Genomic DNA, 72,089 nt, shown 5'->3' with positions numbered 1-72,089 from the left:
GGTGACTCCGCACTCTCCCGTTATCGGGGTGTGTCCATGGCCTGGCCGGGAAACGACCCTTCATTAAGGCGGAGGAATTCTAACATTCCCACAGGTCATCGAGTGGTTGACCAGTCTCACGCTATATCATGACAGTCAGTTTTCGGCTTTCTCTACTGAGGTGCTCGTCCGGATGAACCAGGGCACAATCGCAGTAGTTCTCCTGGTGCTACCTTAGCCGGCAAGGCGGAACGTAAGGCACCAAAACACAGGAGCCGGGCAAACCCAACATTTGACCAAAGACAATGATTCGGAGCTGATGCATATAGGGCCAAACTCGCGACGCCGAATACTCCCTAAGGTATTCGGTTCTTTGTGGTATAAACCGGGCCTAAATAGTGGCCTTTGTAAGAAGCACGTGTGTCCAGGTACGTGCATTATTCTGGCGTGGCCACATGCCAAGATGTCAAGCATCCTTCTCAATCGGTGGATAATTATTAATCAAGAAAAAGAGATAGTAAAAAAAGGTTTACGCAGGGTCTTAATCTAAAAAGAATCCTTGGAGCGGGTCCCTGCTGCACGTCTGCGCCTGTGTCTCCGTTGTGCCGTATCCTGGACGGGTGTAGCACGATGATCGTCTGTAAAAGAGAGGAAGTTAAGTGAAAAAGTTGTCGTGCAAAAGGATAGTTTTTAAAGAAACCATGTATAATTCAAGATGATAAGAAATTGCCACTTGTCTGCGCGCGTTGAGCCCCTTGTATTGACAAATAGGGGTGTGACCACTTATTTCTATAATAAATAGCGCGTCGGACTTGATTAGTTGTATCAGAGGTCTTGGACGACCTATTGGATGCTTTCGTTTGTCCGGGTGCCTTTAGTGTGCGGCGGTCAAGGCAGCCTCACTCTCTTCGGCGCGCAGAGATCGCTTGATATTTCCATGCACTGTAATGATGCCACGGACCGGGCATCTTGAGTGTGAGGGAGGCGTAGTGTGGTATTTCATCAGATGAGCGAAAGCTTCGCATCCGAGCAGTGCTTGATAGCCACTTTGATAAAGCGATGTGGAAAGTTAAATGCTCGCACGGAAAGTTATCGGGTAGAGCCGAATGTAACTTGTAGTAGGAGGGAGCCCGTACAACGAGCCCCTGGGCTGGCGTTACTCATTAAAGGTGTATTTCTAAGGCGAATTTGTGTTGGGTCTAGCCCCATCCCGCGATTGTATCCTGATATATTAGGTTTAGGCTACTGCCGCCGTCCATCAAGACCCTTGTGAAGTGATATCCGCCAATTACTGGGTCTAATACCAGGGCAGCCCATCCTGCGTGTCGGATACTTGCTGAGTAATCGCGATGGTCGAAAGTGATCGGTTGAGATGACCAGTGGCAGGACTTCGGTGATAGGCACTTGGGTATACTTTCCTGGGAGTGCCGCATTGTTTTCCTTGATTACGTGTAACACGTTTACTGTTTTGACTTCTGGTGGAAATTGCTTTTGTTCCCCGCGTGTCTTGCTTGGGGGGCTCGTCCTCGTCTTCACTTGGTGTATCCTCCCCCTTGTGTACGGCGTTGAGCTTGCCGGACTGCTTGAAGACCCAACATTCTCTGTGGGTATGATTAGCAGGTTTACCAGGGGTACTATGGATCTGACATACTTGGTCCAGAATTTTGTTGAGGCTGGACAGTTCATCCCTGGTGCCTTTAGGGGGCGGCTTTTGACCTGGCCGAGAGCTTTTGAATCCGGCATTTACTGTCGTGCCCTTCGTGCTGTCTTCTTTATTCCGGCGTTTGTTATTGCTGTTGCGCCGTGATTTCCCGTTTCCATCTCTAACTTCAGATGTACTGGGGTCGCTGGTGCTGCATCTGGCTAGCCAGCTGTCCTCACCCGCGCAAAAGCGGGTCATGAGGTTTGTTAATGCGGCCATCGTTCTCGGCTTATTTTGGCCGAGGTGTCTGGCGAGCCATTCGTCACGGACGCTATGCTTGAAACGCTAAAGGCTTCGGCGTCCGGACAGTCGACAATCTGGTTCTTTTTAGTAAGAAACCTGTTCCAAAGCTTTCGGGCTGACTCTCCGGGCTGTTGAGTTATATGACTCAAATCGTCCGCATCCGGAGGTCGGACATAAGTCCCTTGAAAATTTGCCCGAAAGGCGTCTTCGAGCTCTTCCCAACTTCCAATGGAGCTTTCGGGGAGGCCTTTGAGCCAGTGACGAGCTGGCCCTTTGAGCTTGAGGGGTAAGTACTTGATGGCGTGGAGATCATCTCCTCGAGCCATATGGATATGAAGGATGTAGTCCTCAATCCAGACCCCAGGGTCTGTTGTTCCGTCGTATGCCTCTATGTTTACGGGCTTGAATCCCTCTGGAAATTCATGGTCCAGCACCTCATCGGTGAAACATAGGGGGTGTGCGGCACCCCTGTAGCTGGGTGTACCGCATTGTTCGGATGTTTGTTGTGTTGCATTGTATGCTGGGGCGCGCTTGCGTGGTCCATAGATGGATCTTGTTGCACCGTTCTTTGGGTGCGAGCCCTCGCATTGGTTGCGTGTTGTATGGTGAGCGGCATTGTATGCCGCTCTGTGTTGGTAGAGGGGTCGTCATCCGACCAGGTGGCTGCTTTGATATTTGGTTGTGGGGGGTCTGAGGCCTCCTCATCGAATTCGGGTAGCAGCTTCCGCTTTGGGTAGCTCTTGTAGGGGCGATTGTCGCCGTACCTTGCTGCTGTGTTGAGTATTTTACTCCATCTGATTTGGAGTGTGTCTTGCGCGGCCTTGAGCCTTTGCTTCTGCTTTTTCAGACTCCTCGCGGTGGCAACAAGCCTTTTACGGGCAGTCTGCTGCTCCGGGTGCCTGTCCGGCGTTATGTCGTCCGGACCATGATCCTTGATAGGATTTGTTTGTTCGGTTTGATTATCCGGATTGCCGTTGTCCGGCAGCGGTTCGCCCTGCTCCAGCGCTGGGTCTGTGTGATCGCTATTTCTGTCGGGGCGGGATTTGGGGCGGCGCTTGCGTCGCCGCTTTGACTGCTTTTCGAGGGAACAAGCCTTCGGTGCGTCCTTCCGCTCCTCGTCGTCATCTTTTGGTGCGTCCACCATGTATACGTCATATGACGAGGTGGCGTTCCAGGGCCCAATAGGCGCTGGTTCTTCATTGTCTCCTTCATCGGCGTCCATACCGTCGATGTCTTCGGAGTCGAAGTCGAGCATGTCGGTTAAGTCGTCGACAGTGGCTACAAAGTGGGTGGTGGGTGGGCTTTGAATTTCTTCATCGTCCGTACCCCAACCTTGCTGACCGTAGTCCGGCCAGGGCTCTCCTGATAAAGAGAGAGACCTTCAGTGACTTCAGGATATCGCCGAAAGGCGAGTGCTGAAAGATGTCCGCGACAGTGAACTCCATGATCGGCGCCCAATCGGATTCGATCGGCAGGGGCGCGGAGGGTTCGGAGTCCGGAGAGGAGTCCGGCTCCTTGGAGTCACGAGTCTCGCAGAGTACGGGGCTGGTGTTTCGGCTCAATCGCCGTTGGGGTCGCAGCCCCCGAGGTGGCGTCCAACCGCCCATCCTCGATCGGCGCAGTTGGCTCCGAATTAAGGGTCGGAGCTGACGGGTGCGGCCTCCAGGGCACTGTTCGGCGGCAGAGCTAGATCATGCTCGTCGTGACAGTGCGGCGCGCTCGGCAGTGGCTCGAATCCGTCGAAGATCAAGTCCCCGCGGATGTCAGCCGTGTAGTTTAAACTTCCAAATCTGACCTGACGGCCAGGGGCGTAGCTTTCGATCTGCTCCAGACGGCCAAGCGAATTGGCCCGCAGTGCGAAGCTGCCGAAGACGAAGATCTGTCCGGGGAGGAAGGTCTCACCCTGGACTGCATCGCTATCGATGATCGTAGGAGCCATCGAGCCTGACGGCGATGACACAGAGGAACTCTCAATGAAAGCACCAATTTTCATTGAGAGTCAGGCGACGGGTTGGATTCATTAGACAACATCCCAGGAATCCAAATTTTTGAGTTCAGAAATTCCTCGGCCTCTGAGCCTTACATGGGGTGAGGCTTTGGATTTAATTCCACCCACCCACCCCAACATAAGCGATCTATCCAAAATCAGGCAAGAACCCGATGAAACAGTACATCATTACTGGGCCAGATTCCTGCTGGTTAAGAACAGGCTAAGGGACTGCCGCGAGGAAGACGCTATCTCAATTTTCTGCAATAATTGCACGGACAAGGGAATACTTAACGCCGTAAGTCGCCGTGATATTACACGCTTCGCTGACTTGGCGTCCATTGTACGAAAGTACTGTGTGATGGAAAGCGCCTGGAAAACTGAAATAAAATTTGGGGACAATCCGGCCCTGATTACAAACCCAGTCCGAAATGAAAGGGTGCATCATCACCAGTCACCCAGGTCCAGCACTAAAAAGCAAAAACCCTCTACAGGGCATGGAACCGTACTGGAAGGGTGGCTTAACGGACCCTGTAAAATTCACAGTACAGAGGACGCCACACCAACTCACAGCTTTAGAGCATGTTCGATACTCCGGCAGGTGGCCAAAATTGGCGAAAATCTCCTAATTCTGGATGCCACAGAAAGCCACCGCAGAGACTCCAATACGGTATTAACAGTCTTCGAGACTTTGGCATCAAAAAATATGCGAAAAAGGACACTCCACAGCCTTGCCGAAGTCTACCAAGTAGCAACAATAAACCCATGGAGTGAAACGGCTATTACCTTTAACGCCAGTGATGAACCTAAATTCCGAACAGCCCGAGCACCAGCCGCATTGGTCCTCAGTCCAATAGTGGACGGCTTTCGTCTTACCAAGGTAGTCATGGACGGCGGCAGCGGATTGAACCTCATTTATGAGGAGACTCTTCAAAAAATGGAAATAGACTAGAACCGCATTGAGCGAAGCAGCACAACCTTTAGAGGAATAATCCCCAGTCAGGAAGCGCGCTGTACAGGAAAAATCACACTAGATGTGGTGTTCAGCACGCCGGATAATTAAAGGTCCAAAGAGGTCACATTCCAGGTGGCTCCGTTCAGCAGCGGTTATCATGCTCTGCTAGGGCGGAAAGCGTTTACAATCTTCCAAGCAATAACCCATTACGGGTACATGAAGATCAAGATGCCCGGGCCTAACGGGATCTTCACTCTCGCTAGTGATCCAGACATAGCACTCCGCGCCGAAAAGAAGACAGCCGCACTGGCCCTCGAGGCACTATCCGAAGCCCTAGCGGCTGAGGAGCTGACTGCGCTGCGCTCTACAGTGAATAGATGTGGTACTCGACAAAAGATCCAAGTCCACCTCCTTTAAACCGGCGGACGAAATAGTCAAATTCCAAGTCCATCCAACGGACCCCAATAAAACAGCTTCCATCAGGGCACAGTTAAACCCTGATGTCGACGCTGCATTGCGAGAGTTCCTATGAGAGAACTAGGACATTTTCGCCTGGCACCCTTCAGACATGCCAGGAATCCCACGCAGGCTGGCCGAGCACAGCTTAAATATCCAAACAGGATCCTGTCAAACAGGCTCTTCGGCGTTTTTCCGAACCTAAGAGACAGGCCATGGGAGAGGAGCTAGCAAAGCTATTGGAGGCCGGATTCATCAGAGATATAAAACATCCGGACTGGCTAGCAAACCTGGTGATGGTACCAAAGAAGGACAAATCCTGGCGCCTGTGTGTTGATTTTAAAGACCTTAACAAGGCTTGCCCAAAGGATCCCTTACCCCTCCCCCGCATCGATCAAATTATTGACGCTACCGCAGGACACGATTCGTTGTGTTTCCTCGACGCATATTCTGGCTACCATCAAATCAAGATGGCAGAACCAGACCAAGCCGCAACGGCATTTATCACACCATACGGTCCATTCTGCTTCAACACGATGCCCTTCGGGCTCAAAAACGCCGGCGCAACATACCAGCGCATGATTCAGACATGTCTGGCAAGCCAGATCGGCAAAACAGTGGAGGCATATGTAGATGATGTGGTCGTCAAAACAAGACATGTTGAATCTCTAGTAGACGACTTGAGGCTCACATTTGATAACCTCCGAACATACGACATCAAGCTCAACCCGGAAAAATGCGTTTTCGGCGTTCCAGCCGGAAAGCTCTTGGGCTTCATTGTATCCGGTAGAGGAATTGAAGCAAATCCAGACAAGATCCGAGCTTTGTTGCAACTGGATATCCAAAAGGACCTCAAACAAATACAAAAGTTAAACGGATGCGTGGCGGCTCTAAGCCGCTTTATCTCCCGCTTGGGAGAAAAGGCCCTACCCCTTTACTGCCACCTTCGGCGCACCAAACACTTCAAATGGACGGATGCAGCCACGGCCGGACTCGACGAAATAAAAGCCATACTGGCAACAAACCCAGTCCTGGCCATGCCAAACATTGGCGAACCAATGCTATTATACATTGCAGCAACACATCAGGTTGTAAGCGCAGTGCTTGTCGTCGAACGAGAAGCGGACGGACTCAAATTCCCCCTTCAAAAGCCGGTCTATTATGTGTCCACTATCCTCACTCCCTGCAAATCATGGTACCCGCATTATCAAAAGATTGCGTACGCGGTATTCATGGCATCCCGGAAGCTACGACACTACTTTCAAGAGTGTTCAATAACAGTAGCCTCGGAAGTACCACTTAACGATATTATAAACAACCATGACGCAACAGGCCGGATTGCAAAATGGGCCATTGAGCTCCTCCCATTCAACATAACTTATAAGCCACGGCGAGCTATCAAGTCGCAAGTCTTGGCCGACTTTGTCGCAGAATGGACGGAAGCCGAACTCCCTAAAGAATACGGCACATATTCAAATTGGATCATGCATTTCGACGGCTCCAAGATGTTGGCCGGACTGGGGGCTGGCGTCGTCCTGACGTCCCCCACGGGAGACACAGTTCAATACGTACTCCAGATTATGTACACGGACTCCAACAATGCAGCTGTATATGAGGCCCTTTTACATGGTCTCCGGATGGCAGTATCCATGGGCATCCAATGCCTAGAGGTGCACGGGGACTCGAACCTTGCAATATCCCAAATAAATGGAGACTTCGATGCCAAGGATCCAAAAATGGCAGCTTACCGCAACGCCATCCTAAAAATGTCAGCTCGGTTCGAGGGGCTTGAATTTCACCATATAGCCCGGGAAAATAATCAGGCGCAGATGTCCTAGCACGCATCAGCGCAAAACGCGATGTAGTCCCCCCCAACATCTTTTTGGAAAGGTTGTTCAAGCCATCCGTAGCATGGGAAGGGGAGCCGAACAATAATAGCCCGGACCCAACCGCACTGCCCGACACCGAACATTCTGACACAATCGAAGGCTCTGCCAATGAAATAACACCTTCAGCCCACGTAATAATGGCCGTCATCGCCCCGTGGACAAAACCATTCCTCGCCTACCTTACTAGGTAGGAACTCCCCGAGGACCAAAATGAGGCACGCTGCATAGTGCGGCGATCCAAAGCCTACAGAGTCCACGAGAGAGACCTTTATAAGAAAAGCACTACCGGAGTCCTTCAAAGGTGCATCTCCGGAGAGGAGGGGCGGAATCTCCTGGCTGAAATTCATGCCGGACTCGGCGGTCATCACGCTGCAGCCCAATCCCTTGTAAGCAAGGCCTTCCGTACAGGCTTTTATTGGCCGACGGCCCGGGCAAACGCTCAGGACTTAGTCCAACGATGCACCAGTTGCCAGCTCTTTGCAAACCAAAGCCATATGCCACCCACCGCCCTCCAAACTATCCCCATTACTTGGCCCTTCACGGATTGGGGGCTTGACATGGTTGTACCCCTTAAAGGCGGAACCCACAAGCAAAAATACTTACTGGTCATGGTGGATAAGTTCACAAAATGGATAGAAGCCAAGCCTGTTAAGACGGCCAAATCCGGACCGGTGATAGACTTTATATCCGGGGTTGTACACCGTTACGGCGTCCCCCATAGCATCATCACTGATAACGGCACGAACTTCACGGCCGACGAGGTAAAACTCTGGTGCAAAAACATGGGCATCAAGCTCGATTATGCCTCCGTCTATCACCCACAAACTAACGGCCAGGTCCGACATGCAAATGGTCTTATCATGAGCGGCATCAAACTCAGATTAGTGCGGTCCTTCAAGGAATCTAACACACACTGGGTAGAGGAGCTCGACTCCGTACTCTGGGGGCTGCGGACCACGCCGAATCGCACCACCGGATACACACCATTCTTTATGGTGTACGGCGCAGAGGCAGTTTTGCCTTGCGACATAATTCATGACTCACCTCGAGTGCGCATGTACGAAGAAAGAGAAGCTGAGCTCGATCGACAGGACAGTTTGGACGTATTGGAGGAGGAGCGTGACGTGGCAAAATCCCGTTTCGCATTCTATCAACAGCAGGCTCGAAGATACCAAAGCAGAGAAGTACGAGCCAAAAATTACAAAATTGGCGAATTAGTTCTACAACTACCGGACAAGAAAAAGGACAAACTCAAGACCAAGTGGGAAGGTCCCTTCATAATTGACCAAGTCCTGACTGGTGGAGCGTACCGCCTGCGGGATGCATCGGATAACCGACTCGAGCCGAACCCATGGAATGCAGCCCGTCTCCGAAGATTCTATGCCTAGCGTCGGACTCTGTGTTCGTCTCCTTCCTCTGTCCATTTTTTATATATTTTCTGTCTTACATTTCTCTTCTTATCTCTCTATCTCTCCTATAACCTTTAAAGGCTTATAAAGTGACGCGCTATCCGCGCTCATTAAACTTGGGGCTTCTTTAAACAGAAGCTTATTCATACGGGCTTCACGCCCAATACATGTGTCACACTTCCGCATGAACCTTTTATTTACCATTATATGCATCGATATGACTTAAGTTTTGGCCAAGCTGGGTTGCCTGGCTCCTGTGCTTACCCCTACATTCCCGATTGTTTGGCTAGGTGGTAAAGGGAGCACCTCTGCGATTGTTACTGCCAGGTCAGCCGGACGTGTACCTCAGACTGGGTGAAGCCGAAAGCTAGCGTTCTTAAGGGAATATTTGGTCGGTGAACTAAAGATGATCTTTTTTTAATTTTTATCTATATGCCCCCAGATGTTTTTCCTGTGTTTCTTTTCGCAGCATGGACATGCACCTTAGGGCATGCCTTCCAGGGAAAGGAACCCCTAACGGAACTATTCTCCCTGGAAGATGTTTCTTACTAACCATGTAATATAACATAACTAGTCGGGCACTTGTCTGTTCAAGCACTAATGACCCCTACGTCTGGTCTCCATGAATTCCCCGGTTCCTATATAACCGCATGGGAATTCGGACACACTCCGGACCGTCAGGTCCCGAGGCTGAAGCGAAAAGGTCGGCCACAACAAATGATCTACAATCCGGCTAGAAGGCATTATAAATGTCAATTAAATTACATAGTCATTTTGACTGATTGTATTCCTCTTCAATACCATCTAACAGGCTGTCTAATTTACAGTCCTTCTGGGAATACTTTGCGGCCAACTCTACTTGGCCGTATACTAAGCTTACAGGGATCTCCTTCCCATCGGGCCCTACAGGACCGACCTCAGCCATGTGATTGGGGTCAGCCTTTGCGTACCGTGTCTTCACCATGGCCCAGGCCTCCCCAGCGCCTTGACGGCATGCCGATATCTTCCACAATCGGAAGCGCCGCCGTGCTCCCTTTAGCTTCTCCGCAATCGGAGACGGATGGCCACAGGGCCTGGGCGACGCCTTGCATCGCCTGCCGAACTCGATCGAGCAGTTGCGAGAGCTCGGGAAGAAGGTCACCCGTAGAACCGGGCATCTCCTCTGCAGGACGACCTATTAGCACACCTACAGACATTGCTCTGTTAGTCGACTTCCCCACCGAACTTTCTTTCAAAGGTTCGTTCAAGAACTTACTAAATATGCCACGCCGAAGCCGCTGATTCTCCTTCACGGAGTCTGACAGCTGGGCACGAACATCTTTCAGCTCGACGCCCAGCTTGGTGTTGGCATCTTGGAGATCGTTCTTCTCCCGCCTCACCTTTGTCAGCACCTTCTCACCAGCCTTTAGCTGGCATAGGAGGTGTTGCCTTTCCGGATTCAATCTGGTGCCATCTGCACTTTAATTTGTCAGATTCACACCCATGCCGTGCTTCGTAAAATACTTATCTTTTGAAGTGTATGTTACCAGAGGGGGTCTCCTTGGGCTCCCCTGCCGCGGCTAGTGTGGCCTCCAGTTGGGCTTTGCACTCTTCCAGCTCCTTGGACAGTAGGGAATTCTTTTCTGTAAGAACCTGCAAATCAAATGATCCTTAAATCAGTTATTCTAACTGTTTCAAGTCTCGGGGGCTACTGCTATATATATAATTACCAAAATTTTCTTACCCGTATGTCTTTTACATATTGCTCCGTGGCTCTGGCTAGACCATTTTGAGCGGCACGGAGGTGCGCATCTCCCGAGTTGAAGGCATCTAACGCCCCTTGGGAGAAACAAGCATCGCGAAGAATTATCCGGCGACACCTGTGGTTCATGGCACTCTCCACCTCAGAGTTGGTGGCAGAAAACCCGTCCACATCCTCCGTCGAAGGAGCGTCTGGCGCGCGCCTTGCATTCGCCTCCGCCTCCGGGCTAGGCTTTGGAGCCTGGCTGGTGGAGGCGCGATTGGCAGCCTATCCGGGTATAGTCCGGCGACGTCTCTTTGTCCTGAAGAGAGCACGAGTGTCAATGTGCCTCGAAGGTATAACACCTGGGATAAGGGGGCGCGCCATACCTTTGCGCTGACGCCTCGGTCCGTACTGCACTTCTTTTCGGCCCACGGGGCCCTACGGCCCCTCGTTGGCTTGTCACCGCGGCCTTCCGCCTTAAAAACCTCCCTTGCAATGTTCGGTTGTAATCAGGAAACTGAAAACACGAGTGGGCAGACACCTATTCGGGGTACTGGGACTTCGATCTCAGTTACCTGGGGGGTCAGGATTAGCCCTGGGTAATCGGCCGTAATAGCCACCAAGGCGTTATCCTCGCTCAATTGATGGAACACTCCATCAATCAGCTCCACAGATATGTCCGGATCCTCTTGAGAGGCCGGGTCAAGGGACCGTCCCGGGTCCTCGGGTTGTGGAGGAGGGCTGCTTATTTCCTTAACAGCCCGGCGTAGTTCCTGCGTTGAAGTCGTCAGATTGAATATTTAACAATGGGAATACAAAACGGATGGGCAAGTAAAAGCGATTGCTTACCCAGCTTGGGGGATTGTGCATGGAGAATCCACCCTGAGGGTTGACGCGGAGAAATTCCTCCTCTTCTCCCTCATACAAAGTGGAAAAGATCTTTAGTAGAGCAGCAGCTGAATCCGGACCCTTACGACTGTAGCGGGTGGCGTCGTCCTCCCCGTTGAAGTCCCACATGGGGTGGCTTCTATACTGAAGTGGTTGCACCCCCCGCATAATGCATTCGGCCATAACCCCGATCATGGTTAGTCCGGAATGGGCTAACAATCTTATTCGGCCCATCAGGTAAATGATGCCCCTGTCACTTTCCCTCTGAGGGCTCTGTGGGCGCTAGCTTAGGCGCTTCTTTAAGGGAGCATTGTTGAATTCAGGGAGGCCGATCCGGACAGGATCCGGCAGTGGGACATCTTCTATATAGAACCATCCCAAGGGCCAGTCTTCGGACGCCTTCTTTGGGGTTCCGGACAGATATCCGGTCCCGGCGATGCGCCACACTTCGGCTCCGCCCACTTGATACATTGACCCCTTCTTGGAACGGGGCATGAGGCAGAATAGCTCCTTCCACAGTCCGAAATGAGCTTCAACACCCAAGAACAGCTCGCAGAGAGCTACAAAGCCCGCGATATGCAATACTGAGGCAGGCGTGAGATGATGTAGCTGGAGGCCGTAGAACTCCAGCAACCTACGGAGAAATGGGTGGATTGGAAATCCGAGCCCCCTTATTAAGTAAGGGACGAGGCACACTCGCTCCCCTTTGGAGGGATTAGGGGCATTCTCTGCTTGCTCTCCGCCGTTGTAGACGGCAAGACCAGCTCGAACCGGCACCATATAGGCCGGGGGGAGAAATCCCTTGGTCTGGAGTGTCACTAGCTCGCTATGCCGGGTGGAACATCTCTCGCAATATCCAGGCTTAGGGCTGGAAGGGCGAGGGGAGGAGTTGTGACGGCTGGCCATGGTCGGATGCGCTCTGATGAACACTCGCGGAGGGGAGAAGGTGTGGATTGGATCTAAATCCTCGTCCCCTTAAATAGGGCAGCTCATTTACGCGGCTAGGGGTGTGAATGTAAAAACACTCAGACTTTTCATATTCGTTTGACACGTGGGAAGCGACCATTATTGGGCGCAGAAGTCAAGGAGCGCAAACACCTACAAGAAACCTAACTTTGTTCAACAGGTACACGGAATTTGGAGGAGAACCCGCCTTGCAATGCCGAAGACAATCTGTGCGCCGGACTCATCGTCATTGAAGCCTGGTTCGGGGGCTACTGAGGGAGTCCTGGATTAGGGGGTGTCCGGACAGCCGGACTATATCCTTTGGCCGGACTATTGGATTATGAAGATACAAGATTGAAGGCTCCGTCCCATGTCCGGAAGGGACTTTCCTTGGCGTGGAAGGCAAGCTTGGCGATGCGGATATGAAGATCTCCTACCATTGTAACCGACTTTGTGTAACCCTAACCCTCTCCGGTGTCTATATAAACCGGAGGGTTTTAGTCTGTAGGACAATGTACACATCACCAATCATACCATAGGCTAGCTTCTAGGGTTTAGCCTCCTCGATCTCGTGGTAGATCTACTCTTGTACTACCCATATCATCAATATTAATCAAGCAGGATGTAGGGTTTTACCTCCATCGAGAGGGCCCAAACCTGGGTAAAACTTCGTGTCCCTTGTCTCCTGTTACCATCCGGCCTAGACGCACAGTTCGGGACCCCCTACCCGAGATCCGCCGGTTTTGATACTGACATTACTAAGGGAGTCCTGGATTAGGGGGTGTTCGGATAGTCGGACTATGCCTTTAGCCGGACTCCTGGACTATGAAGATACAAGATTGAAGACTCCGTCCCGTGTCCGGAAGGGACTTTCCTTGGCGTGGAAGGAAAGCTTGGCGATACAGATATGAAGATCTCCTACCATTGTAACCGACTTTGTGTAACCCTAACCATCTCCGGTGTCTATATAAACCGGGGGGGTTTAGTCCGTAGGACAACGTACACATCAACAATCATACCATAGGCTAGCTTCTAGGGTTTAGCCTCCTCGATCTCGTGGTAGATCTACTCTTGTACTACCCATATCATCAATATTAATCAAGCAGGACGTAGGGTTTTACCTCCATCGAGAGGGCCCGAACCTGGGTAAAACTTCGTGTCCCTTGTCTCCTGTTACCATCCGGCCTAGACGCACAGTTCGGGACCCCCTACCCGAGATCCGCCGGTTTTGACACCGACACCTGGCTTAACTGCAGCTGAGCTGTACTCCTTCTTGAGAACTTTCTTCTTTGATGTGGCCTCATCCTCTACTGCCACATAATCTTCATCCTCGGACTCTTAAGTTTTCTTCTTCCTTGTTCTGGTGGCAGCTTTGGGAAAGTTGCTGGGAGTGCTCCTGCTTCCATCATCTGAGCTGCTAGAGGGACTAGTGCCCTCACTCAGGTGAACCTGCTCCTCTGAGCTGTTCTGGCTGTCACTCTGATTAGACATATTGCAAACACTGACAGCAGACCCTATGAATAGATATAGATGAGATAGAGTGGATGAGCATCACAAACTGCAGAGGTTTTTGCAAAAGAATGAGTCAAAAACTTAGTTTTAGTTTTCCACACAAAGCATTTCGGATCAATTGATTTGTAAACTCGGTGATACCGAAGCAGCTGTTGGAACCTAAACTAGTGAACTCGGTCAGACCGAGTCACAGTTCGGTGGCACCGAGACTGCTAGGATTTCACAAAGTCCTGAACTCGGTCACACCAATTTGCAATTCTCGGTCAGACCGAAAATTACATGTGCAATGGCCTGAGCCGAATCGGTGGTACCGAGTTCCACAACTCGGTTGGTCCGAAATGGTTTCGGCGGAAACCTAACCCTAAATTTTCAATTCAACTCTAATCTACGGAGTGTTTTGACTAGATAAGATTGTTTCAATCGTGGCAAGATTCATGGCAAACACAATGTGCTAGGAATCGGATTGAGGATAGCACAGTGATCAAGTTCATACCCTAGTTCAGCGATGAACTTGCTACGGCGGCAACGGCGGTAATGATTTCCATTGACGGCGGCGGAGACCAGCGGTAGGAGGCGGCTGGCGACGAGGAAGACGATCCGGAGACCCTGGAGGCAGAGCGGGCTAAGCGCGGGTCGAGGAGGTTCAGAAAGTTTTCCAAAATTTGACCCGTGGGTATATATAGCCCGACCCTATCAGTGTGACCGAGTGGAACAACTCGGTGGCACCGAGATTCATAACTGCAAACAGTTACTGAAACTCGGTGTGACCGAAAGGTTCAAATCGGTTGCACCGAGATTGAAAACCTAGATCGACTTAGTGATCTCGGTATGACCGAAATGGATGAATCGGTCAGACCGAAACGCACAAAGAAGTTTTGGAAGTTTAAGTCTATGACGAATCGGGGACTCCGAGTGCTCCTCACACAGAGTGGTTCGAATCTAACTTGATCAAATTTTGTGATGTAGCATGAATAGAGTTTGAGACGAGAAAAGCATAGATAGCTAGAGAGGGTTCTTAGGCATTCTTGTCCATCCACTTGGCAAAAGAAAAGAAAACCAATCAATCAAAACAACAAGTGGATGTCCTCCAATGAGTAAAATATGCAATCAACATGCTCACACAATAAAATGGCAATTGAAATATGTGGCAAAGCATGCACAACCAATTCTAGCATCTATCAAACAATTTGCGATGACTAGGTCATCTATATATGAGTATATTGACTTAGGAGTCAAATGAGAACATTTGATCATAGGTCATACTCATCGTTTAAGCACAAGTGGGGTTACCACTTTTACATAAAGCATTGTTGTGTTCACACCATTAGAGTTGCTTTAGCTCAATTCTTAGAGTAAAGCTCCCCCTAGATGTGAGATCCCCCTTAAGAGGGATGAACTAACCTTGGGTTTTGTCGATGATGACTTCATGTAGATGTTGAAGATGTGGATGCTCAATGTTGATGTAGATCATTTGAAGCTATCCATTGGAGTGAGTTGCACTTTCAATACCTACACGGGTTAGTCCCACAAGGAAGAAACAAGGATATCCATAGACATAAAGTGATGCACACACAAGACGATGTCTATGAAAGCTTTTAGGTTACCTTGTCCCTGTTTTACCAACAAGAGGGTTTGTGACACCTTGAACTAGTGCAAGATGTGGAAGTTGATTGCACTTGTTCTTGCCAAGATGATAAGAGTGAAGTATGTTGGCGGAGTCACCCCCAAGAACTCTCTAGTTCTTCTTCTTCGGGATCCACACCATCTTGATGGGAATCATCGGTGTTGTAGTTGTACTTGATGAAGTGGAACTTGAAGTAGTCTTGGGAACCCACTTGAGCAAGGCCTTAGGAGCTTCTTCAAATGCATCAATTTCCTCTTGAAGCTTGTCCTTGCCTTTTTGCTTGTGGTCTTGTGGTGGAAGATCATCTTGAGCTTGTGTCCCTTTGAAAGAAGTAGGATCATACCTCTCTTGTTGAGGAACAAACTTTGTCTTGGGGTATTGATCTTCTTCCCACTCAAACTCCATTGGCATTGAACTTTCGTTCAAAACCAACACCTTGATTCTTCCGGTGCCTTCCTTGCTTGCGTACAATTTCCTCGAATTGCTTACTTCCAGCAAGGCTCTTGTAAACACATTTCTCTATAATTCCCTTCAATAAGCTATTTTCTTGCTCAAGTGTAACTTGGCTAAGAGAATCATTAGTGGAATCAAGAGAACTACTAGAAGCAACAATATTGGATTTAGCATGATTATTGTTACTACTAGAGGAAGAATCTTTCTTGTTCTTGTTACTAGACTTGACTTGAGGCATGTAAGTGGATAAGAGTAAATGCTTGGCAATGTAAGAAGAACTTTTCTTACGAAGATGATCATTGATTTCTTTTAAGAACTCATTCTCTTGCTCAAGGTTGAGCTTTTCAAAGCGTAATTTCTCATGAGTCCTTAAACGTTCTCGATGATCTCCTAAGATAGTTTCATGAGCTAACTTAAGAGTGTTTAGTTCTTTAGTTAGAGACTCAATCTTCTCCTTATCATTGTCATTTGTTTTATCTTGATTAGCATGATTAATTGACGTTTCATCACAGTATTCATCACTAGAGTTGTCAACAAGTAAATCATCATCACCTAACAAGTCATCTTCATCACTATTGAAATCAACATACTCGGGGTGTGATACCTTTGGGCCTTTAGCCATGAAGCATGTTCCAACTCCTTCATTTGGTGAGTCAAATATGTTGTAGGAGTTGGTTGTCACAAGTGCTAGACCGGCAACACCTTCATCTTGAGTATATTCGGAGTCGGAGTGATAGCTTATCTCGGAGTGGTTGTCGGAGTCGGAGCCGGATACCCATTCACCAACATGAGCTTGATGTCTTCGTTTTGTGTAGCTCCTCGATGACTTCTCCTTTCTTTCTGAATCCTTGCTTCTCCGTGAGGGTCTTCATTCATAACGATCATCTCTACTCCTTCTTTCTCTAGATGGTGATTCTTCTATTCTACTTCTTCTCTTGGGAGAATCTTCTCTTCTCTTGTAGGGGGCCGTACACTCATTGGAATAGTGTCCGGGCCTTCCACAATTGTAGCAGTTTCGCTCTCGACTAGAAGATCTTTTGTCATTGTAGGACCTTGACTTGGAGCTTCTCTCTTTGCTTCTACTCTTGTAGAACTTGTTGAAGTTCTTCACCATTAAGCTCAGTTCTTCATTGAAGGTTTGTTTCTCACTCGATGATGTGGGGGCTTCACATGAGGCTTTGTAAGCACCACTTGATTTGTTGTGAAGTTCCTCTTTATCCTTGAGTGACATCTCATGAGCAATAATTCTTCCAATGACTTCCGTTGGCTTGAGATCTTTGTAATTTGGCATCATTTGGATCAATGTGCACACGGTATCATATTTTCCATCCAAGGCTCTTAGGATCTTCTTGATGATGAATCTATCGGTCATCTCTTCACTCCCTAAGCCGGCAATCTCATTTGTGATAAGAGCAAGCCTAGAGTACATTTCAGCGACACCTTCACCATCCTTCATTTTGAACTTGTCAAGTTTACTTTGAAGCACATCCAATTTGGATTCCTTGACGGAGTCGGTACCTTCGTGCATATCAATCAAAGTATCCCAAATTTCCTTTGCATTCTCAAGGCGGCTGATTTTGTTGAATTCTTCGGGGCACAATCCGTTGAAGAGGATATCACAAGCTTGAGCGTTGTATTGCAGCATTTTCAACTCTTCCGCGGTGGCTTCACGGTTCGGTTCTTTCCCGTCAAAGAATTCACCTTGCAAGCCAATACACACAATAGCCCAAACGGCGGGGTTATGTCCAAGAATATGCATTTTCATCTTATGCTTCCAACTAGCAAAATTAGTGCCATCAAAGTAAGGACCTCTACGGTGATAATTTCCCTCGCTAGACGCCATACTCTCCTAGGTTGTGAAACCAAGGCTATGACCGCCAAAAGCTATGGAAATCAAAGCAAATGGAGACCAAAGCTCTGATACCACTTGTAGGATCGAAAGTATGTCTAGAGGGGGGTGATTAGACTACTTGACCAAATAAAAATCTAGCCTTTTCCCAATTTTAGTTCTTGGCAGATTTTAGCTATCTTAGCACAAGTCAAGCAATCTCCACACAATTCAAGCAAGCATGCAAAAGAGTATATGAGCAGCGGAAAGTAAAGCATGCAACTTGCAAGAATGTAAAGGGAAGGGTTTGGAGGATTCAAACGCAATTGGAGACACGGATGTTTTTGTCGTGGTTCCGATAGGTGGTGCTATCGTACATCCACGTTGATGGAGACTTCAACCCACGGAGGGTAACGGTTGCGCGAGTCCACGGAGGGCTCCACCCACGAAGGGTCCACGAAGAAGCAACCTTGTCTATTCCATCACGGCCGTCGCCCACGAAGGACTTGCCTCACTAGCGGTAGATCTTCATGAAGTAGGCGATCTCCTTGCCCTTACAAACTCCTTGGTTCAACTCCACAATCTTGTCGGAGGCTCCCAAGTGACACCTAGCCAATCTAGGAGACACCACTCTCCAAGAAGTAACAAATGGTGTGTTGATGATGAACTCCTTGCTCTTGTGCTTCAAATGATAGTCTCCCCAACACTCAACTCTCTCTCACAGGATTTGGATTTGGTGGAAAGAAGATTTGAGTGGAAAGCAACTTGGGGAAGGCTAGAGATCAAGATTCATATGGTTGGAATGGAATATCTTGACCTCAACACAAGTGTAGGTGGTTCTCTCTCAGAAAATGTGTATTGAAGTGTAGGTATGTTCTGATGGCTCTCTCCACGAATGAAGAGTGGGTGGAGGGGTATATATAGCCTCCACACAAAATCTAACCGTTACACACAATTTGCCAAACTCGGTGGGACCGAATGGTTAAACTCGGTCGGACCGATTCTAGCAAACCTAGTGACCGTTAGGATTTTCGGTGGGACTGAGATGCAACTCGGTAGGACCGATATGGTTAGGGTTAGGGCATAACGTAATCTCGGTGTACCGATTACACAAACTCGGTGGGACCGATTTTGGTAATAAGCTAACCAGAGAGTTGGTCAGGTAAACTCGGTGGGACCGATTCGCTCATCTCGGTGAGACCGAAATGTTACAAAAGGGAGACAAAGAGTTTACATTGCAATCCCGGTGGGACCGATCGCTCATCTCGGTAAGACCGAAATGTTATGAAGGGAAACAGAGAGCTACAATCCCATCTCGATGAGATCGAGATCCCTATCGGTGAGACCGATTTGCCTAGGGTTTGTGGCAGTGGCTATGACATTTGAAACTCGGTGGCGCCAGATAGAAAGAATCGGTGGGGCCGAGTTTGACTTTTGGTTTAGGTCATATGTGGATGTGGGAAGGTAGTTGAGGATTTTGGAGCATATCACTAAGCATTTTGAGCAAGCAAGCCATTAAGCAACACCTCATCCCTCCTTGATAGTATTGGCTTTTCCTATAGACTAAATGTGATCTTGGATCACTAAAATATAAAATGTAGAGTCTTGAGCTTCAAGCTTGAGCCAAACTTTTTGTCCTTAGAATTTTGAGGGATCCACTTTCCTCATCCATGCCATGCCATTCATTGAGCTTTTCCTGAAATATTAATCTTGAAATAATGTTAGCTCAATGAGCTATATGTTGTTAGGAATTACCAAAACCACCCAGGGATAGTTGCACTTTCAGCGTCTAGCTCGGTCCTCTCCGCCTTCAGCGACCGCTCCAGCGTCTCCAATTTGCCGAGGCGGTCATCATGCTTGGCGTCCCGATCCTTGACGGGAGCCTCCCGAGCCTTCATCTCCTTCTCTTTCTCCTGGCGGCCGTGGACCTCCTTGGCGAGCTCGTCGTGCAGGCCTTGCAACTCGGTCTCCAGCGCCTCTGTAGCGACCTGACCCGAATGGATCAAGTCTCTATGCTTAAGTGTCATCCCTGGATCGGTATGCTGACACACACAGTACTCGAGGATTTATAATAGAGGTAAATCACATGTGTAAAGTAACGTAAATACTATTACCTCAATCCAAAATAGCGGAAGTAACAAGGTTGTGGATTCCCATCAACACCAACGGCAAAGTTGAGTGTAGAAATCGTAACCCTAACGTATCACTTACTCGTCGTAAGATATCCTGCAACATGAAACGTTGCAGCCACAAAGAGCCAGTACATTGAATGTACTAGCAAATTCACATCATGGAGAATAATGAACAATGGCTATCACTACATGCATATATGGCTGGTGGAAAAGCTCTATGGTTATATGTTTTTGCGAAAAGCCAATTTTTCCCTAGTGCACAGGAATAAATTTTATTTCACTACCATGGTGGTTGTTAAACATTGAGAATGGTTGACAGCATTCTCAATCCCAATTAAGCATCATCATTAAACAAACCCAACAAAATTCAATCTTAGAGTAACATGTTGAGATTCACATGATAATCCAAGTACTAGATACTCAAGCTGTCCATAACCGGGGACACGGCTAACCATGATTAGTTTATACACTCTGCAGAGGTTTGCGCACTTTTCCCCACAAGATTCGATCGCCTCCGTTTGGTTTCTCGCACTACATGGTGTTTGAGAAACGGATGACCGAGACATAGTCTTTCAGAAGCGCTAGCACCTTACGATGGATAGATCGTTACACCTACTTTCCCCTACATCTGCTAGTCTACCCTATAAGAGTTCGCACAATGTAATCAACTATGCTAGAGCCCATAATAGCCTGTGGCTGCACACGGAAGTTTCTAGTATGAAAAATCTCATGATCCCTTTGGGCCTGGGTGGCGGTCCATAAAGAAAAACAGGCAATCCTGGAATACCCAGGTACCTCAATCCACCAGATGTGTGTTTAAGTTGCCACCTTAGATAAACCATTAATTTAACAAACTCACATCTGTCATGGATATCACTCACCCAATCCATGTCTACTACCATAGCATGGCATAATAGGCAAACGTAGAAGTAACTCCCAAAGGTTTGATAGTATAACAGGTAATAGGTACTACCTCAACTACTTCCCATCCCACAATTTATTTAGATCCTAATCATGCCATGTTTGAGGATTGATCTAATTCAATAAAACTGGGTAGTAGGAGGTATGATCGAAGTGTTACTTGCCTTGTTGATGATCCGCGAAACCTAGAGATTCGAAGTAACAGGCGGCGCACTCCGGGTATTCTATCACAGATAAACAAACAAGCATACAATAAGTATTCATCTAATGAACGGGTAAAACTCAAATAAGATATCTAACCAGAAGGTTCAACTTAAGAACTCCGGTTTGCAAAAAGAATCAAATCAAACGAAGCCACGAAAGTCAAACGGCAAAAGAAACAAGCTTCGTTTACTATTCTGGATCTAGGGCAATTTTTACAGTGGAAAATACTTGTTTAAGTTTGTTAAAAGGATAGAGGGTTTCGAGACGAAACTCCAAGCGCTTGAATCGCCTGATTCCGATAAACGAGCGAAAAGTTATACTAAAACGAAAATCGGATCAGGAATCGCGATCAGAAAAATCGTGGATTTAATCCGAGAAAAAGAAAAACGACGAACATTCACTAGAACGAACGAACGGACGAACGCTCGCTAAATAAATAAATCGGAAAAACCGATCTATTTAAAAAAACAGAAACTAAAAAAATAAAAACCGCAACTTTTTTTCTCTCTTTAAAAAAAACGGGCGGCGAAAACAAGGTTGACCTCGGGCGGCGGGTCCGGCGGCGGCTGATTAGGGTTTCGGGCGCGGTGGGCTGGCGGCTCGGGTCGGGCGGCTTATAAAGGCTGCCCCCAGGCGGAGTCCCGCTCGGATACGGCCCAAAGTCGGTTCACGTTTTTTTTAATTATTCCGCACAGAAAAACAAATAAAAGAAATACTAAACGGACTCCAAAAATGCCGAAATAAATTTTCCCGGGCTTCTAAAATCAAGACGCACAAGATGAACATTTATTTGGGGCCTAAATGCAATTTTAAAAAACACACATTTTTCCTAAATTAAAATAAAATACCGAAAAACTCCGAAATAAAATCTTATTTGATTTTATTTTTAAATCCTCAATATTTCTTTATTTTGGGAAAGTCATTTTATTCCCTCTCTCATATTTTTGTAATAGAAATAACTGATGATAAAATAATTAAAATCAAATGATCCTATTCGCAAAATTTGAGAAAACTCAAATATGAAAATAACGAAATCCCCAACTCTCTCCGTGGGTCCTTGAGTTGCGTGGAATTTCTAGGATCAAAACCAAAAGCTAATAAATTATGATATGCAATGATGGTCTGATGTATAACATTCCAAATTGAAAATTCGGGATGTTACAAACCTACCCCCTTAAGATGAATCTCGCCCTCGAGATTCGGAGAAGCTAGCAAGAAAAGGTTAGGGTTTGGGGTCTTCTCAAAATCCATCGATCATCACAGGGGTGTGGGGTGCTACCACCCTTAGAAGCATGGTTACTGTTCCATCAAAACTCATATACTTCATCCTTATTCTTGACAGTGTCGGTCTTCTCAGATCCTCGAGAAAATTCCTTCTCTGAGCTCTTCCGGTAGTGGCATAACCTTTTCCTCAATTCTTCTGTCTTTCATCTAGGTAAGGTTCTTCCGATACTGGGTCTTCTTAGCTGACGGGTCTGGCGCCAATACTAAACAACCATCGATATCTCATGGTGGTCAACCATTTATGGTTTCTCCTGCAGGAAATGGGTCTGGGTTGATCCTCACCGTATAACCTACGGTTGGCAAAAACTGCCTTGTACAAGGGAAAATTTTCTTATACCATTCTAAGGTTTAAACAGAGTTTTGATCGTCGTCTCTCTACTATAGGTAAGTCACTCAGATTTACCATCCCATATATCAAGGCGAACAATAAGAGTAAGTCGGTATGGTGATCAATCCATCCCGCACCCAAATCATTACCTTGTATACGGTTTAGCGAATCTCGCATTCTAACACTCGGTCATTGTCGGTGTCAAAACCGGCGGATCTCGGGTAGGGGGCCCCGAACTGTGCGTGAAGGCTGGATGGTAACAGGAGGCAGGGAACACTTTGTTTTACCCAGGTTCGGGCCCTCTCGATGGAGGTAATACCCTACTCCTGCTTGATTAATATTGATGATATGGGTAGTACAAGAGTAGATCTACCACGAGATCAAGGAGGCTAAACCCTAGAAGCTAGCCTATGGTATGATTGTTGTGTATGGAGTTGATTCCCTACGGACTACAACCCTCCGGTTTATATAGACACCGGATAGGGCGAATTCGAGCTCGGTACCCGGGGATCCTCTAGAGTCGACCTGCAGGCATGCAAGCTTGCCTTCCACGCCAAGGAAAGTCCCATCGAGACATGGGACGAAGTCTTCAATCTTGTATCTTCATAGTCCAGGAGTCCGGCTGAAGGTATAGTCCGGCTACCCGAACACCCCCTAATCCAGGACTCCCTCAGTAGCCCCGAACCAGGCTTCAATGACGATGAGTCCGGCGCGTAGATTGTTCGGCATTGCAAGGCGGGTTCCTCTCCAAATCTTGTGTACCTGTAGGAATAATGTCCGATTTTTGTAGTGATCCTCGGCTTCCACGCCCAATAATGGCCGTCTTCCACATGTTCAAACGAATGCGAAAAGCTGGGGTGTTCTCACATCCACACCCCTAGCCGTATAAACGAGCCGCCTATTTAAGGGGATGGGGATTTAGGTCCCAACCACATCTTCTCCTCTCCGCGAGTTATCATCGGAGCGCTTCCAGCAAAGGTCCATTCCAACATGGCCAGCCGTCGCAGCTCCTCCCTTCGCCCCTCCGGTCCCAAACCCGGGGACTGGGAGAGTTGCACCGTCCCGCATAGCAAGTTAGCGTCACTTCAGGCCAAGGGATTTCTCCCTCAGGCGTACATGGTCCCGGTCCGAGCCGGTCTCGCCACCTACAATGGCGGAAAACAAGCGGAGAGCACCCCCAATCCTTCTAAAGGAGAGCGGGTGTGCCTTGTCCCCTATCTAATAAGGGGACTGGGATTTCCAATTCATCCATTTCTCCGCGGGCTTCTGGAGTTCTACGGCCTCCAGCTGCACAATCTCACACCCGCCTCCGTATTGCATATTACGGGTTTCGTTGCCCTTTGCGAGCTATTTTTAGGCGTTGAGGCTCATTTCGCGCTGTGGAAGAGGTTATTCTGCCTGGTGTCCTGTTCTGAAAAGGGGTCTATATATCAAGTGGGCGGAGCCGAAGTATGGCGCATCGCCGGGACCGGATACCTATCCGGAACCCCAAAGAAGGCGTCCGAGGACTGGCCTTCGGAATGGTTTTACATAGATGACGTCTCGCTACTGGACCCTATCCGGGTCGGTCTCCCTGAGTTCAATAGTGCTCCATTGAAGAAGCGCTTAAGCTGGCGTCCGCGGAGCTCTCAGAGAGAAAGTGACAGAGACGTCCTTTACCTGTTGGGCCGGATAAGACTGTTGGCTCATTCCGGACTAACCATGATTGGAGTCATGGCCGCATGCATAACGCGGGGGTTGCAGCCGCTTCAATATAGAGGCCACCCCATGTGGGATTTCAACGGGGAGGATGACACCACACGCTACGGTCGTAAGGGGCCGGACTCAGCCGCCGCCTTAGTAAAGATCTTATCCTCTTTGTATAAGGGATAAAAGGAGGAATTCCTCCGCGTCAATCCGCAGGCCGGATTTACGATGTACGATCCTCCAAGTTGGGTAAGTGAATAATTGCGCTTGCCCATTTGTTCTATACTCCCACGGTTAGATATGTAGTCTAACGACTTCAATGCAGGAACTGCAACAGGAGGTAAAGGATATAATCAGCCGCCCTCCACAGCCCGAGGGCCCAGAACGGTCCCTCGATCCGGACTCCGAAGAGGACCCGGACATATCGGTGGAGCTTATCGACGGGGTGTTCCATCAGCTAAGCAAGGACAATACTTTGGTAGCCATCATGGCTGATTACCCAGGGTTAATCCCGGCCTCACAGGTGACAGAAGCCAGAGTCTCATTCCCTCGAGAGAGATTGTACCCTCGCGTATTCCGGCGTTTCTGACAACAACCGTGTTTTGCAGGGGAGTTTTCTGAGGCAGGAGGCCGAACCTGCGGCGGCTAACCAACGAGGGGCCGCAGGGCCCTGTGGGGCAAAAAGAAATGAAGTCCGGACTGAGATGCCGGCGCAAAGGTATAGCGCACCCTCTGTTTCCCTGGCGTTATTCTGTCAGGGCATATTAACGTTCGTGCTATCTTCAGAACGAAGAGACCTCGCTGGACTATATCCGGAGAGGTTGCCAATCGCGACTCCACCAGCCAGGCTCCAACGTCTGGCCAGGAAGCGGAGGCGAGTGCAAGGCGCGTACCGGACGCTCCTCCAACAGAGGATGAGGACAGGCTGTCTGCCACAAATTCTGAAGTGGAGAGTGCCATGAACCACAGGCGTCGCCGGACAGTTCTACGCGATGCTTGTTTCTCCCAAGAGGCTTTAGATGCCTTTAATTCGGGAGATGCGTACCTCCATGCCGCTCAAAATGGTTTAGCTAGAGCCACGGAGCAGTATGTAAAAGACATACGGGTAAGAAAATTTTTGTCAAATATATATATACCAGTAGCCCCCGAGACTTGAAACAGTTAGAGCAACTGATTTAGGGATCCTTTAATATGCAGGTTCTTACAGAGAAGAATACTGTACTGTCCCAGGAGCTGGAAAAGTGCAAGGCCCAACTAGAGGCCGCACTAGCCACAGCAGGGGAGCCCAAAGAGACCCCCTCAGGTAAGATACACTTCGAAAGATTAGTATTGTGCGGTGTGGGTGCAAATCTGACAAATCATATTGTAGATGGTGCCGGACTCGATTCGGACAAGCAACAACTCTTACGCCGGCTAAAGGCCGGTGAGAGTATGTTGACAAAGGTGAGGCGAGAGAAGAATGATCTTCAGGATGCCAACACCAAGCTGGACGTCGAACTTAAAGATGTTTGTGGCCAACTGTCGGACTCCACGAAGGAGAATCAACGGCTTCGACGCGGCATTTTTAGTAAGTGCTTGAACGAACTTTGAAAAAAGAGTTCGGCGAGGAAGTCGACTAACAGAGTAATGTTTGTAGGTATGCTCACAGGTTGTCCTGCAGAGGAGATGCCCGGTTCTACGGGTGACCTTCTTCCCGAACTCATGCAACTGCACGAGCGAATTCGGCAGGCGATGCGAGGTGTTGCCCAAGCCTTATGGCCTGCCCACTCCATGCCCAAGGGCCTTGGAGAGCTTGCCGAGAAGCTGAAGGGAGCTCAGCAGCGCTTCCGGTTGTGGAAGATATCGGCCTGCCGACAAGGCGCTAGGGAAGCCTGGGCCATGGTGAAGACCCGTTTTACGAAGTCTGACCCAAACCACATGGCCGAGGTCGGACCAGTGGGGCCTGACGGGAAGGAGATCCCGGTGAGCTTAGTATACGGCCAAGTAGAGTTGGCCGCGAAGTATTCCCAGCAGGACTGTAGATTAGACAGCCTGTTAGGTGGTATAGAAGAGGAATACAATCAGTCGGAATGACAATCAGTCGGATTAGACAGCCTGTGTAATGCCTTCTAGCCGGATTGTAGATCGTTTGTCGTTGCCGACCTTTTCGCTTCAACCTCGGGACCTGACGGTCCGGAGTGTGTCCGAATACCATAGAGGTTATATAAGAACCATGGTATGCGTGGAGACCAGGCATAGGGGTCATTAGTGCTTTATCAGACAAGTGCCCAACTAGTTATATTATATTACATGGTTAGTAAGAAACATCTTCCAGAGAGAATAGTTCCGTTAGGGATTCCTTTCGCTGGGAGGCATGCCCTAAAGTGCATGTCCGGACTGCGTATAAAGACGCAGAAAAAAGCATCTGGGGGCGCATATAATGAATAAAAAGATCATCTTTTATCTCACCGACCGAATATTCCCTTAAGAACGCTAGCTTTCGGCTTCACCCAGTCTGAGGTACACATCCGGCTGACCCGGCAGTAACAATCGCAGAGGTGCTCCCTTTACCGCCTAGCCGAACAATCGGGAACGTAGGGGTAAGCACAGGATCCAGGCAACCCACCTTGGCCAAAACTTAAGTCATATCGATGCATATAATGGTGAAGAAAAAGGTACATGCGGAAGTTTGACACATGTGTTGGGCGTGAGGCCCGTATAAATAACCTTCTGTTAAAGAAGCCCCCAGGTTTAGTGAGCGTGAGTGGCGTGTCACTAGATAAGCCTTTAAGGGATTTATAAAAAAAGAGGGAAAGGAGAGAAATGTAAGACAGAAAAATGCAAAAAATGGACAGAGGAAGGAGACGAACACAGAGTCCGGCGCTAGGCATAGAATCTTCGGAGACGGGTGGCGTTCCACGGGTTCGGCTCGAGTCGGTTATCCGACGCATCTCGCAGGCGGTACGCCCCGCCAGTCAGGACTTGGTCGATTATGAATGGACCTTCCCACTTGGGCATGAGTTTGTCCTTTTTCTTATCCGGCAGGCATAGAACTAGTTCGCCAACATTGTAATTTTTGGCCCGTACTTCTGTGCTTTGATATCTTCGGGCCTGCTGTTGATAAAATGCGGAACGGGCTTTTGCCATGTCACGCTCCTCCTCCAGGGCTTCCAAGTTGTCCTGCCGATCGAGCTCGGCTTCTCTTTCTTCGTACATGCGCACTCTAGGTGAGTCATGAATTATGTCGCAGGGCAGAACTGCTTCTGCGCCGTACACCATAAAAAATGGTGTGTATCCGGTGGTGCGATTTGGCGTGGTCCGCAGCCCCCATAGCACGGAGTCGAGCTCCTCTACCCAGTGCATGTTAGATTCCTTGAGGGACCGCACCAGTCTGGGTTTAATGCCGCTCATGATAAGACCGTTTGCACGTTCGACCTGGCCGTTGGTTTGTGGGTGATAGACGGAAGCATAATCGAGCTTGATGCCCATGTTTTTGCACCAGAGTTTTACCTCGTCGGCGGTAAAGTTTGTACCGTTATCGGTTATGATGCTGTGGGGGACGCCATAACAGTGTACAACCCCGGATATGAAGTCTATCAGAGGTCCGGATTCGGCCATTTTAATAGGCTTGGCTTCTATCCATTTGGTGAATTTGTCCACCATGACCAGTAAGTATTTTTTCCTATTGGTCCCACCTTTAAGGGGTCCGACCATGTCAAGCCCCCAGACCGCAAAAGGCTAGGTGATGGGTATAGTTTGGAGTGCGGTGGGTGGCATATGGCTTTGGTTGGCAAAAATTTGGCAACCAGCGCATCGTTGGACTAAGTCCTGAGCGTCTGCCCGGGCCGTCGGCCAATAAAAGCTTGTACGGAAAGCCTTGCTAACAAGGGACCGAGCAGAAGCGTGGTGACCACCGAGTCCGGCATGAATTTCAGCCAGAAGGTTCCGCCCTTCCTCTTCGGAGATGCACCTTTGAAGGACTCCGGTAGTGCTTTTCTTATAAAGCTCTCCCTCATGGACTCTATAGGCTTTAGAGTGCTGCACTATGCAGCGGGCCTCGTTTTGGTCCTCCGGGAGTTCCTGCCTAGTAAGGTAGGCTAGGAATGGTTCTGTCCATGGGGCGATGACCGCCATTATTACGTGGCTGAAGGTGTAATTTCATTGGCAGAGCCTCCAATTGTGTCAGATTGTTCGGCGTCGAGTGGTGATGCTGGGTCTGGGCTGTTATTTGTGGGTTCCCCCTCCCATGCTATGGATGGCTTAAACAATCTTTCCAAAAAGATTTTGGGGGGGACTGCATCGCGTTTTGCTCCGATGCGTGCCAGGACGTCCGCTGCTTGATTGTTTTCTCGGGCTATATGGTAAAACTCCAGCGCTTTGAACCGAGCTGACATTTTTAGGACGGCGTTGCGGTAAGCTGGCATTTTTGGGTCCTTGGCATCGAAGTCTCCATTTATTTGGGATATCGCGAGGTTTGAATCCCCGCATACCTCTAGGCGCTGGATACCCATGGATACTGCTATCCGAAGACCATGTAGGAGGGCCTCATATTCGGCTGCATTGTTGGAATCCATGTACATGATCTGGAGCACATATTGGACTGTGTCTCCTGTGGGGGACGTCAGGATGACGCCAGCCCCCAGTCCGGCCTTTGAAGGGGGAATTTGTGTCCATCCGTTTCCTGCTCGACAACGAGCACTGCGCTGGCAACTTGATGTGTTGCTACAATGTACAATAACATTGGTTCGCCGGTGTTCGGCACGGCCAGGACTGGGTTTGTTGCCAATATGGCTTTTATTTCATCAAGTCCGGCCGTGGCGGCCTCCGTCCACTCGAAGTGTTCGGTGCACCGAAGGAGGCGATAGAGGGGTAGTGCCTTTTCTCCCAAGCGGGAGATGAAGCGGCTTAAAGCCGCCACGCATCCGGTTAGTTTTTGTATTTGTTTAAGGTCCTTTGGGACATCCAATTGTGACAAAGCTCGGATCTTGGCTGGGTTTGCTTCAATTCCTCTACCGGATACAATGAAGTCCAAGAGCTTTCCGGCTGGAACGCCGAAGACGCATTTTTCCGGGTTGAGCTTGATGTCATATTTTCTGAGGTTATCGAATGTAAGCCTCAAGTCGTCTATTAGAGATTCGACATGTCTTGATTTGACGACCACATCATCCACATACGCCTCCACTGTTTTGCCGATCTGATTTGCCAAACATGTCTGGATCATGCGCTGATATGTTGCGCCGGCGTTTTTCAGCCCGAAGGGCATTGTGTTGAAGCAGAATGGGCCATATGGTGTGATGAATGCTGTTGCAGCTTGGTCTGATTCTGCCATCTTGATTTGATGGTAACCGGAGTATGCATCGAGGAAACACAACGAGTCGTGTCCTGCGGTGGCATCGATAATTTGATCGATATGGGGGAGGGGGAAGGGATCCTTTGGGCAAGCTTTGTTAAGGTCTTTAAAATCGACACACAGACGCCAGTATTTCTCCTTCTTTGCTACCATCACCAAGTTTGCTAGCCAGTCCGGATGTTTTATTTCTCTAATGAATCCGGCCTCCAATAGCCTGGCTAGCTCCTCTCCCATAGCCTGTCTCTTGGGTTCGGAAAAACGCCGAAGGGCTTGTTTGACAGGTTTGAATCCTTTTAGGATACTTAAGCTGTGTTCGGCCAGCCTGCGTGGGATCCCTGGCATGTCTGAAGGGTGCCAGGCGAAAATGCCCCAGTTCTCTCGTAGGAACTCTCGCAGTGCGGCATCTACATCAGGGTTCAGTCGTGCCCCGATGGAAGCTGTTTTATTGGGGTCCGTTGGATGGACCTGGAATTTGACTTTTTCGTCAGCTGGCTTGAAGGACGTGGATTTGGATCTCTTGTCGAGTATCACATCATCCCTGTTAACCGTGGAGCGCAGCGCAGTCAGTTCCTCGGCCGCTAAGGCTTCGGATAGTGCCTCAAGGGCTAATGCGGCCGTCTTGTTTTCGGCGCGGAGTGCTATGTTCGGATCACTAGCTAGAGTGATAATTCCATTCGGCCCGGGCATCTTAAGCTTCATGTACCCGTAATGGGGTATTGCTTGTAAGATTGTGAATGCTTCCCGCCCTAGTAAAGCGTGATGTCCGCTCTTAAACGGGGCCACCTGAAACGTGACTTCTTCGGACCTGTAATTATCCGGCGTGCCGAACACCACATCTAGTGTGATTTTTCCTGTGCAGCGCGCTTCCCGACTGGGGATTATTCCTCTAAAGGTTGTGCTGCTTTGCTCGATGCGGTTCTAGTCTATTTCCATTTTTTGAAGGGTTTCCTCATAAATGAGGTTTAGTCCGCTGCCTCCATCCATGAGCACCTTGGCGAGGCGAAAGTCGTCCACTATGGGACTGAGGACCAATGCGGCTGGTGCTCGGGCTGTTCGGAATCTAAGGTCATCACTTGCATTGAAGGTAATGGCAGTGTCGCTCCATGGATTTATTGTTGCAACTTGGTAGACTTCGGCGAGGCTGCGGAGTGTTCTTTTTCGCATATTGTTTGATGCGAAAGTCTCGAAGACTGTGAGAACGGTACTGGTGTCCTCGGGCTGGCTTTCTGCGGCCTCCAGGATTAAGAGGTCCTCGCCGATTTTGGCCACCTGCCAGAGTATCCAACATGCTCCAAGGCTGTGAGTTGGTGTGGCGTCCTCTGTACTGTGAATTCTACAGGGTCCATCAAGCCACCTTTCCAGTACGGTTCCATGCCCTGTAGAGGGTTTTGGCTTTTTGGTGTGTATCCCGGGTGTCCTATGATGACGCACCCTCTTAGTTCCGACGGGATTACTATTCAAGGCCGGATTGTCCCAAAATTTTATTTCGGTTTTTCAGGCGCTTTCCATCGCACAGTATTTTTGTACTATGGACGCCAAGTCAGCGAAGCATGTAATATCACGACGGCTTACGGCGTTAAGGATTCCCTCGTCCGTGCAATTACTGCAAAAAATAGAGATTGCGTCTCCCTCGCGGCAATCCTTTATCCTGTTCATAACCAGGAGGAATCTGGCCCAGTAATGATGTACTGTTTCCTCGGGCCTCTGCCAGATTTGGGAGAGATCGCTTATGTCCGGGTGGGCGGGTGTCATTGAATCTGAAACCTCACCCAATCCAAGATTCGGAGGCCGAAGAGTTTCCGAACTCTGAAATTCGGATTCTTGGATGTTGTCCAATGAATCTAGCCCGTTGCCTGATCCTAAGCTCAGGTCTTGAGTTACATCCTCCTCTCCGTGGGTATCCGGCTTGGAGGAGTCGGGAATTCGGACGTAGCTAGTCCTTAAAATAGATGAAGGATCGCCGCACTGCACCTCTACCACGGCAACGTGGTGGGTGACTTCGGGAGAGTTAATTTCTCTTAGATCGGATTTAAGCCCAACCTGGTCGTAATCCGTAGCGACCCCCAAGGCGGCGATGCGACCCAAGAGCTCATTTACGGAATAGAGCTCCATTGGATCTAGCTGCTCGATGAGTTCCGAGCTGACGTGTAGGTTGCTTTTGATGACCTGAGAGGTCATCGTCGGCGCAACAGCCGAACAGGCGGTCATGAGGAAACCACCTAGCCGAAGGGTTTGGCCGACAGGCAAGGCTCCCTTAGCAACGGCGCCGTCTTTAAAGACGGGAGGAGGCATCCTTCCTGATTGTGACGGCACAGAGGAACTCTCAATGAAAGCACCAATGTCGGTGTCAAAACGAGCGGATCTCAGGTAGGGGGTCCTGAACTGTGCGTCAAGGCCGGATGGTAACAGGAGGCAGGGAACACTTTGTTTTACCCAGGTTCGGGCCCTCTTGATGGAGGTAATACTGTACTCCTGCTTGATTAATATTGACAATATGGGTAGTACAAGAGTAGATCTACCGTGAGATCAAGGAGGCTAAACCCTAGAAGCTAGCCTATGGTATGATTGTTGTGTATGGAGTTGATTCCCTATGGACTACAACCCTCCGGTTTATATAGACACCGGATAGGGTTAGGGTTACACAGAGTCGGTTACAACGGTAGGAGATCTTGAATATCCGCATCGCCAAGCTTGCCTTCCACGCCAAGGAAAGTCCCATCCGGACACGGGACGAAGTCTTCAATCTTGTATCTTCATAGTCCAGGAGTCCGGCTGAAGGTATAGTCCGGCTACCCGAACACCCCCTAATCCAGGACTCCCTCAGTCATCCTCACAAGCATTGCAGAATTTCTCTTGTCGACGAACCAAGTTCGGATATATCCATAGATTCTACAAGCCACACAAACATCTATTGTTCCTTCACAACTCTCAGGTTTTGCGTAAACTCCTATAAAATTGTCTGCCGGTAAACGTCGTATCTTCCTCCAGGGTTTTTCCTTCAGCAAGAATGTGCTTGCTTCTTGGTAGGTCCTGGGGCCTGTGGGTTATGGCCCATCTTATCACTTCTAGTCCTTGAACTTATCATCGGGTAACTGATCATTATTCCAACTTCCAACTTCCTAGTATTCTTAAATCCATCCTATTGTACTATCTTCCTTCCTTCTATTGGCACCAAACTAGGACATGATTACTCAGACTCATCATGGAGTTTCCATTGATCCCTATTTCCGACATCATACCTCCTTTATATCCAATAGTAATTTATCTATTCATCCTCGTGGGATATCCCTCATACCGAGATAAAAACTTATACTTATGAAGTCCATATTCCACTTCGTGGAACATCATTATCCTTTCCAGGGTCAAGCATCCTTATAGGGGAATATTGGCCATCTCTGCATGGCACTTCTTCAACTGGGAAACATGAAACACATCATGAACTCCTGACAGTCCTTCGGGTGACTCCAACTTGTTGGCCACTTCTCCCATACGCTTCAAAACTCGGTATGGTCCTACAAATCTCGGGGCTAACTGTCCCTTAACTCCAATCCGTTTAACTCCTCGCAGAGGGGACATACGAAGACATGCTCTGTCTCCAATTTCATAGACTATCTCCTTGCGTTTTTAAGTCTGCATAACTCTTCTGTCTGGACTGAGCTACCTTCAGTCTATCTCGAATCAACTTAACATTCTCTTCTGACTCCTTGATCACACTTGGTCCAAACAACTGACGGTCTCCAACTTCATCCCACATACTCTTGGGGTATCACACTTATCGAGACAAAACTCGTATTCATTTTGTCCGAAATCCACTCAGTGGAATATCCTTACCTTTTTCCAGGGGTCAATGGTTCTTACAGGGTACTACCACCCTTAAAATGCACAAATCTTCCATAGTCCATATTTCTCATATCCTCAAAATGGTCAAAATTCTTCTTCATAGGATAACAATTCATAAAACCCAAATCTTTACCAACGATGCTAACTTTATTGATTCTCCAATTATTACAATCTCTTGCTTTTCCATTACATGTCTCAACTCAACACCTCAATATAAAAGAAAATGTTCTCACTTCTACTACTCCATTACTTTTGTTGCAAATTCAACTATCTAGCACAAGTTTCCTTCTCCTTGGGGCATTCTCTGGCAAAGTGCCCTGCTCCATTACAACCAAAACATATTACTTCTGACAAGTCTTGAGGTTTCCTTTTTGGGCAACTGTTGAGGTAGTGCCCTGACTCCTTGCACCTGTAACAGGTGATATGACTCAGGTCCTTCCTGGAATCCAATCTGCTTCTCTTCCTAGACCTTTCCATGCCAATCATGGCTTCTATTTCTTGTCGGTCATACTCTACATCCTCTGTCGGGAATTCTACTAGATCCCCATTCAAACAATTTTGGGAGATGTGACCTTCTTCTCCATATGAATAGCAAGACTTGGTGCAGGGTTTACTCGGGTCTTCTTTAGGTGTGTTCTCCATCCCTTCCTTCATCACAGCTTCTTCTAAAATTTCCATGAGGGCTCCTTTCATTACTTCTTTCTTCTACTGGATGGTTCGTTGTACCATGGGGTAAATGTGACACTGAGCAGGATAGTGGGTAGTCCCTTCACACAAGAAACAAGTAATCTACGTAGTTGGGCATTCTTCAACTGGGTGACTTCCTTCACAATTAGGGCATTCATCCTTGTGTTCTTTATGGGTGTGTCCTATTTCTCCACAAATCTTGCATGCACAAGGTTTCTTCATATCCTTTCCATAAGGCTTCAACTTCTGGGACACAAACCGAGACTTTGGCAGAGTCAACTTAAATTCTCTCCAAGTGGTTACTCCTTGCCATCCATTCGTGGTTTGGTACATCCTCCACCAAATAGCAGCACCTCTTTCAAAGCACTGAAGAGCATGCTGGGTCATATCCTTTCCGACTATAGGGTTATCCTTCATGTGATCCTATGTTCTGAATCCATCGGTCCGTCTCCAACTGACTCATCGGTCCAGAAAATACAAGCTCATCTTCATTCATCCTCTATTGGGTCCATGGGTTTGGGGTGAGATAAGAGAGATAGAGAGGGATGCACACAATACAAACAAAAAGTTTTGAAAAGGTAGATTTTATTTGTGGCTGTCGGGAAAAACATCAAACAAATGACAGCTCACAAACATCGCATCTAACGTAGGTATATAACAGCGGTTTGGTCTTCTAAAGGTTACTAAATCTTCAAAGTCATCAAACTCTTCAAGTCTTGTTCATGCCTCCAATGGCTTGTTTTGATCATGCTTGTCTTTCTCAAGTCCTTTTGCCAGATCATCTCTATTGACGTGAAATCTCTCGTGACATCCTTTAATATTCTGGAGTTGCACTCCGAACTTCTGGTTTCAACATCCTTCGCATGAACCATGGTCCTACTGTCCTTCAGTTCCTGACAAATCTCCGGTATCTCGAGGCTGTAGCTCCTCCAGTTTGGCTACTTTCAGCTTCTGGGTCCTCTATTCTTCACGAACTGCTTTCTTGTCAAATACGGTTTCTTGTGGCTCCATCTTAACTTCTTGATGTAATACTCCAGATCCTGGTGATACACCGGCTAAGGTTAAAACTTCATATTGCTGATGGGTGCTCCATCAGCCTCCTACCATCCAATCCTTCCATGCATATACATGCTTAACTCAGCACAGTGACAATAGCATAAGCGGGAGATAACTTCGTGGATAGCTGTGTTTCTGCTCTTGTCATTTCCATGAGCTATCATTCCATAGTTGATATCTCCTGCCTTAGAGTTTTCTTGACAAATCCTTGATTTCTTAACTCTACATGCTCCGGTATTTCTCCGATACACCTTGATCTCGGGTATTGACAACTTCCATAGTCTGCCAAGTTCCATAAGGGTAGCCTTCCTAGGTCATACAAATCTGGGAATTCTTCAGATCCTTCAAATTCTACTTGTCTTCGGTCTTCAACCGTTGTAGTTTCCATTATTCAGATGCACGGAAAATACTCTTCATTCCAAAGTGGTCTTAGTTGTCCGATATCTTGTACTTCTTGGAGTGGTCTCATCAGTCGAATCTTCGTGTGGTCAAAAGGGGAAAGGGGTATGGTATCAATAAAGGGAATTTTTGAATAAGCTCAGAAGAGAAGAGAGGTAAAAGATCTTTTTGAAAGGGAAAGTTTTAGAGAAAATCCTTTCTATGGGCTTGCCAGTTTCTAGGGTCACGTCCTACAGTCAACATGTGCTCTGATACCATCTTGTAGCGACCTGACCCGAATGGATCAAGTCTCTATGCTTAAGTGTCATCCCTGGATTGGTATGCTGACACACACAGTACTCGAGAATTTATAACAGAGGTAAATCACATGTGTAAAGTAACGTAAATACTATTACCTCAATCCAAAATAGCGGAAGTAACAAGGTTGTGGATTCCCATCAACACCAACGGCAAAGTTGAGTGTAGAAATCATAACCCTAACATATTACTTACTCGTCGTAAGATATCCTGCAACATGAGACGTTGCAGCCACAAAGGGTCAGTACATTGAATGTACTGGCAAATCACACCATAGAGAATGATGAACAATGGCTATCACTACATGCATATATGGCTGGTGGAAAAGCTCTATGGTTATATGTTTTTGTGAAAAGCCAATTTTTCCTTACTGCAAAGGAATAAATTTTACTTCACTAACATGGTGGTTGTTAAACATTGAGAATGGTTGACAGCATGCTCAATCCCAATTAAGCATCATCATTAAACAAACCCAACAAAATTAAATCTTAGAGTAACATGTTGAGATTCACATGACAATCCAAGTACTAGATACTCAAGCTGTCCATAACCGGGGACACGGCTAACCATGATTAGTTTATACACTCTGCAGAGGTTTGCGCACTTTTCCCCACAGGACTCGATCGCCTCCGTTTGGTTTCTCGCACTACATGGTGTTTGAGAAACGGATGACCGAGACATAGTCTTTCAGAAGCGCTAGCACCTTACGATGGATAGACCGTTACACCTACTTTCCCCTACATCTGCTAGTCTACCCTGTAAGAGTTCGCACGACTTAATCAACTATGCTAGAGCCCATAATAGCCTGTGGCTGCACACGGAAGTTTCTAGTATGAAAAATCTCATGATCCCTTTGGGCCTGGGTGGCGGTCCATAAAGAAAAATAGGCAATCCTGGAATACCCACGTACCTCAATCCACCCAGATGTGTGTTTAAGTTTCCACCTTAGATAAACCATTAATTTAACAAACTCACATCTTTCATGGATATCACTCACCCAATCCACGTCTACTAGCATAGCATGGCATAATAGGCAAACGTAGAAGTAACTCCCAAAGGTTTGATAGTATAACAGGTAATAGGTACTACCTCAACTACTTCCCATCCCACAATTTAATTAGATCCTAATCATGCAATGTTTGAGGATTGATCTAATGCAATAAAACTGGGTAGTAGGAGGTATGATCAAAGTGTTACTTGCCTTGCTGATGATCCGCGAAACCTAGAGATTCGAAGTAACAGGCGACGCACTCCGGGTATTCTATCGCAGACAAACAAACAAGCATACAATAAGTATTCATCTAATGCACGGGTAAAACTCCAATAAGAGATCTAACCAGAAGGTTCAACTTAAGAACTCCGGTTTGCAAAAAGAATCAAATCAAACGAAGCAACGAAAGTCAAACGGCAAAAGAAACAAGCTTCGTTTACTATTCTGGATCTAGGGCAATTTTTACAGTGGAAAATACTTGTTTAAGTTGGTTAAACGGATAGAGGGTTTCGAGACAAAACTCCAGGCGCTTGAATCGCCTGATTCCGATAAACGAGCGAAAAGTTATACTAAAACGAAAATCGGATGAGGAATCACGATCAGAAAAATCGCGGATTTAATCCGAGAAAAAGAAAAACGACGAACGTTCGCTAGAACGAACGAACAGACGAACGCTCGCTAAATAAATAAATCGGAAAAACCAATCTATTTAAAAAAACCGAAACTAATAAAATAAAAACCGCGACTTTTTTTCTCTCTTTAAAGAAAACGGGCAGCGAAAACGAGGTTGACCTCGGGCGGCGGGTCCGGTGGTGGTGGCGGCTGATTAGGGTATCGGGCGCGGTGGGCTGGCGGCTCGGGTCGGGCGGCTTATAAAGGCTGCCCCCGGGCGGAGTCCCGCTCGGGTAGGGCCCAAAGTCGGTTCGCGTGTTTTTTTAAAAAATATTCCTCGCAGAAAAACAAATAAAAGAAATACTAAACGGACTCCAAAAATCCCAAAATAAATTTTCCCGGGCTTCTAAAATCAAGCTGCACAAGGTGAACATTTATTTGGGGCTTAAATGCAATTTTGAAAAATGCACATTTTCCCTAAATTCAAATAAAATACCGAAAAACTTCGAAATAAAATCTTATTTGATTTTATTATTAAATCCTCAATATTTCTTTATTTTGGGAAAGTCATTTTATTCCCTCTCTCATATTTTTGTAATAGAAATAATTGATGATAAAATAATTAAAATCAAATGATCCTATTTGCAAAATTTGAGAAAACTCAAATATGAAAATAACGAAATCCCCAACTCTCTCCGTGGGTCCTTGAGTTGCGTGGAATTTCTAGGATCAAAACCAAATGCAAATAAATTATGATATGCAATGATGGTCTAATGTATAACATTCCAAATTGAAAATTTGGGATCTTACAGCCTCGCAGCGAGCCTTGGCAGCCGCAGCGTCGCCCAGGGCAGCGTCGCGAGCGGCCTTGGCTTGGTTGGCGGCCTGCTTCTCCCCATCGGAGGCCGCCACGGCCTGGCTCAGTGCTGTTCAGACGAAGGCAGCGGAATGGGCCCAGCCAAAAGCTAGATCCAGGCGCCTGGCCGCTAGGCGAGGGTCCGCGCTCAGAAGATCCTCCCGCAGCTCGCTCAGTTCGCAGGCGACCTGGTCCAGGACGGCGGCAGAGGGAACAGAAGAAGCAGGAACCGGCGGAGCGGGCGAAGAGGACGGCATCGTGATCACGGCTTGGCAGGAAGGAACCCCCTGGGCCTTGGCTGCCCCGGCTGCAGCATCGAGCGCAGTTGACTCCAGGGTCAGCGGGGCCACGGGGGCTGACTCCTCGCCGAGGCGTCCCAATCGGCCTCGTGAGGACGATTGGACGAGGGAGGCACGAACCTCGCCGTCTTTCCCCTTAGCGGACGAAGGCGCCATCCCGGCAGATGGACTCGCCCCAAGCAGGGCCGCAGAAACCCCTCTCAACCTCTTCGCCGCAGGCGCCGACCTGACAAAAGAATATGGACGTCAAGCCTTGGCGGCAAAAACCAAGCAAAGCATGAATCGAGCACATACTGGTCGTCGCTCGCGAACTCAAGCAGCCTCCGCCCAAACTTGAAGCCCGAGAGCCTGCAGCTGGGGTCAGCCTCGGGAGGCCCGGAAGCAGAGGGCACGTCAGGAGGGCTGGAGCTGTCCTCAGACCGCCTAGGGACCAGAACAGACCCTGGGGGAACCATCCCCGACCTGCCCATCCTTGTGACCAAGGGAGAGTCCTCCCCTTCTCTCCTAGCGCCGGCCTCGTCGTCGTCTAGCATGGAGCGGAGGGCCTGGGACCTGCGCTGAGGGAAAGACTCCCTCGGCTCCTCGCTAGTCGCCTCAGAGTCAGACTCTTCCTCCTCCTCTTCTTCCGCCTCGCTCCCGCTGGAGCTGTCGGTGGACACATTCACCATCGCCAGCGCCGCAAGACCCTCGGGAGCTTCCGCGGGCACCAGCCCCTCACCATTGAAGGTGGGCATGGTGTTCACCACCTGCTCCCAGTCATCACGAAGGAACAGGGGGACGGGGGCGCCCACTGGCTTCGCCACGTCTCCCCCAACCAAGGAATGGAGGGCCGCAACCCGATTCTCATCGGTCAGGGCCACAGAGCTTAGGCGCAAGGCGGCGTCCGCTTCCCCAAGCCTCCACAACGGGAGCGAGTGCTCCTGGAGTGGATCCACGCGGTGCTCCAAGAACTCCCTCAGAAGCATGGCCCCGATCAGCTTCGCCGCCCCCAACTTGCTCGGCCTCAGGTCCGCGTTCATCCTCTTCAGCACCGCCCTCACATGGGGGTCGACGAGCTCCACGCGGGACCACGTGTCGACAACCTTGGGCTGCCCCGTAGGCAACACCAGACGGGGGTGGAGGCGCCCAACGTCCACCATGACCCACTTGCTCCGGAAGCCTTCGATCCTCTTCCCCGGCTTCGAGATGGCATTGGAATTGGAGTATGCGATGAAGCTCGCACATGCGGAGATATGGCCACTAGAAACCCGGAGGGAAAAATAGTGGCGCAACAGGGCCACCGAGGGCTTTACCCCGACATGAGCCTCACAGTAGTAAGCAAAAATCGCCAGGAGAAGAACATAGTTGGGGTGGAGATGCAGAGCCTGCAAGTTGTACTGGCGGAGAACAGCAAAGAAGAACTCAGAGAAAGGAGGCACCAGACCGGCGATGATGGCGCTCACAAAGAGCGGATAGAAGGTGCTCCCGTTGCCTTCAGGCTGGTCGGAGCCGGCCTTGAGCGCAGTCGCCCCCTTGCTACCCTGCGCCATCGTCATCAGGCGCGTGAGGGCAAGGTTCTTCTTCGACAGGTTCGGGGAATCCAGAGCCGGTGAGTACCAGGCCTCGGTCGGGGACTTTCGAGGCGCCATGGTGTGCCGGACGAGGAGGATTGAGACAGATCTGGAGGATTTCGGGAGCAAGAAGGTGGAGAGCAAGAAAGGGGATCTGGGGCGAGGCGAACGAGAACAAAGCAGGTAAGTCTGGCCCGGGCACCTCTTTTGTCAGATGGGCGATTGCCGAGGCGTCGTGGGGAAGCGCAGGCGCCCACGTCCAATCAATCGCCACGCGGCGCCCAAGGCCGCAGGCTATTGGGTCCTGCGGCACTTCGCGCTCGCCCCTTCGCTTCCCTGCTAGGCGAAGCCCAGGCGCGCCTTGGGCCTGGGGGCTACTGTCGGCGTTCTGGGAACGGGGGTCCCCAGACTTGCTTGCCTGCGGCCTGCGGCATGGCTCAAGTGGGGGCCCAGTGCGGCCCATCTTCATCAGCTCAAGCTCAAGACCCTCGCGAGGGGCCAAGCCTCGTGGGGCGGATGATAGGAAGCTTCCTCAGAAGCAGCCACATCAGGCAGGCTCGCGAGGAGGCGGAGAGATCAAGGCAGGGGTACCTCGCGAGGAGCCCGTGACGCAAGCCATGATGATTGAGACTAGGCGGGCGCCGACCTGCGCAGTGTCCTTGTTTCCCCTTTGGTGCAAAGGGGGTAAGCACAGGCCAAGGCATCGGACAAAGGTTACCATTCCGGTGCAACGAGACCAAGACTAGCAGAGCGGTAGGACGGAGGTCACCGTGGAGCCCAAGACGGCGTCACCACCGGTGCTTTTGGCAGCCGAAGACCACCTTTGGTCAGGATAACTTGTACTAGATGTTCCCCTTCAAAATGGCCAATTGTTGGCGCCCTTCCCACTCATTATTTGGGGAGAGGCCCAGGGCCTCAATAAATAGAGTTAGCCACCACAGAGTAGAAGGAGGGAGAGACATCGAGAGATTGAGAGATATAGACAGCTAGAGATCCGATAGAGCCCTAGTAGAGAGAGAGAGAGTGAGAGGCGACTGAACTCACCCAAGCAGTTCATCGCACCAGCTCAAGAACACCTCTCGCGAGGCTGTTCTTCCCTTGTACTGTTCATCATCAGCCCCTGAGGCAATCCACCACACCACACACTGGAGTAGGGTATTACACCACAACGGTGGCCAGAACCAGTATAAACCTCGTGTCCCTTGTGTTGTTCGTTGTTTCCAGCTTAGATCACGCGAGGAGATTGGACGTAGATCGGTAGGTGAGAGGTCTCCGCGCGCACCCCAGTGTTCGAACCTCAAGGGTCTGCCGGAACCCAAAATCCGACAACAGGTTTAAAACATACCTGTTACACCATTGGAGTTTCAATTGCATCCTTCAAATTTGAAATTAGTTGGTATGAATAAATACAGTGATGCAAGAGCAAAGTAGTATGAACCATAGCTACGGAACCTGACCTGAGAACAATTCTTCTTCTTCTTTAAGCGTTGACTTGGGGTTTGGAGTGGTGGTCCTCGTGCTTTGGGCACTACAGTTGACTTACTAACTGCTCGTGTATGGGTGCTCTATGGTGGAGACGATGTTGTGTCAACGGGAACTGGGTTACTATCTGCTGGGGTTGGGGTTAGAAGGGGTGTAGCTGGTTCTCTGTCCAACTGGGTAGGGGTACAACCTGCGTGAGTCTGGGTTATGTGTGGGGGGATGGTTCTTGGGCAAGTACAACCGTGGTTCTATCTCCATCGACAAGTAGCACGATCTTTTCTGAAGACCGTGTTTTTACTCCCGCAGATACTGCCATCACCCCCTCCAATTGAAATGGCTGATAAACAAGAAAATTAATTGAATGTACTAACATTGTAAGATAGACAGGTGCAATGGATAGTAGGGAAGAAAACAGGGCATGAAATAATTCACATTTATGTGGTCTAACCAAACAGAATAGCAGGACATAATTTCACATATATGATGGCTAATTAAACAGGATAGCATGACACAATTTCACATGTATGATGGCTAACTAAACAGGTTAGGATGACATACTTCAAAATATGATGACTATGTAAACATGATGACATGATATAACTATACGATGTGTCTATTAAAGTGGTTGGCATGCCATAAATCACAAACATGCCATCGATGGAAACATAATGGCATGATATAATTCACGGATAGAATGACATAATTCAAAATATGATGACTATGTAAACAGGATGATACGATATAAATATATTATGTCTTTAGAAAATGGGTTGGCATGCCATAATTCAGATACATGTTGTCTATGTAAACATCATGGCATGATATAATTCAAATATATGATTTATATACTAAGGAAGTGAGCAGAGGGCAATCGCATATATGATGTGTCTACTAAGGAGATGGCATTCAATATCATGTATATGACGTAAAAACTAAGCATTTCAGTACAACATATGCATGATATGAGTAATATAACCCTGCCAAGTTTGAGCATACACCTCAGGGGATAATAGGACTGGTCATCTGCTTCTGAATCCTCCTCTGAAGAGCTATCTGTAACCAGCAAGATATCTGCTTCAGCAGGTAACATTGTCTGCTCTGAAGACCTTGTTTTCACTCCAGATTTCTCCATCACCAATTCAAATGGCTGATGCACAGGAAGAGCAGTTGAATATGCAAACATTGTCGACAAAAGCAATGAGAAATACAAAAAAACGGCGGCATGATATAATTCACATATATGACACTTGGCTAAACAGCATGGCACTGCATAATTCACATATATAATGCCTTGCAACAAGATAGCATTGCATAATTCACATATATAATGTCTTGCAACAAGATGGCATTGCATAATTCACATATATGGTAATTAGAAACTAAACAGGTGGCATTCACACAAAGCATGTTTAAACTAAGCAAATGACATAGCAATGCAAGACACCATACGCATGATATGAGCAACATAACCCTGCCAAGTTAGAGCATGCACCTCAGGGGGGGGGAATAGGACTGGTCATCTGTCTCTGAATCCTCCTCTGAGGAGCTATCTTTAACCAGCAAGACATGCGCTTCGTCAGATAGCATTGTCTTATCTGAAGACCTTGTTTCACTCCAGATTTTTCCATGACCGTGCCGAATGGCTGATGCACAGGAAGAGTAATTGAATGTACTAAAATTGTTGACAAATTTAACACGTAATAAAAAATGATGTCATGATATAATTCACATATAAGATGACTGGCTAACTAGGATGGCATTGCAAAATTCAAATATATGATGCCTGGCTAAACAAGATGGCATTGCATGATTCACATATACGATAAAGAAACTAAACAGATGGCATTGACACAAAGCATGTCTAAACTAAGCAGATGACATCTTTGATGTATACAGTAAGCAATGCAAGGCACCATATGCATGATATTACCAACATCAGCGTGCCAAGTTAGAGCGAAGACCTCATGGGGTAAATAGGAGTGGTCTTCTGCTTCTGAATCCCCCTCAGAATAGTTATCTTCCTCTTGATTAAGATCGGAAATGGGTGGAGGGGGGCTGCCTTTGCGCCCACCATGGAGCGACGTCTGCATGAAATTTTATTGCCATGCAAGGCTCGTCTCTTTTGCTCTACATGTTCAGTTCCATTGTGTACAATAACTAACATGCATAGGGATAAAACATAGTGAGATTATGTAAGGAGTGCATGCACAAATCCAGAGTGTTGGTAGCAAACTGCACATAGACCCAAAACCAATGATAGCAGGCAGGTAATTGCTTTAGTTAAAAAATACAGATAATGGCTCCTTTAATGTTTGTTTGCACCCAACATGAAACTCATAGTAGACACCCGAGATTAACCAGATAGTAGACAGATAGTACTGATTGCCGCCCCAATATGTACCCCACAACCATTTAAAAACTCAAGTTTCAACATAAGTTTTGACCTGACTCGGAGTCTAATAGGTGAACACGATGATAAAGTAGCATGTCATCATATTAAGCGATGCATAACGTAAGAAGACACGAAAGAGTGCGACCTCTCTTGCGGACCCATGTAGTCCTCAAGGTCATCTGCTCAGTTGATGATGGTAATGCAGTTGTCGTGGCGGACGGTGGTAGGGAAGAAGATCTGAGGCGGTGAAAGATAGTCTGGAGAGCGGATCCCAGCTGTGGTGAACCCTTCCGTCGTTGGAGCAGTTGAGCTGGGGTGGAACACAGCACCGCAGGAGCAGGACAAACCACACAAGGTTTTCTTTGACACATATCTGTAACAGAAGTAATTGTGTAAGGGCTTGTTTGAATTTGAGGATTCTAACAATGCAGGGATAGGAAATAGAAAGGAATAGGATAGGAATGCACGTGCAAAACAGAGAATTTAAAAACACATGATTTCTGCCAATCTGGGTGTTTGGTTCACAAGAATTGGAAGAACACAGGATGCAAAGAAGCATGGTGAGATTAAGTCAAACCACAAGAAAATGTACGGTTATAATGCTATTATGCTACTATCTCTTAGTCTTGTGCCTCATGAATAGGAATTTGAAAAGGAGGACAAGTGGAAATTAAAATTCCTACGGTTTTTCTTTCAAGGAGACACTAAAGGAACAAATCCTACAGTTTTCCTGTGCTCCATTCCTTTGCACCAAATTCATGAAAAGTAGTACCATAGGAAACTTTCGAATTCCTATGTTTTTCATTCACTTCTCCTTTCAAGCACTGGCGATTCTAGTAGGCATGCTTGAGCAAGGAAAAGCCTACACTAAAAATGTTTTTGTTCTACTTCTATTACTTTGGACCCAGGCCACTGCCCTACTAGCTCAGCTCCCAGGGCCATCGACAAATGCACATCTCAAACGCGCAGAGATAAATAATGATGTCGTTCAAGAGAGTCCATCACGGATAGCTAAGTTGCCTGGTACCTCACTGCTTGTCATATAGTAGGATAAAATAATCGTATTTACTGTTACTCCGTGTGCTCAGTATACAATATATAACATGTAGAGTAAAAAAGAGATGCAACAAGTGTACAACCTCTTTGGCGAAGCCATGTCGATCTCAGCGTGATTGGGTTGGCCGGTGAGGATGCTCTGGCTGACTTGGCTGTCGGAGGAGGGGAAGAAGATCTTAGGCGTCTAGAGATGGAGCCCGAGCTACTGCTCCGCTGTGATGGAGGGTTTCGTCGTTGAAGCAGCTCCGGTGAGTTGTATGACGCCGAGGCTAAAGCAGGACAAGAGAGACAACGTTAACCTGAGTGGAATTCTAATAGCATCTCCAATAGATGACGTAAAATACATAACCGCAAAGTGCTAGATGTAAAATACATCAGCCACTCATCTCTGAACTTAACTGTCGAAACTAAATTTAACTATCGAAAGTGAACTTAACTATCGAAACTGAATTTTGCTGTTGAAACTGAATTTTGCTATCGAAACAGAATTTTGCTGTTGAAACTGACTTTTACTGTCGAAACAGAATTTTGCTGTCAAAACTGACTTTTACTGTCGAAACTGAATGCACTAGAGGTGAGGCTACACGTCAGTCGACTGACTTTTTCATCTCTGGTCAATCGATTTTGTAGCCATTGGATACGAAATCAAGGGCCTGCAGTTCATCTTCAACCTCCACCCCCCTAAGCCGCCAGCCACCATAGGCCAAACAGCCGCCCCCCGCCCACCCCGAAAACACTCCCCACCATCGGTTCGCTGTCGCCCCGGCCATCCCTCTAGCGCCACCCCCCCGTGCCGAGCTTTTTCTCTGGCGATCCCCATGCCACCGCCCCACCACCGCCGGCGACCACCGCCCCCACCCTGAAACCTAAGATAGATAGTGAGGTACCTCTCCGGCGAGCCCCCCTCCCCGCTGCGGCTGGTTCTTCCTTAACTCCGGCGAGCCCCCCCACCCCCTGAAAAATCGACTGACCCAAAAGTCGATTCAGCCGACTGAAGTGTAGCTAAATCGGAGCAGCATCACAAGCAAGAGCAAGAGCGAGAGCAGCAACGCAAGCAAGAGTAAGAGCATACAAGGCAGGGGACCGAGAGCAAGAGCAGAGAAGCAGCGCGAGCGAGAGCAAAAGCAACAGCAGCTCCTACTAATGTGGACGTCGCCGCCGAGGGAGCGATGCCATGGAGGAAGTGGCCGGCGACGCCACCATGGATGGAGATGCGCTGTGTCGGCTCGGGACCGAGCGCTGGCAGCACGGTGAGATCGAATCAAGAAGAAAATGTGGCAATTAGTGTACAACCTCTTTGGTGGCGCCGATTAGGCCGCAGCTTCATCCGAGGAAATGGTGATGATGATGCTCTTCCGGTGGTGTAGGTGAAGACGGTGGTGTGGGAATGGAGGTGGCACGAAAGACGAGGGGAACATCGGGGCAGCTCCTTGGAGGTGGAGGATGGGGTGGCTGAACCGGCGGGACGACCAGATCGGTACGGTGGATGAGCAACGTCGAGGTGTTGTTGTGGATGACGTCGTCGGGGAAGAGGCTCCGGCTGGGTGGCGGATAGAGGAGGGTGTGGGGCTTCACGGGTTTTCCCGGCCTCGGTGTACGAATGGGTGGACGGATGGGATGGGAGTGGGGAACCATGGCTTAGGGACGCGCTTGTCCGAAATGTGGGGTAAATTACAAAAGTAACCCCACCAATTTGAGGCGGTTCTTTCGGTTCAGGGGTATCACAGGCATTTCGCGTGTCGGGATTTCATAGGAGGTGTGAGTTTTCGTGCGCGTTGTAATTTTGGAATAGCAAGGCGCGGGTTGAGATGTAGGGTGTTGTCGGAGCACAACGAGACGAAGATATATCTTAAATATTTCGGGCTAACAAGGCGCGGGTTGAAATTTCTGGACAAGCCTAACGTGTACTGTACCAAATCAATTTGCACTACAATGTCATTCAAAACATTGAATTCATGTTATGTTCAATTAAAATATTTCGCTACATGTATAATGCGTGCAACCTACTACTCAAATGAACGTTTTAGTGCATTCCAAACATATATACTACCACTTCAATATGAACTAAATTTGAATTCGTTTCTCAATTTGAATAAGATCTACAATAATGATTGTTGTGAAGTCAAAGCATATGAATTCATTTCTCTGTTTTAATAAGATCTACAATCATCATTATTGTCAATTTAAACCATCGTTTGTGTATTATCTTCACAGCACACCACATGATTAGCCTCAAGTTACATATGAACTATGTGTACTATATGAACTCGAACTCAATTTTTTGAATCCACTTTATGTTGATTTCAAATCATAGTACATTGCAAGCTCTAGCTAGATCTTCATAATCTAAACCATGTCTCATATGTATAATGTGTTTAGCACATTATGTATTGTCCCCGGCCCCCTACGCCTACAATTATTTAGATGTGAGTTGCAAACACCACACATTACCACAAATTCAAATAAAATGTGAGATTGTTCGATATATAGTATTGTTTAGATTGTTCGATATTTAGTTGTAAGCTGCAAATGCCACACATTATCACAAATTCAAATAAAATGTGAGATTGTTCGATGTATAGTATGGTTTAAATTGTTCGATATTTAGCTGTGAGTTGCAAACGCCATGCATTATCACATTATGGTATAACATGTGCAAAACCACAACACGCATATCACCGCTATATTCATGCATGCATATGTTTAAAACACTATGATCTCCTATTCAAATATATGAATCCACTTTCATATCAAATTATGATCTTTGTTAGTCTCTTACACCAACACAATCCTCTAACCTTTGTAGCTACCACTAACTTTCTCTCGTGCATGCACACGCCCTCCTCGCCCTCCCCCTCCATCAGCATTCTATCCACCCCGCACATTCATTTTTTTCTTTAGTTCATTCTCCCACAGTCTCCACAACTCCTTTCCGACACACACCGATCGATAAACCTCTCCAGCGCTGTCTGCCTACAACATACACACGCACCTTCAATCTCCTCCTTTATGTGTCCTTGCCTCGTGTCTCTCATACGGTCCCACACACTTGTAAACTCTCGCCCCTATTTTCATCGATCTCACAACCGCACACTCCTCCCCTATCTAGCAAGTCGCTGGGGCTCTCGCACCACCTCCTAGCTCCATTATCTCTGTCTATCCATCTCACCGGGCCTTATTTGCTAGACGTACACCGACCGATCTCCCGCTATACATATAGCTAGCTAGGTCCTTATAACTCGTTTTTCCCCACGCATCGATCGATCTACCTCATTAGTTATGTCTCTCCCTTCCTCCAACAAACAACAATTGATCTCCGATCTAGTTAGGTTTGCTTACCAAACACATGGTTCCCCTTCATCATCCATGGATGTGTCCCGATAGATCTATCACGCACAGGCACACACAGAAACACATCCCCACTCTTATTGATAATATTGCAGTTCCACCCTCAGTTTGTCTAGTAGGCCTCTCCCACCATCTTCGAGAAGCAACTCCATCACCCATCTAGCACTCTACCCCTCTCCCTCCCTCTCTCTCTCTCTCTCCTCTCTCTTTTTGTCCCATCCTATTTCCCGTCCTTCAGTTATGTATGGATGTCGACTGATCTCCCTCAAGACATAGCTGGGTCTCTCCTTCTCAACACATACATGAGTCGTTCTACCTCTATAGTTAGGCCTCTGCCTACCCCTACCCCCACCCCCTCCCACACACACAAACACTGATACATCGAGCGCTCTGGTCATGTCTCCTTGCCACACACAAACTTGACCTGTGCCCTCTGACGTTCCAGTAGGTCAGTCGCCCTATATCTTTGACTTGCACACACACACAATTTCGATGGCTCTCTTCATCGATCTTGCACCCACCCACTTGATCCTCTCTTTGACTCTATCGATATCTATGACCCCTCCCTCTCCTCTCGTGGATCGCCCGGCCCTCTATATATGATATGGATAGGCCTCCATTTCACACACATTTCATGCAAAATTTTGTTTGAGATGTCATCGACACATATTCCCACAAATACATTCACGAAATCAACCTCCCCCCCAAACAAAAAACAATCATGAACGCACAAGCCATTTGTCTAGGTTTATATCTCTCACACACACCCACGTAAGTGGGGGACGTGCACGAAGAGAAGAGGTGCACGCATGGTGCATGTACTCCCATCTCTTTCCCAACCACACCCGCGTGGGTACATGGTGGAGCTCATTTCTGTACGAAAAGGCAGCCCAGGAGGTAATTTGACATGTGTACTGGTTGTCCACTAGATGGAGGGAGGATCGTCTACCACGGGTGAACAAACAAATTGCGACTTGATGCGTTATGTTAAAAAAAAGTCAAACCATGTGGGGCCTACCTTAGAGGCAATGCTCTATACACTGGAGTACTTTTGATGTGTCCCGTCAACTCGCAGAACGAGGAGAAGCTTGCTTAGTATGCTGTCTCCCCCGCCCACGGGCGCGGTGGCTCGTAGGATGAGGTGAAGCTTGCTTACTAGTAGTAGTACTATACGCCTTACGCCCGCTCCCTCGCCCACGCGCGCGGTGGCTCGCAGGACGAGGAGAAAATTGTACTACTTTGTTTGTTTACTCCTCGCCCCTACTAGCTTGGTTATAGAGATTATCATATTGTTTGGAATATATATGTCCTTTAGTAGATTTCAATATGAACTACTAGTACATACTCCAAACACTGATGTATATAGACGTATTTTAGAGTGTAGATTCACTCATTTTGCTCCGTTGTAGTCCACATTGAGGCCCTGTTTGGTTCATAAGTCCTAGGACTTTTTCTAGTCCCAACTAAAAGTCCCTACTCCTTAAAAATTCCCTCCCTGTTTGTTTTCAGGGACTAAAAAGTCCCTAGTCCCTCCCTAGAGCTTGTTGAATGACCATGTTACCCCCAGTATACAGTAAAATAACAACCAAACAACACCATGGGGCGGTGGGGCAATGGGTGCAGGGAGGGGCATTGTTGGAAAAGTCCCAAAAAAGACTCTCCTTGAGAATCTTCTTTATTAAGTCCGAAAAAGCAAGTTTTAGTCCCTAGTAGTCCCTCCTATTTGGTTAAAAAGTCCCTAAGAGGGACTTTTTTCTAGTCCCTACACTAAAAAGTCCCTGGAAACAAACACCCCCTGCATAAAGTTGAGACACTTATTTTGGAACGGAGGGAGTAAATGTTTGCTATGATCTGTTAATCATTGAGATGCAATAGCATGCATGTTAGCCTCCTTTGTATTTGATGAAATGTTGCAACAGGCAACCTTGGATGCAAGATACATGTAACAGAAGCTGGAAGCTTCATAGCATTGTACTATCTTGCTGATAAATTACAGTACGTACTATACTAGTACTTTCTCCGTTCCTAAATATAAGTCTTTGTAGAGATTTCACCATGAACCACATACAGATGTATATAGATGCATTTTATTCATTTTGTTCTATATGTAGTCCACCTAGTGGAATCCCTACAAAGACTTATATATTTAGGAACGGAGGGAGTACTATGTAAAGAGTTAGGTGTCGCACGGTGTCCAGAAAATATGGTGATAGTGTGAGGTGGGCCATGTAATCACTGAGCCTGCGTGTTTTCACTGCTCTTGCACTCCTCCGCCGTAAGAATGAAGAAAATTGTAATCTAGTAGTACCTCCTTTCGCCGAAAGCGTGGGACATCCAGCAGTCTTACCACCTCAGTAATAATGACCAATGAGCTGGCAAATCACATAGACCCAGCAGTAAGTTGGATGGATGAAGCAACCATCACTCTTGAATCCGCTTCTCCCTTCAACGCAGGCACCAGTGAGAGGTCGCGTCCGCTTTGCCTAGGCATGAATGCGGCACCGATTATGTGGAGCGGCAGTGATAATTTTGGGCGGGAAGCGCACGCGGGCGATGGAGGGGCTTTGGGTGGGCCAGGCTGGTCAGGAGCGGGTGTGGTAGTTGTCCGCATGTTCCTCTACCGAACGCCCGAAAACGGGAGGATGCATCGACTCTCGCAGTTAAAATCATACACTACACACCATCTCTCTGTAGGATTAGGTCGATCTGTCGCTCTCTCTAACACACACATGCTGTTAAACATACACACACACACACAGGTTCATAGAATAGGAAAATTGTGCGAGTCCGAAGCCACAGGAAGTGAGATACAAATGGAGTACGTACAAGAAGCGAAGAGGTGACGAATATTCCATCAAACCTGGAGTAAGGAGTAGTACTCCCTCCGTTCAGATATTCCCAAAAAATTTGGGCGTCGTCCATTAACTTCGCATCTCAATCCCCTCCTGGCCTCGTTGCTAGCGAGTGTTGTTACTTAGGGAGCGTTTGGATCCTTAGCAAGAACAACTTATAGCATAGCCGGGCAAGGTTAGGCATTTGGAACTGTTAAAATATGTTAGATTTTGTGGGCCAGCTAGCTTGGGTGGGCTAGAAAAACCTTTCTAGCTCAGGAGAGCCAGATCGGCTCTCTTCCGACGGCAAACTTCGCGTACTGGTAACATAGACTAGTAACATATGCATGTTACTAGTCCAAGTTACTCACCACTATGACCAGCCTAAGCAATGTAATCAAACGCTCCTTACTCTGCCTTGTTATCTCCCTCGGAAACCCAATGCATGGAGCGCAACTACGCGTTGATCGGTCAAGAAATCAAAGTCGGCTTGCATGCGAGTTAATACGTGGCCCTGCATGGCAGCTAAAACGACATCTCTTAGTTGTTTGGATTAATCGTTGCGTTTAGAGATAGAAATCATGGCTTTGATTGGAGGAATGACCGGTCAAGTTTCTCCTTCTCCTCCAATCTGCTTGCACCTTGGTCCCGCTGCACCTTCTAACGTGACTTATTACACCTAGACGGAGGGAGTCGTACGAGATACGGTGGCACACTGACTTAGGTCGAATACAAGTGCCCAAAATTCTGTGCATGTTATAATAAGGATTCACTTAAAATAGTACGTGAGCGAACATAGGGATCAATTGGACAGTGTTCCTGAGCAGTAGCGAGATGTGTGAGGTAAGATACACCACTAGCGCTTTTAATTTTTCTTATTAATTTGTTTGTTTCACCCTCTGACGGGTGGGACCCAACGTACTACGTGGAGAGAGGTAAGGTGACTAAGGTTGCATTATTTCTGCACCACTGTGGATAGTCTTACCACCAAAGCCACATGACACGATTATGATTTAAATCCCAATGACTCCCAAACAAAAAAAACACGGCATGCTTGTCAGACGAATGTAGGAATGTATAAAACTTTATTTTCCTCTCGTTGAACATAACGGGAGGGTTGTGTAGCTGGTTAGCCTATTCACTCATCAAACTTGAGGTCTCGGGTTCAATAACTACACTTGATCATAATTCGTGCCAGGAGGATTCTTTGACTGCTCAAAATTGATGGATAAGGAGCTATACGATCAGCTGTAGCCTCGGTGCTTGTTTTCTAGGGTTTGCACTCTTCACACTCTCTCGAGTATATATATACACACTAGAGCCTCAGCGCTTGTAGTTCCTCTCTTCACACTCTCTCACTCTCTCCAGATCTAAACAAGACTTCGTTGGCCTCTCTCTCCCCTCACTGCTGGCCTCTTGTAGTTTCTCTCTTCACACTCTCTCACCCTCTTCAGATTTAAATAAGACTTCATTGGCCTCTCTCTCTCCCCTCACTGCTGGTCAAAGAGCCGGCAGGATCCGTCCACAGGGAAGGGAAGGAGGCTTAACGATGTCGCCTTCGGCGAGGGAGGGAATCCACTACTGGCGCAGCTATTCATTTTCACCCAGCGGCGGCGCGGGAGGGCCTCCGACCCCTTCTTCTTCGCCGCTGTACATAGTGTGGGCCGAACGGCCTCCGGTCGCCCACCGAACCACACCCCAAGAACCTTAAGGTATAATTTACTTATTCCATATGCATTGCTCTAGCTGCATGTGGGCTTTTTCCGCTTCTGCACTCGAGTCTAGGTGTTGGATCAAACAGGAAAGTAGTGGGGAAAGTTGTATACCATGAATCTAGGACGTGGTTCAAAGAGGAAAGGAATGGGGGAAAGTAGTGGGAAAAGTTGTATAGCATGAATCAAGGATGTGGTTCAAAAAGTAAAGGAAGGGGGAAAGTAGTGGGGAAAGTTGTATCGCATGAATCTAAGACGTGGTTCAAAGAGGAAAGGAATGGGGGAAAGTAGTGGGGAAAGTTGTATAGCATAAATCTAGGACGTGGTTCAAAGAAGAAAGGAAGGGGGAAAGTACTAGTATAGACTAGCGATCCAGCACCTACGTTGGTCGAAAAGGGAAAACAATGACAAACGCAGTACGCACATCTGTAACAAACTGATCTTTTGTTTTGTTTTGGGGGACAAGGCTGTAGAGTTTAAGCAGGACTAGATTTGTTGCGCTCACATAGGGAAAGGTGTCTAAAGATAACAAAACTGGGACCAACACAAATATGCTCTTTGGTTTTTTGTTCTTTGTTGCAACAAACTGTGCATCACCCGGGTACATCGGTAGATGCACATGGTGCTGGTGCGTCCACTGTCCCGTGCAACTCTTTAGTTGTTGTTAATCTAAGGCCCTGTTTGGTTAAAACACCCTAGTCCCTACCTGCTTGGTTCCAGGGACTAAACATGGAGTAGAGGTTATTAAATGACATGCTAAAAGACCATGTTATCCCTAGTAATGAACTAATAGAGACAAGGTGCGATGCGTGGCAGGGTCTTCTTTCTTTAGTCCCAAATGCCCACTTCTAGTCCCTAAAAGTTCCTCCTGTTTGGTTTAGATGGAACTGACACGGATTTTTTAAGTCCCTTCACCAAAATGTCCCTGTAAACAAACACCCTCTAATAATGCCGCTGGAAAATTGATGCAATGCTACATTTAAAAGCAAATTACATGTTTAACGAATTTCATTATTAATATAATCTCTCTGTTAATATTAATCAATGCCACCGTTTGAGAAATGCTACTATCTTGCTTTCTTTCCCATTTAGATAAGGTAGATGCTTCTTTTTGTTGGCTTCTGTGTCATCCACCGTTATTGACCACTAGTTGTTTCCTTTGCACCTCTCTGTAAACAGGATTATCTACTTCACCTCGTTGCCATTGTGACCTTTTGTTACACTGCACAGAACACTTTTGTTTTAAGAGTGTTTTGTGCAGTTCAACCAAAATGTCACACCGACAATGTTGCTTGATTGCTTGATCTTAGTGGAACTGCACAAGAGGAGATCTTACTTCCTATCCGTGTTGGCAAATTTGGTTCAGATCTTGTTCTTGTGAGTTGTTTGAATTCCATGTCATGAGAGGTCAGTACTAGCCTTCTTTCACATGATTCTATAGTGTGCTCTCATATATTGTGCTACTTGTACGGTAATGTTGCTTGATTTTAGTGAACTGCACAATTGGAGACAAGACTTCCAATCTGTATGTGCACTGTAATATCCCATTAAGATAAGATAAGGATATTCACAACTATTGTCCTGTATTTTGCCACGTTGTAAAACGACGGCCAGTGAATTGTAATACGACTCACTATAGGGCGAATTCGAGCTCGGTACCCGGGGATCCTCTAGAGTCGACCTGCAGGCATGCAAGCTTGTCTGTTATTGAACCAAGTGATGAAGGGGAAGAACAAGCGGAAGAAAAACAAAAATCAACTCCCGGTGCTGTAATGAAGCACTGGAACTGTGGTGAAACTGGAATTGCGGTGACACAAATAATGATATAGTTTTGCATCTTAATTTATTGCTATGGCTGGAACGAGCAATTGTTTTGCCACTGATTTGATACCACTCTTAATGTAATACGTAATTATCTCTACTTGTGCAAACAGGGATCTTCTTTGAAGATACCATATATTTTAGTGGAACTGCACAAGAAGATGTTGGAAACATTAAACAATTCGAGGAGTATATAGTAAGCATGGCCACCACAGTAGATAGCAACAGATGGTTCCGGAGAAATGCTTCATCTGTATACTCTACACAATAAGCCTCCTGACAAAGGTTGGTACTCGCCCACTAATTTCATCCATATGATTGAGCTTTGTCATCTCTATTGGTGTTGTGCTACTGTTTAGATACTGTCATCAAAGTGGTATTGTCCTTGAGAAGTGCTTCATCTGTGCTGTTTTAAATATGTCCTTCCTTTTTTCGAGCAAAGAGGGATGCTAGCATTTAGTTGTCCTCTTGTCTTTGCACAACAGGATCATCCTCCGAAGAAGAAGAATATGGAGTACGTGAAGTGACTAGTTCCGATTATGCCAGGATGAAGAAGCCATGTCTATCTTCTCATCGGAAGGAGCAGTTGAAGGATGGTTATATTACCCCCCACAAGACCAAACTAACTTCAGCTTAGAAGGACTGACAAATCTCCATTTTCTTGATGTGATGCGCGAGTACAACGTTTTTCTAGGATTCTTTCCGGTGAGTTCCATTTTTCTAAAAGTGTGCTCTACATGGACCATGTAGGTGCCTGTTTAAACTGTCAATTCATAGTATACTTTGCTTTATACTAATAAATTTTTTTGTATTTGTGCAAACAGGGGTGCTCAGCTTGATTTCAATGGGAACTGCACAAAATGTTCATGAATACATCGAATCATTCATTTCCACCACAAGAAAGGAGGTGTCGAGCGAATTTGGTTGATTTTGGTGGAACTGCACATGCAGAACAGCTGGTTTATTTAGCACGAGGTGCCATGTCAATGTATGAACCAATGGCAAACCCTACCCATTCCACAATCGTAGGCATTTGATATTTTGGAATGGGACAACCTTGTCAAATTTTGCTCATTGATTTTAGCAAGAAGACATGCGTTTGATATTTTTGAATGAGACGCCCTTTGCTGTCAGCAGCGTCGATCCATTTTTTCTTTATTCTTTAGTTGTGAAGTAAATATTGGCTCTAACATGTGAATCGCTGAGATGCATAATCATCGATTGTTTTGAATGTTCTCTATGAATTGCCAGGCTTGTGTGTTTGATTGCAATGTACAGGAACGCTAAAAAGCTGCTCAAACTCTTTGTACTCCTTTTGTTCCTTTTTACTTCGCACATTGTGAAAGTGCATACTTTTTTCTATAAGATTGGTCAAAGTAGAGATACTTTGACTGCACACAAAACTTGTATGCAGACTAGAAAGGACCAGAGGGAGTACATGTGAAACTGCTGCAAACGAGGTGATCACCCTGGGAATAATGCTAGTATGTATTGTTTTGCATGTTCATCTAATGCCAGTCATACAAGAATTCGAACTAATCAAAATAAATTCATTCATACACGGTCGGATTTCATATAAACATGCCGGATTTCATTACATTTCATACATTCTTCAACTAAAAAGGGGTGCGCTGGATGTATAATTAATTAACCGAAGCTATCCACCTGTGTCCGGTAGCATACAACTAAAGTGCTCAAGTTCTCTAGCAAATGACTGTATCTCATGAGCTTGCTCAACCACGGAGTGGTCTTCAATCATCATGTAATGATAGAATTGCTCCATGATGTATAGCTCAGTGCCAGCAACCGGAGGGTAGCAGTGGTGGCCTTACTTGGACCCGAGCGACGGCAACCTACCGTGTTCTACTCTTCCTTATTTTCTGTGTGGTGCGGCCTCGTTGGCAGCGGGGCGGGGCCTCGCCGGAGCCGGTGATGTCCTCTGTGTCATTGCCGGCGGGCGGCGCCTCGGCGGAGCGGGGGAAATCCTCCCCCTCATTGCCAGCAGGGTGGGGCCTCGGCAGAGCCGGCGGTGTCCTCTGCCTCGTTGTTAGCGCCGCGGGGCCTCGACGGGGCCGGCGGTGTCCTCTGCCTCGTTGTTGGCGCTGCGGGGCCTCGGCGGAGCAGGGCCTTATCGACACCAGCAGAGCGAGGACTCATCGGAGCCGGCATTATCCTTTGCCTCGTCCTTGGTCTCGCCAATTAGTGCCTCGCCCGCTTCATCACCCTCTTTGTAGGCTACCACAGCGTCTGCCACCCGCAAGCGGTACCACCAGCGCTCGAGGCGGCCCTCGCGGGCGGAGCGGTACGAGTCGAGCAGCGCCTCCTGTTCCGCCCGCTTCGCGATGATCTGCTCCTCTGCCTGAAGGTGCTCCTGGAGGAGATGGTGGTTTTAGGCGGCGTCGGCCTGCGCCTCTCGGAACTGCTCCTCACGCTTCTGCCTCACCATGTCCATATATTGGGCATGGGCCTCGCCGATGGTCATGGTGCAATGCACCGGCAAGGATGGCACGGAGGAGGGGGTTGGCGCCGGATCGTCGACTACCATGTTCACCATTGGTACGTCGTCATCCTCCGGCTGCCTACCAGCCAGCCAGTCGGCAGCAATGGCTGCCATCTACTTGTGGTCCATCGTCCGCCCGTCCCGAAGAGCACTGGAGCGCGAGGAAGCCATGGTGGGCAGTAGTGGTGTGGACAGGAGAAAGGGAACAGATGCGGACGACTGCGGCTATGGCCGGTGCAGCAGTTTATATAGCAATGGTGGGCGGCGGAGGGACGGACGTGTGGCGCCGGAGTAGCCGCCTTGGCAACCGCATATCATTAATGTGGGCGGCAGAAGGACGGAGGGACAACACTTGTGACGTTTGAAGGTGGGGAAATCGCCTGCACCGGGAAGCGGGGCGGGCAGCACTGGCCATTTCGGGCAGAAAGCACGCGCGGGCAAGGGAGGCGGTCTGGGTGGGCCAGGGCAGTCAGACTCGTGCTTAGCAGCGGCTCGGTCCAGCAACCGGACATGCTGGCCAGCCAGGTAGCTCGCCGAGCTGAGCGACGACAATCAGACGATGGACGTAGCTTCTGACTAGGAGTCGGCGCCACTGTCCAAGCCGGTTCATGCCGTGTTCACCATAGAGCAGGTGTGGCCACACTTCGACGCCCTAATGGCAGAAGAGCTACCAACACAAGAGGACATGTGCTGCAACCTCCGTCTCCTCAATGAACACCGATGAACAAACGAACGACAATGCCGTTGCGGACATATGGCCCTATGATCCTGGCTTCCCGAATGAGCAGCGGGCGCTGTATCAGACCATCCGTAGGGCCCGCGAGGCCCTCTCCATCGTCCTTTGAGTTGTTGCACTCGCCGTGGCACCGCCGTCTCGCGTTGTCAACATGGTCGACGGACATGAGGATGACGAGATGACTTTACTTGGATAGGATGACAATGGGGACCCACCAGGGCCATAGCCGCACGTACGCAAGTGCCTCCTTATTAGTATATAAAACAACATTGTTTTGCTTCCTCCTGGTTTCCTGACATCACGGTCCCACACCATTGTCAACCTATGTAGTCAATAAACGAGCGAATTGCACAACAAGCGGCCGATAGCTGGGACCAAGGAGCTCGAGCAGTATTTGTGTTTCTGAGCTGTGAGCACTGCAGAGTTTTTCTTCAGTGATGTTTAGCCCAGATATTAATTTTTCTCCTCTGAACAACAACGAAAACATCGCTTCAGGTATTAACTAGGTGGGCTGTGGCCCGTCTAGCCGAGGCCAGATATCCAGCCCAGATATTAATTTTTTTCAAGCTAAAAATGGCTAGCCCAGCTATACTTTTTTTAGGAATACCCAGGCAAGGTCAAGTTGTTATTCTCCGCCCCGCTGGGCTGCAAATCTTTCCTAGGAGGGATGCATTAGACTAAACAAGAAAATGGGCTTTAAGAAATAATAAATGGGATGTAATTATAAAAACTGGGCAGTAACTATAAAAAATGCACCAAACACGTAATTACTTTATAAAATATTATTTTTGGATATTGAAAATTTTAATTTCATTAATTGTTGCGAGCGCAATGTTTCACTGGATTTTTATGTAATATAAATTTATATTGAAATTGTATTTAATCTGACTAGAAATTTCGGGATAAAAATATTTCGAATCCCATCAAAATGTGGGAAATTTTATTGAGTTCTGTTTTGAATGGTTGGTTGAAATGGGTTGTACTTTTAACAAACTGTAAATGGGCTGTAGTAAATTCCATTAGAATTCAAAAATTGGCTACACATTCTTACAAATCTCGAATGGGCTATAAGTTCTCTGTCACACACTTGTGGCCTTACTAAGTTGACGCGTCCCCTAAAAAAAAGAGAGTTGACGCGTATGCAAGGCTTTGTCAACTTATAGTCAACACACGGTTCTAGCAGTAGTGGCAGTTGGATGTCCATCCAACGGATGACGTGCTTCTTCTTCAGTCTTGGATATTCTAGCTTCACCTGCCCAAAAAATGATTCTTCCCCCTAACATCTGGGTGCACCATTTCGGAAGCTGACCTGTGGGCCTACTAAGTTGATGCGTACCAAGGGCTTTGTCAACTTAGCCAATATAAATGATTCTAGCTGTAGTGACCGTACGATGTCCATCCAACAGCCGTCATGCTTCTTCAACCTTTGGTCTTCTTGCTCCAGCTGCCCAAAGCAGCGCCGGTCGTGCTGCCTGCTCCTGCCTCCCGTGGCCGGCTGTGCTACCGCGGAGGCCTCACCGCCCCCTACTACTCCCACCGCTGGCCAGGCCATCCCTCCACTCACCCACACCTCCTGCTATTCTGCGGCGATGGCAGCCTCACACCGCAGCCGAACCAGTGAACCCTCGTACTCCTCTCCGTGTGGGTATCCACAGCCGCGTCTTCCCCGGCTCCGCATCGTCCCCTTCCTAGGCCTTGCCATCGTCCACCATCGTGGTGCTCTCGGCACGGCGTGGTCAATGTGGTCAACAACCGACTTCCATCGGAAGAGTACTATACGTGGAGAGGCTGACAGCTGGGTCCACGGCAGCCGCAAGGAAGTGCCTCCTTATTACACGGAAAATAATGATTCCTCCACCTGACAGCAGGGACCCACCGGACGGTCCACCATATTTTGCGAAAAAAACATTTCCCCCCTGACTGCTGGGACCCACCAGCTACATCTTCGCACGCAAGGAAGTGCGTCCGGGCAAAAAAACGGTTCGCCCCCCTGACTGCTAGGACCCACCAGCTATATCTTCGCACGCAAGGAAGTTCCTGACAGTAGGGACCCATCTGGTCGAAGCGTAAGTAGCATTGTCATTCTGGTCGCGAACGTGTACGTACATACTAGTCCATGTAGAGGCGCGCATGTGTCATAGTAGAGGCGCGCACGTAGCATGTACACGTACGTACAGCGGCTGATTTGCAAGAAAGAAAATACGGACACGTACGTAGATACGGGCGGGGTCTCAAACGCCTACTCGCGCATACGTATAGCCAGGGCTCGTGTACATGGCTGGGTCGAAACGGAGAAACATCATCGTCGTCGTGTTCATGGGGAGCCAACCGGCTGGGTCGGAACGGAATGCGTCGTCGTGTTCATCGGGAGGGCTTGGACGGAACAGCCGATGGAAACGAGGCCTACCGTACCGCAGAACGGAGGAAACGGCCTTGTGTTCGACCGGCCACGGTCTAAACAGGATCCTGTTCATCGGGAGGGGTCTGGCATACCGCAAGACGGAGGAAACAGACCTCCTATGGTCGAAATAGGGGTCCTGTTCAGCGGGAGGGGTGTGGCGTACCGCAAAACAGAGGAAACGGACTTGTGCTGGAGCGCTACAGTCAAAAGAGGATCCTGTTCATCGGGAGGGGTGTGGCGTACCGCAAAACGAGACTCCATGGGATACTGTTCATCTGCACCGTCGACCCCCTCCAGCCTCCATGGTCTACTGTTCATCCACCGTCGACCTCCTCCAGCCTCCACCTGCGACTGTTCATCCACGGGCTCCTGTTCATCCAGCCTCCACCGCGCGCTACTCCACCGGCTACTATTCAACCAGCCCTCTCCACGGGCTCCTGTTCAACCACCCCTCCATGGGCTACTGTTCATCCATCCCTCCACCGTCTACTGTTTATCCAGCCCTCCATGGGGTCCTATTCATCCAGACCCAACCGGCTCGATCGATCGGGGTCCTGTTCATCCAGAGGCAACACCACAGGGTCCTGTTCATCCACCCCACCGGGAACTATTCATCCAAACCCCCAACAACACTCACTGCTCATCCAGAGGCAGCATCAATCGGCTTCAGTTCGCAGCAGTAGCGAAGGAATCACTCGGGTTCAGTAATGCATAGCCTGCAGTGCAATTGCTCGGGTTCAATTAGAGCCCAACGCCTCGCACACACACGTGTATGTGTATGAGAGAAACGCGCATCGCTCGGTCCCCGACCACCCACCGTAACCGGGAACTCCCGAAAATTTTCCTCGCCCTCGCTTCTACCACAGTTTTTTCTGTCATGGACGACCCAAATAATGTCATGCAGCTGCGTCTCCGGCCCGCCCAGGACGAAAAGCCCATTTTCTATCATGATTTTTTGTCATAGAAGTAGGAGCCCGTGACATCTATGATGATACCAGGTTTTGTCACAATTATCGTCATAGAAGTGTCATAAGTATGCAGGAAAAAAATTCGTTCAGCCCAAAATGTCACGGATGTGTCTTTTTTTGTAGTGGAAGGTCTCCTCCGGGTCCTGAATCAAAGTTCTTGCCTCCCGAGATTTCACCACAATGTCCTGAATCAAAGTTCTTGCCTCCCGAGCTGCTGACCCAGAGCAATGTGCATTAGCCGTTGGAAGGTCACGCCTGCGTTACGCAGCCCGAGCGGCACGCAGGTGTAGCAGTACACCCCACACGGGGTGAGGAAGGCCGTCTTCTCCACATCCTCCACCGCCATCTTGATCTGGTGATAACCTGAAAACGCGTCCAGGAAGCACAGCAGGTCCCGTTCGGCGGTGGAGTCGACGATCTGATCGATGCGCGGGAGCGGGAATGGGTCTTAGGGACAAGCCTTGTTGAGGTTGGTGAAGTCAACACACATGCGCTCCTTCCCGCCTTTCTTCGGTACCATAATAGGGTTCGCCAGCCACTCGGGGTACCGAACCTCGCGAATGACACCCGCCACCTCTAGCTTGCGGGTTTCCTAGACGATGAAGGACTGCTTCTCCGTGGATTGTTGCCGCGCCTTCTGCTTAACGGGGCGCACATTGCACTACTAGGAAAAACACTACTAGTAGCGTTGGTTTTTGGACTACTAGTAGCGCAGGTACCCGCGCTACTGCTGCAGTGCTACAACTATTTTTTAGTAGTAGCGCTTGTTTTACCCCACGCTACTACTAGAAAAGTTAGCAGTAGCGCGTGCCACCCATGCTAGTACTATTCCTAACCCATGCTACTACTATTCCGAAGTACAAGTAGCATTCCATTCTTCCCCCACGCTACTGCTAAGTAATTAGAAATAAAAAAAGAAAAATATATGCAATATTCATGGATGGAAATCAAGACACATCCAGTGCAAAAAATGAAGGTCACAAAACCATCTTAGCACTTGCACTCTTAGCACCTGCAACGTTCATGGATACAACATTGAACATCTCAACTCAAAGAGATCACGAGATCCCATTTATACATCAGACACACACAACCATCACCAAAAGGTAGGTACCTTCCCTAGCGTTCCACCACAAACCTAACCAGACCACTTCTCTAGATGTATCTACCAAGGCGTCGGGGTCCTTCACCTCATCAACCTCCAGACGGTGGCGTCCTCCACCTCGGCGACCTCCAGCGTCGCAATCACCTGGACAATCATCTGTGTGATGCGGTTGCTAGGCTTCACGGCTAGTCCGTCTCCGAGTGGCACACTAACTGAAACAACAACAAGACCAGACAGACATGACCAAAACACCTAGATGATGCTTACTGTTGATTGATTGCAGTTGCAGGACATCAATTCGATTGCCACAAACTTGAAGCCTCAAATGGCCGAAAAATAGTTTGGTGTATCAAGTTTGTTCACCCTCTCCCGTTCAGTCTAAAGGGTACCAAAAAGATCAGATGGATGCTACATGAAAGAATAAAATAGTATTTAGGAAAAGGGATTGGCACCTGAAACAAAAACTTCCTTTTGGTACTTGTGTTCTTGTATCTTATATCTACTATAACATAACACTGCTGTAACAGGAAATATACTGAAGTTACTTTCACTGAAATAGAGCCATTTCACAAAATAATCTAGTTGACGGAATGAGATAGGGGGCATTAACTTGATAACTATTGCAGAAATTGAAATGGATAGAGGAAGTATAGATAGTGACAACTATCTAACAAATTATTCTAAATACTACAAAACAGGGAAATTAAGCATCCTTACCTTCCCAGGGATTACACATTTGGTAGGTAGAAGAACATTTTGTCACACATTGTCGGGCAATCTAGGTAGCTTGAATGAACATCTATTTTTCAAATAAAAGTGGAGAGCACAAAACATCAATTACTAAATTCATTCACATAAAATGGTAGTACTTTAATCTGTAGCATAAGTAGGGAACAAATATAAATTGCATATTAGGAAGTCATCAGAGAGCAAAGCCTGCTTCGTGATAAGGCGGCAAAACCATTGTACTGCTTGAGGGGAAAAAGGTAGTGGTCGCACATTATGCTTGGTGTCACCGACAGATATGTGTTCTTTGCTTTGACACAAACACCAGTGGCTAGAATTCGAATTAACTCTGCTTGTAGCCAAGGAAAATAATAATCAGAAAGGATAATTGAACACACATATGATTTTGCAATGCAGATGAGAAGGGAATACAGAGCCGTCAGAGCACACCACTAAATGTTGAAATGCCAAGTAGTAATATGTCAAACAATACTTAAAACGACCAGTTCAATTCTGTTAATCTAACCACAAACGCATGTAAAAAACGAGCCTTACCAAAGCATGGTTACATCGAGCTCGGTGGAGGAGATATTTCCATTTTTTCATCTTTCTTCCTAAATCTAACAAATACTCCAGTTAATATCTCAAAGATCCTAAAGGCTATTTGAGTAGAGGGGTTGGGAAGAGGAAGATGTAACCCTGCACCAAAAAAGGTACCCCAGTCCACTCGGCCGATTCCCCGCCGCCGCCTATGAAGGGAACCGCCGGAGAGGGACGGGGAGAGAGGCAGGGGAGTGGCGGCGTGCATGTGTGCTTACCATTGCGGCGCGGATGGCTGGACCTCGATGACGACGGCTACGGGGAAGGAAGAGACGACGCCGTGAGGAGGCCGAGAGACCGGCCTTGGCTGCTGCTCGAGTCCTATATCCACGTTGCATGGCATAGGGGGCCTTCAGTTTTTTGCCCGCGCTACTACTAATTAGCAGTAGCGCGGGCCAAATAACCCACGCTACTACTAAGTGTCTGTCTATAGGCGTTTTCCTAGTAGTGTTGGGCACACCCTTAAGTGATGCTCGATCACCCCTCTTGGGACCCCCACTAGCTGCTTGGGTTCCCAGGAGAACACATCCTTGTTCGCGTGCAAGAACCTCACCAGTGCCTCCTCTTGATTTGGGTCAAGGTTGGCGCCTATGGTGAAGGTGGCTCCTGAGGACCCATCTTGCTCGACCGGTACCTGCTTGGTTTTGGCCCGATCTTGAGTGAACAACTTCTTCTTCTTTGCCGGTGCGGCCTCCTTATCCCCTGGGGTGGCCTCGTTGGCCGGTCGTGCCACTGTGGTGGTTTTGAGGGCGCATTTGAGCACCGCTAGAGCCTCCTTGGTATCCCCAACTACAGTGACGACGACTTTGCTCCTGGGCATCTTCATGAGGTTGTATGCCGGATGGGTCGCAACATGAACTGAGCCAGAGCCAAGTATCCAAGGATGGCGTTGTACGGGAGGCCGATGCAGGCGATGTCCAAGTCGATCAGCTCGGTGCGGTAGTTGTCGTGGGTGCCGAAGGTCACAAGGAGGTGGATCTGCCCCAAAGGGCTAGTGGAGCCGCCACCGAACCCGGAGAAGGGCTTGCTGGGTCGGAGCCATAGGAGTGCTACATGAACAAGGCTGAAAGCCTCCACAGAGAGCATGTTGAGACCAGCGCCGCCGTCGATGATGGTCTTGGTGACAGCTACGCTGCAGATGGTGGGCGTGCACAGCATTGGGAGCACGCCCAAGCCGGCGGTGGTGGTGGGGTTGTAAGTGCATCTAGTGCCCCTTAGTGATTTTGGTGTATTGAAGACTTATAGGTTAAGGGACTAATGCATTTGTGAGTGTACACAAGTCTATAAGTCTATGAGGAGTTTGATAATTACAGAGAAAGTCGACCCCTAAAAATGAAGTTCTTCGACTAAAGACTTTGGATCTCTGAAGACTTTCTGAAGACTCTGAAAGTGAAGAAATTGGTGTGACCTTGAAGACTTGGTATTCCTTCGAGGAACATGAAGCGTGAAGACTTTTGTTTTCGTAGTTTCATTTTCTCTTTCTTGAGTCATAGGAAACACCGTATTGTTAAAGGGGGTCGAGGAAATACTAAGGAAAAATTTCCATGTGATGCTCAACTCAAAATCCTACACCTACCAATCCCTTCGAGTGAAGCCATTGGAAATCTCATACAGTTCAGTCAATTTCTTCAGTGACAGAGAAGAAGTTCTTTTGGTCTCTGAGGAATTTGTCCTGACTGAGGAGTTAGGAATTCGCCAGTGCGGATTTCCTACACAGTGAGGAACATGATAGCCCTGAGGATATTGCCACTCAAAATTCTGACCGTTGTTGTGCTATGCGCCAGCTGTCCCAAAATATCTATCCACCTAACGGTCATATCATTGAAGGGCATTTATGTCTTATCATGTCAGGCTGCTCCCTAGGCTATAAATAGCCGCCCCCTACAACCACTAGCTGGTTGGCTGTTCCAAGAGAAACTGACACTTGTCATTTGAGAGCAACCCATCCTCCGAGGACTTTGAGCAAAAATCATCAAGTGAGGAAAAACCAAAAACCAAAAACCCAGACACCTACAAACCCCAAGTGATTGAGCATCACTGAAGAGATTGATCCTGCGTGGATCCGACGCTTGTTACCTTTGAAGACTGTGCTTCTTCCAGACGGTTAGGCGTCATGGTCTAGAGCATCCAAGAGGAATTGTGGATCACCGAGTGACCAAGTTTGTGAAGGTTTGGATGTCACCTGAAGACTTACCACGAGTGATTGGACGAGGTCTGTGTGACCTTAGTTCAAGGAGAATACGGTGAGGACTGGGTGTCCTGAGCTGTGTGTTCAGGACTGGGTGTCCAGGACTGTGTGTCCTCGAGATTAAATACTCAGCCGCTCCAACCAGACGTACAACTGAGACAGCAGTTGGAACTGGTCTACCAAATCATTGTCTTCACCAAGCTTACTAGTTCCATTTCCTCAACTCTTTCATTTCCTCATAATTGAGTTGTGTACTTGTTCATATTTGTGTTTGAAGACTTTGACTGAAGACTTTCTCAAATTCCTCAGTTCAATTTCTTCAGTCTGTTTTTCTTCATCCCGTGTTATCCTGTGCTTATGCTTCCTGTACTCTGTGCCTGTCTTCACTTCATCATGATGACTATGCTTGTATTCTGTTATGTTTACTTTTGAGTACATATTCTGCTGCTAGTAGTTCTTCGCTAAGGAATTTCCTCACCGGCAAATTCCGCAGTGAAGAATTTCATAAAAATCGCCTATTCACCCCCCCTCTAGTCGATATAACGCACTTTCAATTGGTATCAGAGCAAGGTACTCCCTTGTTCCGTGTGATTTTGGTTTAACCGCCTGGAGTTTTAGTTATGTCGACCGCAGGTATGATCAAGGTCTCTGCTGGGTGTCCTACCTTCAATGGGACGGACTACCCCTACTGGAAGAATAAGATGCGAATGCATCTTGAAGCAATTGATGACGATCTTTGGTATGTTGTGGAAAATGGTGTTCCCTCAGTCACACCTTCTCTGAATGCTGCTGATGTGAAGAGATTCAAGAAACTCGACTCTCAAGCGAAGAATATCATATGTGGCCATCTGAGCAAAGGACAGTATGGCAGAGTGAGTGCTTTGGAGACAGCGAAGCTTATCTGGGACAGGTTGTCCAAAGTGAATGAAGGAGTCTCAACTCAGCGTGACTCTCAAGTTGATGTTCTTCACAATCTCTTCAACCACTTCAAAAGACTCGACAGTGAAAATGTTCAACAAACCTTCGATCACCTCACTGACATCTCAAATGAGCTTCAAGCACTTGGTGCCACTGACATCACCGACCATGAGGTGGTGAAGAAATTGCTGAGATCGCTTGATTCCTCATTTGACACTCTGGCATTGATGATACAAGAACGTGCTGATTACAAGTCACTTGATCCTGCTGATATTCTCGAAAGGCTAAATACTCATTAGTTCCAACTTGCTGAAAAGAGAGATCTCTATGGTTCAAGCTATGGCAGAACACGTGCATTGAAGGCCAAGGCAGTATCTGAGTCCGAGGATGAAGACTCTGGTAGCAGCCTTGGTGATCCTGAAGAACAAAGCCATGATCTGGCTCTGCTTGTGAAGAAGTTCCAAAAGTTCTCAAGATGTGGTCGCCTTGGAAGACCCTCAAGGATCAATGATTCCTCACCCAGTGACTACAAGAGGAGGCTCTGTCACAAGTGCAAGAAACCTGGACATTTCATTCAAGATTGTCCTTAGTGGGAAAAGGAATCAAAGAAGAAGAAATACAAGGATTATAGTTCTGATGATGCAAAGAAAAAGAAGAAATCCACAAAGTCTTCATCATCAAAATCCTCAAAGTCTTCATATCACAAGCAGAGCAGCTCCAAGAAGGCTAGGGCATTCATTGGCAAGGAAATGGACTCTGTGGCTGAATCTGAAGAAAATGAGGAAGAGGAGACATCTGAGGAGTCCGAATCTGGAGTGGCGAGCCTAGCTCTCGCTACTGCATTCGTCAGCAAGTCTATCTTCAACACTGAAGAAAATGACCTCACCAACAAGGCTGATGAAGGCGATGATGACTACGCTTCCACCTATTGCTTCATGGCAAAGGCTGCCAAGGTACTCAAATATACCTCCTCTGAATCAAGTGAGAATGAATCTGATGAAAATCTTAAGCCCAGCTATTCTAAACTTGCTAAGATTGATGTAAAACAACAAAGGGCTTTAGAAAAGGTTCAAAACATGCTAGACAAAAGTGATGATATGTTGGGTGAAGAAATGGATCGCACTGAAACTTTGACTAAAAATCTTCAGAGACTTCAGTCCAAGCTTGACAAACTTCAAATCATCATAACACTCTCTTATCGGATCATGAGAAGCTTTCTTATGAATTTCTTCAAAGAAAGCAAGATCTTGAAAAGCTAAGAGCGAGTTATGAAGATCTTCAGAAGGAGCACGATTCTTTACTTGCTCAACAAATTAGCGCTTCTCAGGAAGAATTTGTTCCTCCATGTTTGAAATGCATTGAACGTGAATCTGCTAATTCTTCACCTGAATGTTCAAATGCTACTAATGTTTCAAATTCTTCACATGCCTCTGCTATCACTAATTCCTCATCTGAGGACATTGCTAGTATCACTGACGATGCAGGGCTGAAGGAATTGTACACGACAGGCATGTACAAAAGCCTAAAAGGGCATCAGGCTCTTTGTGATGTGCTTAAAAAGAAGATCCTCCACAGGAACCCTAGGAAAGAGGATATTGCTTTTGAGAGGAAACTCAATGCTGATGGTACATATTGGAAGCCTGAGCAGTACCCCAAAACTACATGGGTTGCTGCAAAGGGACCTCCGGTTAATCCATCTAACCTATCTGGATATGCATGTGAATCTCCACATTCTTATGATGAGTCATTTGACTCCAACTATAAACTGTTCAAAAATCAGAATGGTGAAGTATTTACTAGATATGTTGGCACTAACTGCAGGAACGGTCCCCTATGAAGAAAATCTGGGTTCCCAAAAGATGCCTTGAAAATCTTCAGGTGAATGTCATCATGATGCCACCTGTGAATAATAGGAACCCCAGATCAAATGCTTCATATGGACCAAATTCTTCATATGGATCCAAGTCCTCATATGGACAAAACTCCTCACATGGATCATATTCCTCAAAAGGATCAAAGTCCTCATATGAACATCATCGTGCTAACATGTCTGTTTCGCAGGGAAGATCTAAGGATTATGGATATGTGCATTATTCTTCAAATTATTATGTCCATAAGTCCTCGAAGAATTTCTCTGCTTACTCTTATGCTTATTCTAACCCCTCTTATGTGAAACGAAATGGACTGGCTTCTATGCCATCCTTCTCGTATGGAGCTCGCAGAATGATGAACTCTTTTCCACCCCTTCAGATGTGGGTGGTGAAGAAAAAGAACTAATCTCTTCTGGAGGGTCAGGTCTCCAGACGTATGTAATCGTCTGAAGAATTTGCTGGAGACCTGAGTATGCCTGATAGGACGCAGGCTAATCATGAAGAAATGAACTTTCATTTCTCACGTCCTCATATTGCTTTATCTGTTTTTTTACTTGATGAAATTGATCTGATGAATTGATGTCATATTCTTCACTGATGAAGTATATGAGTTTGTAAGTTGCACTAATTCATCAGCAGGATGATCAACCCAAAGCCACTGAGTGGGTCCTCGATAGTGGATGTACAAACCACATGACTGGTGACAAGAATCTATTGATGCATGCTCCATTATCTCCATTGCATCTGAAGCATATCATCTTTGCTGACAAAGGCAACAGTCAAGTATTGGGTCTAGGTAAGGTTGCGATCACAAAGGATCAACACATGGACAAAGTCATGCTTGTTGAGTCCTTAGGATACAACCTTATGTCTATCTCAATGCTTTGTGATCTTGATATGGTTGTTGTCTTTGGCAAGTACCGTTGTGTTGTGCTTATGGAAGCTGACAATTCCAAAGTCTTCGAAGGCTTTAGGAGAGGAGACCTGTATATTGTTGATTTCTCTACAGGACCACAACCAGTCGTGTGCCTACTTGTAAAAGCTTCAGAAGGCTGGCTCTGGCATCGACGACTTGGTCATGCAGGCATGAGGAATTTGCACACGCTTGCGAAGAAGAAGCATGTCATTGGCATCGAGAATGTAAAATTCCTCAAGGATCACCTGTGCGGAGCCTGTGAAGCTGGGAAGATGACAAAGGCCAAGCATCCAGCGAATACTATCATGACCACTACTCGCCCATTTGAATTGCTTCACATGGATCTCTTCGGTCCTAATCATTATTCTGCTATTTCAAATGAAGCATCTCAATATGGCTTTGTTATTGTTGATGATTACTCTCGTTATACATGGGTACACCTTGTTACTTACAAACATGAAGTGCAGGAAGTCTTCAAATGATTTTCCTCGAGGGCTTCAACCAACTTTGGTGTGAAGATCAAGCACATCAGAAGTGACAATGGCACTGAGTTCAACAATTCTGGTCTCGATGACTATCTTGATGAACTTGGTATTACTCATGAGTTATCTGCTCCTTATACTCCTCAGCAGAACGGTGTTGTGGAGAGCAAGAAGAGGACTCTTGCTGAGATGGCTCGCACTATGCTTGATGAATACAAAACGCCTCATCGGTTCTGGACTGAGGCAATTGATACTACGTGCCACATCATCAATAGAGTATATCTTCACAAATTCTTCAAGAAGACTGCCTATGAACTCCTCACTGATAAGAAACCCAATGTAAGTTATTTCAAAGTCTTCGGTGCTAAATGTTGGATTAGAGATCCTCGTCACAACTCAAAATTTGCACCAAAAGCACATGAAGGTTTTATGCTTGGTTACGGAAAGGACTCGCACACCTACAGAGTCTTCAACAACGTTCTTCACAAGGTTGTTGAAACTGTAGATGTGCGGTTCGATGAAACTAATGGCTTGCAAAGAGAGCACCTACCTACTATGATAGATGAACCAGCACATGAGGAAACTATCAAGTTCAAGGCTACTGAGGATGTCATTCCCACTGAAGAATCTGCTGAAGAATTCATTCCAGAACATGAAGAACGTCGAGCTAATGCACCTGAAGTAAATGCTGAAGAAAATGGTGCTGAAGAAAATGCTGATCAATTTCTTCAACGGCAACCAGCTCATCCTCGTATTGCAAAAGAAGTGCAAGTTGAAAAGATCATCAATGACATCAAAGCGCCAGGTCCTCTCACACGCTCAAAAGCTTCACATTTATCTAACTTTTGTGGGCACTATGCTTTTGTCTCTATTACAGAGCCCACTAAGGTAGATGAAGCATTTGTGGAGCCTGAGTGGATTCAGACCATGCAAGAAGAATTACATCAGTTCGAGCTCAACAATGTCTGGGAACTGGTCAAACGTCCAGATCCTCGCAAGCACAATATCATCGGCACAAAGTGGATCTACCGCAACAAGCAAGATGAAAATGGCCTTGTGGTGAGGAATAAGGCACGGATTGTAGCTCAAGGCTACACACAGGTTGAAGGAATTGATTTCGATGAAACTTTTGCACATGTTGCTAGACTTGAGGCTATTCACATATTACTTGCTTATGCTAACCATCATGATATCACTTTATATCAAATGGATGTGAAAAGTGCATTCCTCAATGGTAAGCTTGAGGAAGAAGTATATGTTGATCAACCCCCATGTTTTGAAGATCCAAAGAATCCTGACAAAGTCATTAGACTCAACAAGGCCCTCTATGGCCTCAAGCAGGCCCCACGGGCATGGTATGATACTTTGAAGGAATTCCTCATGACGAAAGGCTTCAAACCCGGTTCACTCGACCCTACCCTTTTCATTAAATCTTATGATGGTGAATTGTTTGTGTGCCAAATATATGTTGATGATATTATCTTTGGCTGTACTGACCAACGTTATAGTGATGAATTTGCCTATATGATGAGTGAAGAATATCAAATGTCTATGATGGGAGAGTTAAAATTCTTCTTAGGTCTTCAAATTCGTCAACAACGCAATGGCATATTCATATCTCAGGAGAAATACCTCAAGGATGTACTGAGGAAATTCGGCATGCAAGATTGCAAAGGCGTCAAAATTCCTATGCCCACAAATGGCCATCTGTGCACTGATGAAAATGGTATTGACTTTGATCATAAGGTATACCACTCCATGATTGGCTCTTTATTGTACTTATGTGCATCTAGGCCAGATATAATGCTTAGTGTTTGCATGTGTGCCCGATTTCAAGCTACACCGAAGGAATCACACCATAAGGCTGTGAAGCATATTCTTCGATATCTAGCTCACACACCAACACTTGGATTATGGTACCCCAAGGGCTCGGCTTTTGATCTCATTGGATATTCCGACTCTGACTATGCTG

This window comes from Triticum urartu, chromosome 2 (genome assembly GCF_003073215.2).
Source record: "Triticum urartu cultivar G1812 chromosome 2, Tu2.1, whole genome shotgun sequence".
NCBI lineage: Eukaryota > Viridiplantae > Streptophyta > Magnoliopsida > Poales > Poaceae > Triticum > Triticum urartu.
Note: the sequence above shows the minus strand (reverse complement) of the source record.